This window comes from Thalia democratica, chromosome 3 (assembly GCF_965202585.1).
Source record: "Thalia democratica chromosome 3, ktThaDemo2.hap1.1, whole genome shotgun sequence".
Lineage (NCBI taxonomy): Eukaryota > Metazoa > Chordata > Thaliacea > Salpida > Salpidae > Thalia > Thalia democratica.
Genome location: NC_139167.1, coordinates 72,429,046 through 72,501,134, shown reverse-complemented (window position 1 = coordinate 72,501,134; position 72,089 = coordinate 72,429,046). Strand labels below are relative to the sequence as shown.

At 25.8% G+C, this 72,089-nt stretch overlaps 2 protein-coding genes across 2 annotated transcripts in view; both read left to right on the top strand.

Annotated features, from left to right (window-relative positions):
• The window catches only part of LOC145832689 (flotillin-1-like), an 8,760-nt gene extending 5,548 nt beyond the window's left edge, over positions 1–3,212 (top strand). The window contains exons 9-10 of the mRNA XM_082939994.1: positions 920–1,026; positions 2,519–3,212. Coding sequence (XP_082796120.1) covers positions 920–1,026; positions 2,519–2,672 — 261 coding nt within the window. The 3' untranslated portion in view covers positions 2,673–3,212. The remainder of the gene's footprint in view (positions 1–919; positions 1,027–2,518) is intronic.
• A 40,065-nt stretch (positions 3,213–43,277) lies between these two features.
• Positions 43,278–51,252, top strand: LOC145831701 (arrestin domain-containing protein 3-like). Its single transcript, XM_082939015.1, has 8 exons — positions 43,278–43,423; positions 43,873–44,007; positions 44,743–44,829; positions 45,120–45,253; positions 46,815–46,957; positions 47,723–47,864; positions 48,313–48,381; positions 49,791–51,252. Exons 1-8 carry the CDS (start codon positions 43,309–43,311, stop codon positions 50,079–50,081), a joined length of 1,116 nt encoding a protein of 371 aa, XP_082795141.1. The 5' UTR covers positions 43,278–43,308; the 3' UTR covers positions 50,082–51,252.
• The last annotated feature ends 20,837 nt before the right edge of the window (positions 51,253–72,089 follow it).

The window sequence follows — 72,089 nt, the reverse complement described above, 5'->3', positions numbered from 1 at the left end:
ATTGTTTTGTATAAACAAATAGTAAGGGTTGTTATTTATAGTTTGCAAGCTAAAACTACTACTGAAGCTCAACAAATGGTTTGTTGATATTTGTGTAAAATTAATTAAAATTAAAGATTATAACTCAAAAATTTGCTTTGTTAAACAGAAGCTAAAAAAATGGTAATATTATTTTATATAAATAAATAGTTTGCTTTACAAACATTGAGAATTATTTTTTATAAATGATAGTTTGCTGTGTTGAGGCAAACTTTAATAATCTATTGAAAATGTACACATTTACAAAAATACTTTTCTCAAAGCTATTGCATAGATTTATTTTTCAACAAGTTTTAAAACTTAATTGTTCTGTTGTAATCTATGACGTCACAAAGTCGTTTAGCCTTTGTAGCTTACTAAGAATATCACGTTTTTGGTGTTGAACTTTTAATTTTTTCTTAATATTTTGACATATGTTTCCGAAACTAAAGTTTATACTATACGAGCGCTTTTAGTCTATAAAAAACACTTAGTCAATTCATTAGTAAACTTTTTATTTTAGTTATTTGTTTAAGCTTCTGCAGTGAAAATTCTGAGTAAAATTGATTAAAAAGTATTTTTATAGACATATAACAGTTAGAATCTTTGAACCAACTTTATTTTAGTTTTATTCATGTATGAATAAGTATGTAAGTGAAAAATTTTTCTAAACTATTGAATTTTTAAATTACATCACGACAAAATTCTATTTACACATAAATTGAGCACATTTGATATTTGCTACATCAACTAAAGTTTGGTAAAATAGAGTTTTGCCCATAAATTATTTTTCTATTTAATCCGGTAAAATAAATGTAAGTATATGAACAGACAAAACAATGAGTCTAATGTTTTATATCACAATTAACACAACATATAATTCTTTATAATATTTAAACAGATAAAGAAAGCAGACGCTTGGAAGGAATACCAAGAAGCTGCAATGGTAGACATGGTTCTTCAGACACTACCCAAGGTTGCTGCTGAAATCGCTGCTCCACTTACTAGGTTTGTATACGAGTATTATTATTGTTATGGTTTATACTGTTCTACAAACACTAAATTGCTTGTAGTAAAGTATCTGAGTTGGAATTAAAAAATATATATGTTTTAACGATTCAATTTTTATAAAGATATCTGAAATAAATTTAAGAAATTTCTACCATAAAATTTTATACATAAACTTTTGGATTCAACTGCAAGAAAAACGGCTTTTTAGTTTTCCTTTTATTTTAACAAAGTTTTAGCAGCAGTGCTTAAACGAAAAATATATTTGCTATTTATAAACCGTAGCTACTAGTTATCAAATAAAAACTAATTTAATGCAGGGGTTGGCAAACTCAAACTCAAAATCTGCGAGATACTTTTCAGCTCAAAACATACCTTTTTAAAAACAGTTCTAAAAACAAGTTTTGTGGTTAAAGCTTACTGTTAGGTTCTTGATTAATTATTGATTACTAGTGCTCTACCATTGCTTTTGTTGTCACATATTAAGTTCAAATTATTACTACAAAAATTTAAAAAATTTGCAGCATGCGATCAATTCTTTCTATGAAAATAGGCTTGTAACTTATTAAAAGGCTGCCGACCCCTGTTCTAATGTAAAGACGCTTTCTTGTAAATCTCAAAAAGTGTATACCTAATCAAAAGATTATGAGTCAACGGTTTTCTCTTATATTAATCAACGCATCAATGAAAATTTTCACGTAAATCGTTTTTAGTGACGTCAAAAATCAACACACAATAGTTAAAATTCAAAATTTTGTCAATATTCAGATAATTCCATACATCGGTACAATATTTTGCCATTGTAATTGCAAATTTTAAACCGTCGAAAACGCGGTAAACTGGTTCTCATTCTCTTAAACATCAAATCTGTTTTGCTTAAGCTCGTAAATGTTATACCCCAACAATTTGCAAAACTGTATCTAATTTTTCAATCGATCAAATCGATTGGATAAAACAAAGCGATACTTTATAGCGTAATAATATTAATTGATACATCAAGATTTACAATTAGATATGTTGTTGATAAATGAAAAATGAAGTTAAAGATATAGTTTAAATACTTCTAGCAAATAAGGATCAACCAAACAATGCAAATAAAAAAAAAACTAAGTTTTTTATGTATTTACTTTTTAGATAAATTTCACATAACAAAGAAATGACGATGGTATTTGAAAATTATAAAAATATTACAATGTGTAAATAAGATTAAACCAAGTTTAAAAGCCAATAGATTTAGAGATTTTGTTAGGAGTACAATAAATATAAAATAAAATGTACTAATTTCTATAGTTTAAACCTCAACTGTTATATTTCACAGAGCGAAGAAATTAAAGCTGAAAAAAACTTATTAATAAAATACTTATTAAACAAATTATATCTGAATATCAAAATTAAATAAATTTATTAATCTATCTCATTAACTAGGTACATGTAGTTTTATGCAATAAACAACTAAAAACATATAACTTCAAATTCTAATATTTCTTCACAGAGCGAAGAAAGTTACGATGGTATCCAGTGGCGACGGTGACGTGGGAGCCGCCAAACTGACCGGGGAAGTTATTGACGTGATAGGGAAACTCCCCAAAATGATAGAGAGCTTGACCGGAGTGGATATCTCCAACGCAATTAAGCCATCAGCTTAATAATTTGGTTGGGAAATGATAAGATGTATATGTTTATTTAAAACATTTTGCCTGTCTGTAATATAAAAACTATGATTCTTTAAAAATATTAAGCATTTTAAAATTTTAATGAAGTTTTCAAACATTCGTTAATCTTGACCTTTTGCCTTTTTGCCTGTCTCACCTGCAAGTTAAATATGATATATCATTTAAATAATGTTTTTTTTTTTTTAATTAAAACACATCAGCCCCATGTGCTTTTTGTTTTTTACTGTTTAACCGGATTATTGCAGTTTTTTCTTTTACTTTTTTTTCACCTTTTAAAACGCATCTGTTTTTAAGATTTTTAACACTTTTAAACTGTAAGTTAACAAGATTGCACAAAAAATAATCACTGCTTTTTTTGGCTCTAAAGACTGTAATGACTTACACACACATCAAATATATTGTTTTGAAGTTGTAGTTTTTTTTTTGTTGTAATAACCCTCAACTTTTTTTTCTGTTTCTCAATTGTACATACTACAAGCATGGTGAGTTGTATTGCTAATAAAAGATTAACAAGAAAAAGTGTTTTCTTTTGTACAAAAATCAATACTGGTAAAATTCCATTCAAGCTTAAGTGCTTCAAGTGTTTGTGAAAGATAATGCGGTTAGCATTGAATTATGTAGGACAACACTATTGTGTTATCATTGTGTTACCAAAAAAGTTCAGCTGCGTTGCAATTTGCATACAAGTTTGTTGTTCCGCTTAGGTGAGAATATTTTCTCAAACAACAAATACTAAGCATATTTGTTACAACAAACGTTTGAAATAATATATTTAAACTGTAAAATAATTTTTTTTAAACATTAAAATTACAGATATAAATTGTAAAGGTTTCAACTTATAGTAAAGTATATTACAAAAGATAGAAAACACCTTTATTTTGTTATTTATTGAAGTGTTTAATTAAAATTACATACTTTCTCAAATACTGTTTTTCATGATTAATATAATAAAAAAATGTTAATGTCTACAAATTTTTTTTCGATTTAGGGCTGTTTCATATTATTCAAAATAACTATACAGCAACTATCAATTAAAAACATTGTATCTTCCCCTTTATTAGTTCATACAAACATTAACAAATGAAACTTACTGTTTCCCATACACAAAAGTACTTTAGTATAACTTTAAATGTTAAAACGTGTTAAAACTGCTCCACTGAAGTAGGAAAAGTTTTTAGTGCGCCGTTTGCAGTAGATTTAAATTATTCATTGCATTTTTGCTTGTGTGTGTTAGCTAGGCTCTAGTTTCTATTCCAAATTATGTAGTACAATTGCTGTTTAAGACAGCAACTGTGATTTCAACATACCATAGAAAAAGTCTGTAAACTTTTGTACGATAAATAACAGCTTTTCGGTTAAGGTTGATTAATGAAGTAAAAAAAGCGAAATACCTTTAAACTAAATTGTAAAGTTAAGTTTTACTTTATAACAACACACACATAAGTTTTAAATTTTTATTAAACTAAATGTGAAAAATAAAACTATGACTTATTGTTCCAATTACAAAGTTATATGCTGACAACAATCGTTTACAACTACTTGTCATGATAAAAGGTTGAATAAAAGCTTCTTTCTAAAATTTGTTAAGTACTTTTCTGATTGCTCGTAAAGGAAATGTCGTAAAACAATTGTTATTAGGTTGTCTACAGTTATTTTACTATTCATTACATAAAATTCCTCTCTAGATTTTGCTCTATAAAGTTTTTGATTTCTTTTTATAGAAATTCTTCAGCAAAAGTTTTTGTTCATTTAGTTATTGTTGTGGAGTTTTTAATTTAACTTTTAAACATACTTGTCTAAATTAAAGTTTTTCTTCATTTAGTTATTGTTATTGATTTTTTAATTTAACTTTTAAACAAACTTGTCTAAATTAAAGTTTTTAGTGTTAAGAAAAACTTGAATGTTTTCAATAATAAATAGGCTTAATTAGCATTAAAAACATTTTTTTCTACTTTTGTTTAAGGAAAAATTCAAACTTTATCTATATTTTATAATTAAATTTAATGGTTTAGCCAAATCTTATTAAAAAACTAATGAAAAAGACTATTTAGTCATTTTTTTAGAAAAAGAAAATCTTTAGTTATAAAAGTTTACAATCTAAATACGTTTAAAAGAAGCTAAGGTCTAAGCAAACCATTCTGCACAAATCAACAGTAATACATTGAGCTACAAAAAGAAATTATTTTGTGCGGGTTATTTAAAAAATTAAATTATGTTTGTTGCTATACGAGTGCAATTTAAAATTATTTAAATATGCACCATACTGTTAGATGCTTTTATTTCGTCAATATTGTTTGACTTGCTTCTTTCTTAACTTTTCATGAAGACCATTAGTTTTTTTTTATGTTTTTATAATTTCAATATAGATTTTAATTCTTAAAGCAGTAAAACTTTTGTATGCCTTACGCAACAGTTTCTTACAAAGTTTATTGAGGATTAAGTAAATAAATCAGAAAAAAATAAATCTTGAGTAGTATCCAGACTCTAGTAATAAGTAAAAAATACAAAAGACCAGTTTGTACCAGTATTTTAAGTAATTGTAGTTATTTATTGGATCTTGGAGTTCGGCCGCATCTTAATCGGTTGTAGTCTCTTTTTAACTAGTTTTTGTATAGCATGTACAATTTGTACATTTTAAATACCAGATTTTTTTCATTTAAGTTTAAAACTTCAACTAGCTTGAAACTTAAGAAACAGGACACTTGATATTGGATTTGCGAAAGCAGGTTTTAAGCATTTTACCAAAATATTTAGATTTTTATAGACAAAGTCATACACTTTATCTTTCAAAGCAATATGAATTAAATATCAATTTTACTGTTATAAATGAAATTTACAAATCTTATTCTAAACTAAGCATACCATAAAATAAAATAATAATTTTCGAGAATAAATAATAAAGCTCGAGAGTTTAAGTAATTAATTTTACTTGATATAATTACTCTGTTACACAATTCTAATTTTTACATTATTGTCTGGTTTTACACAAAAAAGTATAAGCCAGAAAAATCATTCGATATCTTTCAAGCTGCTCAATAAACAGAATTTTTTTATTGTTTATTGAACAAAAAAAGCGCTCAAATATTTGGTTCAAGGACCTGGTGTACGAAAAACCTTTCGGTTATCGAGTCATACACTAGGATACAGTTTAATAGAAATGAATCTATTTTTTTGGTATTTGAAATACTTTTTATTTGAAAGTAAAATTATTTATATTTTCAGTCCTAGTTTGATAGTAAAAATAATAAACTAAACATTTTTTTTTATGTCTGCTGAAAAAAAGTAAAGTACAACGATCTAGAAGTTTCCCTCTCAGAAATAAACTTAGTTTAGGTGTCTTCTATGACATACGTTAAAATTTAACTTATTTTTGCTATGTTTCTGACCAAACCATAAATTTTGTTAATACGTTGTTAAACAAAACTAAAATATAAGCGTATAATAAACAAAAAAAAAAACACTTTTGTACAAAATGAAATAGCTTTTAATACGTTTTTAGAAAATTTAAAAGTTTTACACCTTAAGCAATGAATAACCTAAAACGTAAGACTAAGTATATTACTTGTTTAGGATGTTATGATAATATTTTATTTTATTTAAAATCAAACTAAACTGTTTTGAGTTGTAAATTATATAAACTAAAAGTTTAATGTAATTGATTTGAAAGTTTCTTAGGGTACTTATCAATTTTTTTTGTTAGTTTTTTCTCGTTTTAATATAACAAAACTATTCACATGTTATATACAAGTCACATTATAGTGTTATAAGAAATAGTTGAAAAAATACTAGCTTTTCTTTTAAAGATAATCAATTTTAGTCATCCTATTTAACTAAAAATTAACGTAAAACTATTTATATTCCATAATAGTAAATATTTTAAGGTATCCGGAAAAATAATTCTCATTCGTCAATAAGAAATATTATTTTTGCATTGTATACTAATATAAACTAGTAAAACAAAAGTATAGTTTTTTTAATTGAATTTAACACAAAATTGTTTTTGTTTGGACATACTCAGTTTCTACATAGTAAAACATCCTTAAAACAACCATTATATGATTAACTTAAACTTTATTTATTTTTGTACAAATATAACAGTACAATATGCATAAAAAGTATAAGCAATAAATGAGACTTACGTTAATACTTAAGTAAGCTTGTTTAAAACTAAAATAGGTAAAGTTAAAGTCAAAGTAAACATTTAATGTCATTTTGTTTAAAACAAAACGAAATTTTACACACAACAAAAACTACTACTAAGATTAATAAAAACAATACCAAAGAAAAACTTACGACTTTGTTTCTATTATTGTTTTACAAAAGCAGATTATGCTTTTTAAGTTAATTTATATTTAACACAAACGTAAAGAGCATTACTAACTACTTTTCAGTTAAAATCTTTGTAAACTGCATAGAAAAATACAGGTTTGTGTCATAAAACTCAATGCTTTGCAAAAGTTTCTTTATTATTTAATTTTTAATATAAACAAAATAGTTTTGATAATGGTAGCTTATATTGTTTTAATACTAATTGAAGTTATGTTGAACTTAGTTTATAAAACCTTTGGAAGATTCGGCTTTGAAAAATAATTCAATTTTTATTTGAGTTTGTTATACAGTTAGTACTAAAATTTTTAGTATAAATTATTCAGTGTTTTATGGTTGTTTGAAATACAAAAATACTTTGAGGTTTGTAAGTAATGTTTTAGTTTTATTAGAAGAAAACTAAGCATAAGTTGTGTATACAGTTTTTGAGTAACAATTTTGAAAAATTATAACTTTCAAAACTATTACAAATCAAAAACCAAACGTTTAATTAAATGGTCTGTTTGGTTTGAATAAAAATTTTAGACAAATTTAAATAAGTTTTTATACTTCCGTTGTTAGTTCGTTCGGTTTTTAAACCCTCAAACTACACAGTCTGTAAATTAAAACAGGCAACAAAATAGTTATCAAGTAAAATTATTTTAACTTAAACTAAACCAAAACCTAAACTAAAAGTATAGTTTTAAATCTCATAAAACAATAAATGTGCTAAACTAAGTAAAAATTTATGTTCTGTGTTTTTAACTATCTATAATTTTGAAAAGAAGAAGATAATGAAAATTAAATATTAAAGAATAAAACTAACCAATAACGAACTAAGTTTCTATGTTATATTTATGAAAAATTGTTTTATTTATAATTTATTGTTTCTGTACTTATAAAGAATTTATTCTAAACTTTTTTTGAAGAAATAGTTCTTACTTATAATGAACTAAGCAAGCAAAAAAATTGTATTTTGTTTTTTAAATAATTAGCTTTCTTTTCTAGGTAACAAAAAATAGTTAAAGAGCATTTCAAAGCCTTTTATTTTAGCCTTATTTCTATGTTGTTTGAAGTTACTATGTATATTTTATATTTTTTTAAATAAATTTATTTTTATAAACCACAAAGTATAAGAGTATATTGAACTTTTATAATAAAATAAGATTAAAATAAGTTAATACTTTTATAAAAGACATTTTTCTATAAAGTTACAAAGCAATGTAATTTTAAATATTTTAAAATTTCAACTCTACAGATATTAGCATCAACTTAAATTCTAAGTTATGTTTAAAACAATTTTAGTCGGAATAACACTTTTCTATTGCATCCTAAAGTCAGGTAAGTGTCAACAACATTTTTAAATTATTTAAACATTAGTTTTTTAAGTGTTTCGTTTAAATTATTTAACTAAAATTAACTATTTTAATTGGTTAAAACTTTATTTATTTATTCCCATTTACTGTCTTAAACTTTGTTTAACGTAATACCTTATATAGCCATAAACTATCTTTAAATATATACAGTAATTCTAAAATTCTTACTTAGTCTAGAAATATAAAGTAAATTAAAGTTGTTACCTAGACTGTTATTCGAAAATAAACGGAGAGAACACCTTGCTCAATGGAGACAAGTACACGTGCGAGTTCCTCACAGACGAGCAAATTACAAACCAACTACAAATAGAATGGATAGTGAACGGATGGAAACCTTTTATATGGAGGGACAATAATTGGATGACTAATGGACAATTTGCTGAACTTGAGTTTGATGAGTGGAACATTGTTGGAAAAGTAAAAATCTTGTTGTTGTTTTAGATTCAGTTGAAAGTAGTGATGTACCGGACCCACAATTTCGGGTACGGTCTTTTTTTTCAAATTAGAATCCGGCCGGAACCGGATCCGGACTTTTTTTTCAAATTAGAATCCGGCCGGATCCGGATATTAGACAAAAATGGCAATATCCGGTCGGACCCGGATAGTGAGTCCGGTACATCACTAGTACAAACTAGCCAGAATCATAATGAGGTTTTTAAAAAATGAAAAAAAAGAACTTTAATCTAATAATAAGTAGAACAGCTAACCACAAGGTTTACAAATTTAGGTGTTATTTACAATTACAAATCTGAAATCAAGTTCTTGAACGAAATACACTAGAAAATTACAAAATATTGAAAACTTGATCAGCTCAAACCCATTCAAAATCTAAAAGAAAACTAGCCTGAGTTTTTTAAAAAACTAAACTAGCCTGAGGCAGTCCAAGACTTTCTAAAATTCCCAAAAATTTTCAAACTAGCAGGGTTGCCACTGTTTACGTCATTAAAACTATCTAGAGTGAGTATAAACAAGCCTGAGTCAGAATGAGGTTTTTAAAAACTGAAAAAATTACTTTAATCTAATAATCAGTAGAACAGCTAGCAAAGGTTGACAATTTGGTAGTAAAGTTGTGGACTGATTGTGGTACACTTAACTTATTAGTACTACCCATCATATTTAAATCCTACCTTATTTAATTAATATCTAACAAATACTAAATTCTAAGTGAGACTACTTTCTATAATCAGACACGACAGTTTTGAGTGATTAATATTTTATATAAAACACAACAAGAAATACTAGCATATACTAAATTATTAATTACTTTGGTAACACTTTAAAAACTGGAAGCTCTTTAAATTTATATCAAAAGACTTAAAACAATAAACTAAAAATTAAATAATACTTTTAGTAAACAGGAAACTGTAAATTTTTAAAAAATTATTAAACTATAAACCTGGCTTAAATATTTAAACAGTTAAACACCAGTTAAAATATTCACTTTTAAAACACTTGTAAACACTACTTACAATAACCATTCACAAATAAGTTAAAGATATTAAGCTGCACACCAAACTAACTAACTGCTCACCTATAAACTGCCTGTCATGTTCTGATGTTTTTTTGCCATCGGTATTTAGTTTGAAACATTTCGTCATATGATTCTCTTTGGCTTGTACATTCAACCGTATTAACTCTAAATATTCTCTGAGCTCAACTTTAAACAATAAATAATGAAAGTATTCATTCCAAAGTTTTTAATTTTACAACATATGAAAAAATTTGCATTTCTGAAATGTTTATTTCATAGTTTAAATGTAAACAAATGTAAATTAGTCACGTGTACAAAATGAGCAAATCACGGTAGGCGTTTAGTTTTAACTGACGAAAATGACTCTTATTAATAACACAGGGTTTGATTTTGAAAAAATACTATTCAGTATGCTCTCTTTTACTAACTAGATCCGGGTCCGGCCGGATCTCTCTTAGGATCCGGCCGGAACCGGATCCGGACTTTTTTTTTAAATTAGAATCCGGCCGGATCCGGATATCAGACAAAAATGGAAATATCCGGCCGGACCCGGACCCGGATAGTGAGTCCGGTACATCACTAGTTGAAAGTTAAACTGTTTTGTGGTTTTTAGAACGAACTTTGAGTAAAATTTGATGTTTGCACATTAGAGTAAAATAAAACATTTTACTTATCGAATCAAAGGTTTTTTAACGGATTTATTTCATTTTTGTTTAATAATAACCTGTTATAAGCTTAGTTCTTTTTAGACCAAAAACCAAATACACAACTTATAAAAAACTTTAAATCGAGAATCTTCTTTTATTCTTAGTAAGTTTAATTAAAAATTTTAAGAACAACCGATCAAACGTCATGGGCAGCTACCTGAAATTTGTGAAATTGGATTAACAACTGCATCATAACACCCACTAGTGGTCGAAAACCGCAAATTGTGTGTGATGAAAAAGATTATTTGAACATTTAATGCAGGATGCTAAACACCAATTATGTTTTTACTGAGAATTGTAAGTTTGTTAAGATTGTTATAAAAAGTTAGATAATATGTAATTTAGCTAAGTGCTTACAGTTACATGGAAATATAAGTATAGTTTAATTTATTAACGCTAATGCACAACAGAAATAGTTATTAATTTTAGCAATCAACTGTTGTTTTGATAACTTTCCTTAGTTGATTATATTTGCAAGTTTTTAACTATTTTATAGTATTATAAAAATTTAAACATATACCTAACTTCGGAATGGGTCAAAATTGCACAAACATACTTTTCACGAAGACAAATTTGCACGAGGGAACAAAACTGCACAAGTTAAAAAAATTTAACGAAGACAATTTTGCAACAAGGGTCAATTTTGCACGAGTTACAGTTTTGCATGGAGGATAATTTTTGCACGAGAGTAAAAAAAAAACAGAAAAAATACTATAAAAAAAAACTAAATGATAAATTAAAAAAAAAAAACACTTTTTGTCTTCATAAGTTTTCAAGTTAAACAAATTCTAGAATATTTACTCTTAGTAAGTTTTCAAGTATTTATTATTATTAATAAGTTTTCGTTTTTGACAAAACTAAAAACAAGGCTGCACGGATAAAAGCTGCACAAGCTAAACATTATACAAATGTCTAAAGTGTTTCATTTCAAAAACATATCATTTGTAGACAAACACATTCAACCGTTAACACAAAAGCGATCCGTTACAATAGCGCATCAAATCAAATTCTGTTGGAAGAAGATCCTCCCGGTTGACTTGTTTAGCTACAAGATACAAGTGTACCAACACCACGAAATGAAAAAGCCAGTCTGCCAGATGTTCCTGGAGAAGGGGAATTTCGCCAGCGATGGAAAAGTTATGCTTCTTAAACTTACAGTTTTAAATGTAAACATTATATTTATTTTTTTTCTTCATTTCTAAATCTAAATTTAGATACTTTGCTTCTATTAATAATGTTAAATAATAACAAATATTATTACTATATTAACTTACCTATTTTTCGCAGCACTTCTTATTATTTTTTATTACATTTTAACATAAAGTAAAACCAAAGTTAATATTTATTATCATTACTAACAAAATAAAAATATTAATAGAACCACGGGGTGTCAAAATAACTTCTCACCTTTCAACTATGGACCAGATAGCAGTGGTGCTTGAGGACATGCCTGGTGCCACTAAGTTCCAGATAGCATACAAAATAGAGGGCAGTGACAATTTCACTCACATAACAGTACCAGACACAACACCACTGTCTCTAAATAATTACAACCACTACGCAACGTGAGTGTGAAATAAAACTCACTTAGTTTTAATGAATAATTATTTTTTCAAAAATTTTGAAACTACAATTGTTTTCTAACATAAAGTTTAGTCGAGTCTTAAATCTAAAACAAAAAAAAAATAGTTTTAATTTTTTATATATTCTCAAGTATACTTAATCTTAAAGTCTTTAACAACATTTTTTGAAATTATTTAAACAAATGATTTAAATAATTATAAATCATACAGCCTTTTTTCAAACTAATCGAGTTTTTTAACTCTATTTTAAGTCTAGTGTCTGAATACTTTACTAACTTTAGTAACAAAGTTTTACTTTTCCGAAACGATAGAATTTTTTTTAAATTCAGAATAAGAGGTTTAAGAAGTAATACTAACTACCTTATCCAAGCAAGAGTCGTGGAGTACTTATTGGAAGATAAAAAAGTACAAATTTATGATGCTGAATTTGGACCATTAATCAACGTCAAAACTGGTACTTTCTAAAATTTATAGCTGAATAGTTTATTAATAGTTTTCTAAGGTATGTAAGGTTTTTGATTACAAAATGAGTTTAAAAAAAATAATTTCAAAAATAATAGCAACAGCAAAATAAAATACCATGAGCACTATTGTGGTATGTTAGAACATTTATAACAAAAAATTTTTGAATACATCGCAAAGCTGCTTTAGGTTGTATTTTGTATATAAAATATTAATATTTTAAACTTTATGTCGCAGATAAGTTTTTAGTTTGTCTGTCAAATATTTATAGTTGTTGAAATTATTTAAAAAGTCTTTGCTACTATTTAAATTAGAGCTAAACTAAATTATACTTTTAAATTAAAAAAAAAACAGAAAGAACTTCGATTTTTGCCTCGAGCCGGATTAAATCAAGTTCGGACAAAAACAACAGAAAGGAGCACCCGCGGACCTTCCACAAGTATTTACTGAAACGCTGGAAAAACGCCACAGATCGAGTTCACGAAATTAAAATGCTGCCCACTGAAAATAATGGTTATTACGGCTACGAAATCTTGCTGAACGATCAGCTGTATAGAGATCCAAATTTAAAAGAGTATAAAAATATAAGTTCCGAGTTGGGTGGCAGAGTGGTGTCCACGTTCCTTACATACGCTGACTATTGTTAGTTTCTTAATTGAAATCAAATTGTTAAATCTATTTTTTTAAAGCACTGAAACTTAAATATTTTAGAAATGTGTTGGTGTGCATAAATTTTTTTACCAATTCCGGAGTAAAAAGTATTTTGGATATTAAGCACTACTTTCTTGTAATATATAGAAACTTAAAACCAATGGGAAGTAACAAACTTATTTGGTACAAATACAGCAAAATTGTTTTTTAAAATCATGTAAAGAAATTATAAATTTACATTTGTTAGATCATTCATTGATAAAAACTAAAAAACTTGTTTCAACGCATTACGTGTACAATAATACTAATCACAAAACACAAAATGTTCTAATTTAAAGTAAATAACTCCTAAACTATTTTAAATGTTTTAATTATTCTTTTAATCAACAGGCTACAGCTGTCATAAAATTTTGATTAACTACTACACCGAAGAAACTACCACGACAAAAACCATCACATTCGACGCGTCAAAAGCTTACATATTCGATGAATTCCCAGAACCCTACATTGAGGGCATGTTTGTTGATCCAGATGCGTTCAGTGTTGACGTGACTTCCAGTGTGGTTCCTGAGGTGAGGAACAACTTGACTGAAGTAAGGTTCGATGAACTCATCGATGATTTCAATGTAGAGATGCGTGATGATAGTTAGTTTTTATGTGTAAAATTTACATTAGTTGGTAACTAGTTATTTTACCTGTGTAAAATTCTAACTTTCATATGTGCATACTTTGAATAAATCAAACTTGAAACTTATTTTCACAAACTTCTGAACTTTTAATCTTTAAATTCGTTTTAATGAACTCTTAAACTATTTGGAAATAGTAACTGTTAATTAAAGTTGTATTAAGGTTTTTTTACCTTATCAAAGAGCTAAACTCAAAGGAAAAAACTAACAATGATAAATGGGAACAATTGGTAACCTTTGCTTTATTAAATTTTTTAACAACATAAACTCATGCATATCGATTGTACTCGGTAGTTATTTTAACTATGAGAATATTTATATTAACATTAGTTTTAAATTATGTGAGTGAATTAAAGCAAATTAACATGAAACAAGTTGGTCTCGTATAACTAATGACCTTTAAAACTTATATAAGTGTTGAATGTAGTTCGAATAAACTAATAGTTATTCTTTAAACTCTTTAATAAATATTTTTAAAACAGAAGTGATTTTCAGAAATGAACACAATAATGGAAAATATGGTAAATTTGTATTCAAACCAAATGAAGTTTAATGATCAAGCACAACTTTTTGTTTAGACACGGAAGCAGGTAAATAAAAATCAGGAGTCGGCAAACTGCGGCCCCTAAACCTAGTTTTCAGAAAACAATAAAAATATTTTTTGTGATTAAATGCTTGAAAAAGGCTTTGATTTAGTAATTACTCTATACCAGGGGTTGGCAGCCTTTTGTAACTAGCGGGCAAATTTTCTCAGAGAAAGTTGCTCGCGGGCCACACTTTTTAGAAAAGAATCGTCCAGGGCCGCAACTATTTAAAAAAAACTTGGTAAATAGTAGAAATATACTATTTTAAACAAAAAATATAACAAAATAAGCACTAAAATAGCACCTTTAAAGAGTGTTTATAAAATTAAGATCCTAATTTTAAGTTTTTATTGCAAAACCGTTTATTTTTATCTTTTTTAATATGTAATTTTTGGCTAAAAAGTAGATCGCGGGTCGCAGATTTTGACTTTAAGGGCCGAATTTGGCCCGCGGGCCGCAGTTTGCCGACCTCTGCTCTATACTAATGTTCTATTATTGATTATCTAATCTCTTTTCGGTTTAAAAAAGGTATACTTATGTAACTTCAAATACTTTAAAATAACTGCGGCCTGCGAAGGAAATTTTCTACACAATTCGGTCTGCGAAAAACTTTTTATAGAAAAATTAGCCTACGATTTTTAAAAGGCTGCCGACCGATTTAAATAGAAGAAATTAGAATTGACTAAATATTGCGTCACACTTGTTTTGTTCTACTTTGTTGTATTTTGTGCTTTAAAAATATCAGCTTTTTTGACTGTAGTACAATTTTATTAAACATTAGATATTGAAAAATTAGAATTCATTTGTGTCTATTTTAAGCAATTAGGACTTTTGCGTATTGATTTTGATATAATTTTATTTCAATAAGTTTTATCTTTTTAAAGTTTTATCTATCATATTTTTTTAAAATTCGATTAAACCTATATTTAATTAGGTTAGACGTAAAGATTTAAATTTATAATTTAATTACAATAAACTGTGAAAGTAATTCGTGTTAAAACATAAGTTTTCCAAAATATTTTACTGTTGTAGTGGTGAATGTTTATTTAAAACTACAACAAAAACACAAACAATTATTTATAAAGTACCAAAATAAATGGTGCTTACACCTTTACAACAGATACGGCAGAACCTATCAAAAAATAAAACTCCAAACTTATAATCCTGGTGGCACTCAAATAATGGCAGCTATGAGTTGGTTTTGTTTTCAATGACAAATAAAAAATATAAGTAATTAGTATCAAACTAATAACTTTATTTTTGTGTTTTGTTATTCTAAATTTAATAGTTTGATTTAGATGGCCATTTTACAGGCTTAATAACATTGAAGCTACATAATAGCTAATTACGGATAAAAGTTTTAATGTATATGTTTTGAGACTTAACACAAAAAAATAAAAAAAACTGCTTAAGTTTTTACTTCATCATATGTTCTTATTTCAACGTTTAAAGCAATGACATAAAATAATATGCAATATAGTAAATAGAAATATTGGTTTCAGGTTCTACTGATTTTAAATTTGATCCCGTTGTAACAATGCATGAAGACCGTTACATTCTTGAGTTTGAAAGAAAATTAAAAAGAGTTTTATTATACACATTCACTTACAACAATCAAACGACTGTTATTTGAACAAATTACTTAGATTCATCAAACAACTATCGGGTACAAAATCTTTATATTGAATAAAAGCTTTTAGAACAGTAAACAAAAGTCGTTTTAACGGAAGATTAATGTAGTTCTTATCAAAAAAAGGCTTTGATAAATTGTTTCTTATCAAAGTTTATAACCTAACAATTATTTGCGTATTCATTAATAAATATTTATAAATTATTAGTTAATTTTTTTAACAAATTATAAAAATTGATAAACATATATAAAACTGAATATGAAGAAAAGCTTTCGAATGCATATTTAATAGTATGTTAAAGACTGACTTTGGCGTCTTAAATAATTTAAGCAGCACTAGATTAAATTATACTTACAACTTGTAAACAAATACTTTAGGTTGTTTTGAAAAGCGAAATGGAAATAAAGAGCATAAAAGTCGAAGTAAATATTTGTTCTATCAACCCAGGAAAATTTATGACATATGAACAAAATATACAAATAGGTACTTATTTACTGTACAATTTATATTATACAAGTACAATACAAAACTTGTTAAAGTTTACTTTGTAAAATTTACAAACTAGCTGTTTTTGACAAACTACTTATATTTGTGGAAATAAAGTAATTTTTTTAGGTGTTGAAAAGAATTTGCCTGGGGAATAAACAAATCAAATAAATAAATTTCCATAATATAAGACTTTAAGAAGAAAAGCTAGTTTTGAGATTATTAACAAAACTCAAGACATTTACTGTTAATTGTTACTTACATGTTTTCTTTAATTTGTTTTATAACTCTACGCTAATATGTTCTTAACTCGTTATTGCTTACAATTTAGACCTTTTTTTATTGATATCTTTTATAGAAAAACACTATTAACTACAAATGCTTGCTTTAACAAAAGTTTTATAAAGTTTATAACTTCAGCAATTAACAAAGCCTTGTTAAAGCTTTGATTAATGTATATAAATTGTTTTCTTTTTATAAAGTGTTTCAGAAAGTATTTATGTTGTTTAAAGACATTATTACTAAAAAGATCAATATTATACTTAAAAAATAAGGTTACTTTAAACAGATTAAAAATATTTCAAAAATTTGTATTATTTACTTTTTATAATTAAGATCTGTTTAGAGTTTAAAGGTACTATAAAAGCTGAAATAAATTACAAAATTAAATGTTTGGACTACAACTATTAAAAAAAAATCATAAATTTTTAACAATACTTTAGATAGGTTACAAAATTAAACCAAATGTTTCTTTTTTACTAAGTATAACAATTAAACAAGACTTTAGATATTTAAAAACGTTTAAGTAAATTTTTTTAGTTAGAAGAGCTTATGGAGAAAAGTGATTTGTAGTCACTTAAAAGATATTAAAATAAAATTTAAAGTCAAGATATTTACGTCCTTCTTAAATGCTCAATACATTTTAAACACTTTAGAAAAATAAATCTACAAGAAAAGTTTTATAGCTATCAGAAATGACTATTCATAACCTTAAAATATGGGTAGTTAATATTCCTTATTAAAATAGCTTTTAGACAATTCAAAATACTTCACATTATTTTCTTGTGATGAAACAAACATTTTTTTATTACAAATAAAAATAAACACTGGCTTTTGTAACACTTTTTTTTAATTTCAAAGTTCTGATTCTACCTAACAAAAAAAAACATAAAAAAAAGCACTTGATGCAATGATTAATAAACAAAATTAATAAACTGTAAAATATTGCTTTCTAATAAATATTTACGCCATAACAAGAAATTAAACTTTTTTCAAATCGTCTTAAATACTGCACAATGAGTTTTGTATTATTAGCTACATTTAAAGCAACTTTCAGCTAAAACATCTGAAGTTAAGTTTTATTTAAATAGCTTGTATGTTTTGAAAACTTATTCTCAGGTTTTAAAACTAGCTTAAATTTTATAGAGAAAATTGAAACAAAAACTATTCGGCTGATCATGTTATCATATAAAAAAAAATTAAAACTAGATATAAATACAAATGCCTTCAAAATTTCAATTGTTAAATAAAACCATTGTTGTTTTATTTTTTTTTTATTATTAAACAAATTTAACTATGACAATAAATATGTTCAACAGCGAACAATCTTAAAGTGTGTTTTGGATGCATATGTTTTTAGTTGTCGACTAAAAACTAATACTTTAAAATTTTTGCTTTTAATATTGGTCTTTATATTTTACTGTTTCTAGAACACTATAAGTTTAAAAAACTTTAAGTTTTTAATAACATCACAATTCAAAGTTTTATACTTTTAAAAATCTAGAACTTATATATAAAACTAGTAAATTAATATGTTTAAAGTTCTGCAAAATGTTTTTATTGCAGTTTTCTATAGATCATAAAAAAGTTTCATTAGCTTCTTGGAAGTAAACATATAATTTGAAATTATGATAATTTATAGATATGTAAACTTTTAGTTAGTTTTTAAAGCTTTTATAAAGTTATAAAAAACTTTAAAAAGTTTCCTTAAAAACGTTTTTTTTTTCATGTTTAATTAGATATTATTTACTGCGAATTTCTAACTGTAAAAGTAATACCAAAAATGTTTAACAAATTAAGTTTAAATTAAATTCCTTATTTAATGTTGAAATTGATTTAAAAATATTTAGAACTTTATTTCAATTTTAATATTTAGTTCAAAATTAGTAAAAATGTATGTTACAAGCTTTATATTTCTTCTTTACCAGTTATATCAAATTTCATAACCTAACGTTAAAGACTTATATAAAATTGAAACATGATGCAGTAACAAAAAAAATGTATCAAAATAAATTAAAACAGAATGTCTGTTAAGTTAACTTTTTTTAATATTTAATAACCTCATCAAAATAAAGCTACCATATTGTAGCAACTTGAGAAACAAAGTGTTTTAGTAAAAGCACAACTTAATTTTAAACAAGAACTTCTGCCTACTTATTTTTATTTTTCGAAATTATGCACAATATACTAACAGTGTTTTTTGTTAACTAAAATGTTAGAACTCGATCTTGAAGTTGATGTAAGCAGTAAGGATGTTGTTCAATTTATTGGCTGTTGTTTGGCTGTTACTGGGTTTGTTTACTTCGATGAACGCTACAACGGTGGGGGTTTGACAAAAATCATCAAAAAAGTGCTATTTTCAAAAACATCAGGTGGAGACAATAAACTCAAAAAGAGTAGAAATGTAAAAGTTGAGAAGTCAAAAAAACAGTTTAGACGAAAACAGCAAAATGATATAAAGGAAAATCCAATCTTTTCAAGGGTTAGCACCAGTGAAAGATCGAAGGCTCTAGTGGACACACCTCATCAAAAATTTGAGACAACTCTCCGGCAAATGACTAGAAATAAGCTTGAATCGACAGCATATTATTCGAGGCTACTTAAAATTCTTAATGCTGAAAAGTCAACTGAACCGAAAAAGAAAATAAACAAAGTTGAGATAAGCCCATGCGGTTCAGTTATTGTGGATCACAAAGCTGTCTCAAATTTGAATGCTGAAAACAAAAACAGTCAATCTATAAAAACTAATAGTCATTTAGCTGAACCCAAAAAGCAAAATCAAGTGATAAAAAATAAAACATATGTTCAGACAAATAATACTGCTTCTAAAACTCCAGACGAGTGTCTTAAAGAGACAAATTTTGGGGCTTGGGCGCTTGGTAGGCTTCAAAAAGGTAGCCTTAATTCAAAGTTAGTGGCAAAAAAGAGTCCTGGAATGGAAAATCTTTTAGAAAACAACAAAACAAAGATTACTGACAAGGTTGATGAGCATAAACATTTAAATCCTAATTTAGAAAAGTTTATTGAATATTTTAAAAGAGAGTTCGAAATAAGTCTACAAGATCCTAATGTTGTAGTGTTTGATTTCGATGAAAGTTTTTGGACTGATCCAAAACACGCAATTGCACGAGAAATTTACAAAAGGCTGGAGAGTGAAAGAAAGTCGTATCCTTAGTTTTGATTAAGAACTGTCGGTGAAGTTGCGTGCTAGGTGTTTAAGCTTAATATATTCAAATTGTTGATGAGTTGTTCTGTTTAAAATTTTAGTTATTGTTTTTGGATCTAATTCTAAGACTTGCATTTCGTTTTATGAATAAAATTTGTTACAGCCTAATTATAGTTTTTTTTATTAACATCTGCTTTAATATGTTAAAATGTGTACATGAAAACACAATTTACAAACATATTTACACTTATAAAACATTAAAGTTTGAATCATGAATTTTAAATCTTAAAACATTTTATACTTTAAAGACTTTCCTTGTAAATATTTTTACTCTAAAACACTTGTAAGTGTTCTTAACACGGAAAAACTATTCAACAAAGACAACGCCAGCAATTAGACAGGTTGTTTTTACACAATAAATCTTTACTTTTTAATTTATGTAACAAATTAAATTTTTTAATACTTGCTCCAGATAAATTTATTAGTGTAGGATGGGCTTTAATAAAAAAGAATCACTTAACAAATTACTACTATTTTAGTCTAGATACTTGGTATAACAACAAAAATATAGTTCAGTATATTTTTATGATTATATGAAATTTAATTTTTAGATACTTTAACTTTGCAACTAAAATTAAAAATACGATTAATAAGTAATAACTTTTTTAAAGTTTGAAACGAGTATGTAAGCATAGTCAAATTAAACGAATAAAAAAATAAAACCAGTTCATTTACAGAACTTAAAGATATTAAAAAATAAACTTTGCGGTCATTAATTAAAAAAATACTCAGAAAAATAAAAGTAAGTTTTGCTTTTGCAATATTTAAAATTGAAATATTAAAAATTTTTGTTATGGATAAAATATTTAACTTTAAAGCTTAAAAATAGTTTACTTTCAAAACTAATAAATAAAGAAATTACTTATAAAATATATATAAGATATATTATAAATTTTATTTTAAATTATATGTATGATGTTTTAACTGTAAGTAAAAATTCACAACGTCTTAATATAATTTTTAATTACATACCAGTTGATACTTATTTGTGTTAAATCTTGTAAATATTGTAAATAATGTTGGAACTGCAAAAGTTGTATGATTTGCTTTGTTTTGAAATTTGTTACATCTTACACTATGCTAGGCTGAAGTAAAAGTAAACAACTTGATATTTTCTTGTTAAAGCAATGCAAATAAAATTGTTTCAATAATGAAGTCCAATGGTATTTTTTCAATAAATTAAACTACTTAAAAAAATCAAACACTTATTTTAGTTATTATTTTTGTTAGTTATTACTAATAGCGATGTGGCGATGACATATAGTAATTGCCATTGCGGCGTTGAGCGTATTGCTACAAACTACGTAACATATCTCATCTAATAAAACATGTAACTAAGTTTTTTGTTATTTAAATGAAAGTAAAAGTTGTTCAAATTTATTTTATACTAAAGCAGATTTTAAGTAATGAAGGTTAAGCAGTAGTACTGGAACTGCCAGTTTGTTTGTAAATGTTTTTTTTTTAATTTAATTCGATAAATTACAATACAACATAGCATCATTGATTGTTAAGTAATATCGAACTAATAATATTCTATTAATTTCAGCTTTTTTTTTCATTGAAATTAACAATGAAATTATTTTTTTTTTCACTTTTTAAACTTAATCTTAAAATAATCATTAGAATTTCGCTACGAGCTCAATCTGTGTCAGCTGCATTTTAAAAATATAAAAACTTTCCATGTAAAAAGTTCTTGAAAAGCTTAACTTTTCAGCTACGTTCTTTTCAGCACTATGTGATTCAAAACAATAATTTTTGAACATAACACATCGGAAATACTACTAAATGTAAACAAACTAATAATTCTGAAAGTAAAGTTTAGTTCCTGCGTTGAAGGTTGCAAGATCAAACTCTGGTGGTCATCACATATACGAAAAACAAGCTAAAATATACAACAATTTCTGATAAGGCATTATCAATAAAATGAAAAACTTAATCGTTTTGTGTGTGTTTTAATGACAGTTCTTTTAGTTAGTGTTCATAAAAAAACTAACCTATTTTTATTTCATATCACCTTAAAGTAAAAGAATATAAATGCTTTCTATCTTATTTAGATACAGTACTTAGATTTCTTTCAAAGATAAATATTTTAGTGTTTTGATAGTTTTTATCAAGAAAATAAGCAACGTTTAGCTAACATGCTACATGCAATTTTTGTATGTATTTGTCCTATACTGTTTATAGAACGACAAAATAAGCGATGAAAATAGTTGACCTTTAGACTTTTTACGAAACTTTATTGTTATCAAGTCATACACCATGGATACAGCTTAATGTCTTGTCCAGGACCATATTGATAATAACATTTATAACAAATAACATTTCAAAACAGAAAAGACTCGTTATAATTAATTTTGGAATTCTTTAAGTAGTATAAATTTTATGTAAACAATAAATAAAGTCTAAACTGAGATCGACAACTTTGTATCAATTAAAGTTGGGTGGTGAAAAACTTTTTTTTGAATCTATTTTATAAATCTTATGCTAGCATACAAATTAATTTTACTGATTTATAAAATTCAAATTAACCATTTAGTTTCTCAAATTAGGCAAAACGGCCCCTTGGCGGCCATGAGCAGCAAAGGAGTCACAGAGGACCAGGAGGTCATAATTTAAAATTTACACTAGATATTCTGGAATTGATGATGACGAGCAAAAAAAAAAAAGATCTTAGGTGTTTTCATTGGTAGCTTTTTGAGTAATCTTGTTGGAAAAGGAAATAGCTTTTTATTTTCTGTAGAGGTTTTTTTAAACTGTCTGTTGAAAAAAGTTTGGGATACCCAATTTAGATAAAGCCAGTCAAAGTAAAAGTCTCTTAATTGATAGGGTAACAAAATAATAAGTTTGAAAAATTGTGAAACCTATCTATTCTTTTATTGTTTAAGCTCGTAACTTAAAAACTTCAGAAAGTGGTTTTAGCTTGATTTAAAACAAGTTTAATTGAACTAGTTTGAAACATTAAGAAAAAAGATTATGACAAAAGTCATAAAAAAAATTTTAAACTAAAAATAAATCTCAAAAATTAAAAAAGTATGTTTCTACAAAGTTTTAAAAACCTTTAATATTTTGCCGAAAAACTTTCATAATAACTGCCAAACACTAGTGAAAAAAAAATAAATTTAGTGAAATGGTATTTTTTTGTTAAAAACCACACATAAATAACCTGTTGTTGCCTTAGCTTTTTCAAGATTAATTTTAGTTTTGATCAAACAAACAAAATTTATATTTTCAAAGAACTTTGATACTTCTTTATAAATATTGTATGGGTTTACTTGAGATTTAAACTGATTTTAAAGCATTTATAAAACAAGTTTTTACAGGTTTATCTTACTTTATAGACTTCTAAGTAAACTATAAGTTGTTTTTTACTGCTCTTCGAGTTAGTTTTTACATATACTTGCTTAAAGTTGGAGAGCACAAACATTTTATTGCTTGATGGAAATACAAAATGACCAAAAAAAAAATTATTTATCTCCAATTTTTTTTTTAGGCAAATTCATTCAAGTTTTCAGATAAACTTACTTACACAACAAATTAAGTTAAATATAAGACGATTCTTATATTTCAACTTATTATATTTCAGCCTGTATTTAAACTCCCAAGTTTAATGCATTTGTTTTAAATGAAAAATTTATTTAATACAAAGTAAATAGAAAGATTTTAAGGGATTAAGGGCGATCTAAGATTTTAAATAAATTAACATTATACCTTATATGAAAGCTGTACTTGTATACTATTCAAAGAATAAAAAAATATTTATTAACTTTTAAAATATTATTAGTATTAATTTGATAAAGCTTTTCTGATACAAAAATATGGAGGAAAATTTTTTATTGTCGACTTTCTCAAAATTTTGGAAAATTCACTAAAATTCGTTTTTTCTCCTTCATTTTTTGTCTATTAACGTCAAATTTATAGGAAATGTTTCTTGCATTAATATAGAAGTCATATTGTAAAAATTTAAAAAAAGTTTAAGTTAAAATACTTTATGACAAAAATAAGATATTAATCAATCACTTTTTAATTTTCTATAAAAAAAACTTTTACTCAAAATGAAAACGATTCCTACAGTTGAAATGTTTTTTAAATATTTTATTCTTAATTAGATTTAAAAACCTCGGTTATTATTTATCAAAATACTTGCATAGTTTTTTTTTTATTATAAAAACTTCTTTTTATTACTTGTTAGTTATGTGTTAACTTTAAGTTTGTTAATTTATTTTTGAGCAAATACTGAAACTATCATGGGTTTTAAATTGAAAAAAGTAGCTGTAGTTTTTTGACAAAAGTGATGATTTATCTTAATTAAAACCTATTTAAACAAATTCAGTTATTATAGTTTTTGTTTTTACTTCAAAATTAGTCTGTTTCTTCATAATACCTTTTAGATTCTTATCTCAACTTTTAACTAATTTTAAAACCTGACATTGTCGACCTGCAGCATTTTCTAACAAAAAGACCAATCAAAGCCACTGGTTTCATTAGAGAAGAGTCCCGAAAACTTTGCAATGTATTATTTACACAATTGTACGGAGTTTAGTTTTAGAAATTACCCGGCTATAAATATTAGATGTACAAAAGTAATTAATTTTTTTTAATGTTCAGAATTACCAGTTACAAAATAACTATAATAGCTCTTTTAACTTATTTTTAAGGTGTAGTATATTCACCTATAAGCAGAGTCTTCGTAAAAACAGGGTATGGATTTCAAGTAGATTTTGATACTTTTTAAGTTAAACAATAGATAAAAACCTAAAAGTTTTAATAAAGTTTTCTTTACTTAAAAAACTAAGAATAAAAAGACACAATAGTTTTATAAAAAAATTTGTATCTGTTAATCCTTTTTCCTTTAAGATATTAAAAGAGTATCATTGGAGAAACTTAATACTATTTACAAACTTTTATAGTAAATAATTAGTACTGTACCGGTTAGTAAAATTGTATTTGAAACCGTTTTTTGTTTAAAGGAAACGCCGAAAAAGAAACAAATGAAAATACTTATGAAATTTTTATACGATTAAGATAAGGAGAAAATAAAGAGCAGATAAGAAATCCGTGATTGAATGTTGAACAAAGTTGAGAACATTGCTAAATAATATAGCCACAAAGAATGGTGGGGACATTCTAGCCACAGTCTTCAGCAGTAAACATGTTGTTCCAGAACATACATTTATATTTTAGGAAGTTAAATATTATTTTGATGTATACATTCTTAAAGTATATTCCTGTTAGATTAAATCTCGTGTAAAAAGACTACATTTAAACTATTTTCTAAAATATCATGTTCTTTATATATTTGTTACTCTTTGTAAACGATCTTAAATATTCTGTGTTCATTTATGTCATGCTTACATTTATATAGAGTATCCCTAAGTACTATTGAAAATTAGTATAAGTATTAGTTAAATTAACATTGAAATTTATTTGTTCAAAGTGTGGGTTGTAAATGCAATATAACTCTACATAATGTCCCCCAGGTAAAGAACCAGTCTTTTAGGTTACAGTTAAGTAAGACCAAGACAGTATTTTACTAAAACAAATAATACTAGCATTTTACCGTTTTTTAAAGGCAGTATTTGATACACTTTTATTTCACATTCTTAAAATTTTTTCATTATTATTATTTAAGGCATTGTATTTAACAGTGGTTTTAAATTTTTTTACAGAATACTTATATTTAATGTTTGCCTTTTTAAAAGCCCTTTAGGTTTATCCTTAACCAGAAAGAAACAGGGGCTTGTAAAAACCATCAGGCAATAAGAGGTCATATTGATAAATACAACAGGTAAAATAAAAAGTAAGTCTCAAAGGGTATTCACATAATTTAAGTTAATAAGACACAAAAAGTAGGTGACAATATTTTATTTGAAGTAAACCAAAAAGGTACAAAGACACAATTTAAGTCGCTGAGTCACAGAAAGTAGTTGACAAAGTTTAAGTCAAATAAGTCACAAAGAGTGTTGTCTAAATTTAGTTCAAAAAGTCAAAGTAGAACTGACAAAGTTTTAAGTCCAAAAAGTCAAAATACACCACAAACTGAAGCTAGTTTGAATTTTATAAAGATTTTTCGAAAATATCAGACTGGCTCACTATATTATGGGGTTCTTTTTTAAATCTCAGGCTAATTAGAATTGATTCTTAATAGATTTTTAATTAATTTATTTATTTAAAATTTTAAAAACTTTGTTGTTAAAAATTATCTTTATTTTTTACCTATTTTGTTCTGTTATTCTAAAAAAATTAACTGATAATATTTAAGCTTTTATTTTGTCTTTTAATTTGACTTTTCATTTTATTTGTAATTCAGGATGTCTAGACTCTAGACTAGTTTGATGTAACTCAGTAATTATGTTTTTTCTCTCAACAAAGATTTTGCTCTCTAAGTTTTTTTAAGCCTTTAATAACAAGCTTTAGGTTTCAGTATGATTCAGTTGTCACAAACTTAGCCTAGCAAAGCTTTTCTTAAAAAATACTAAAAATGTATAAAAATTTATAAAGCATGTTTTTTTTTCTTAGAAAGTTAAATTTCTGTTAAATCTCTGAATACATTATGTCTTTAATTTTTATTAAAAAGTATTAATTTATTTATTACCTTTTTGTTTTGTATCATTATGTTACTTTAAGTATACTGCTACATACTTTTGTGGTTTTCCTTTCTATTTACTATTTTAAAATTAAATTGACCTAGACTAGTTTGTAGTAACTCATGCAGAGTCACACACACTTAGTATAACTTAGGACAGTATAAATCATTAAAAATTGTCAGGTTAGATTTAAAACAAACTTTTGAACCGTAAGTCAATGTTTTTTCTTTCATTGAATGAAACTTGTTGTAGAATGAATTTAAGTTTTTTTTTGTTAAAAATCCCATTTTGTTGAATAACTTGAAGTTTTTATTTTAAAGTTCATTTATTAAAAATATCTATTTATGATTTTTCAAAAACTTAAGGCTCAGGATAATTTTTTGACTTAAAGAGTAACAACCCTGCTTATACTTGCTTCTACATATTTAGGCAGTTTTTGTTTTAATTTTAAGAAAATAAAACTTAACAATTAGTATTGAACTGCTTATTTGGGATCTAAGTTCTTTTATTTAGGAAATATTAAAAGGCAGCAATCTCAATATTTTATTAGAAAACTTATGGTATGTGATTTAAAAGATGATGTTGCTTTATGTTTTACAAATATTCTTAAAATAGACTAAAAAAGTTTTTTTTTGTATTTTATTAATATATAATTTAATATCAACAATTAAAAGTTTAATACTTGTGAAATAATAAGTTAGGTAAAGTTTTTTCTGTTTTAGTTAGAATCATTTAAAAAATTAATTTAAATTTTTAAATGTTTCAAAATTTTTTACAGATCTTCAGTTGACTTACTTTACTTGAGCTTTAACATAACTCTTAATTTATATCTATTTTAATGTTTTTTGTTATGTACAGGGTTGCCACTTTACCTGGAAACCAGGAAAAACCTGGAACTTGAAAATTTATGCTAACATAGCCTGGAAAAACCTGGAATTTTAGAAATTTTGAAAAAACCTGGAATTTTTAATAGTTTTAACATTTTCAGTCGTAAAATTTTGATTTGACACAGAAATCTATCATGTAATTAAGATTTTTTGTTATCATCAAAATTTTTTTTATTAAAAAACACGTTTAAATTAACTTTACAGTATCTTTTCAAAATTTTCATACTATTTAAGACATTTTCTTAAATAGATATTAACTTAAAACTAAAAATAGACCCGATAATGTTTACTTTTAAAAACCTGGAAGAAATTTGGAAAACCTGGAAAAAAAATTAAAAAAAACGAGTGGCAACCCTGTATGTAATTGCAAAAACAAAAGTAGTCAAAAGGTTTTTTGATATTCTTATCAAAACTTAAACAAGTAAGGATTTAAAAAATGTTCATGTTAGTTAAAAAAAAAATTCTGAACTCAAGGCTAAATTTTATTTTTACTTAACAACCCTTTTTGCCTTAATATTAATGTTTCAAGTTGTCTGTTTGTTATAACTTGATTTGACACAGAAAATCTATCATGTAATTAAGATTTTTTTGTCATCATCAAAATTTTTTTTACTAAAAAACACGCTTAAATTAACTTTACAGTATTATTTCAATATTTTCATACTATTTAACACATTTTCTTAAATAGATATTAACTTAAAACTAAAAATAGACCCGATAATGTTTACTTTTAAAAACCTGGAAGAAATATGGAAAACCTGGAAAAAAAAAATAAAAAAAAAAACGAGTGGCAACCCTTGTATGTAATTGCAAAAACAAAAATAGTCAAAAGGTTTTTTGATATTGTTATCAAAACTTAAACAAGTAAGGATTTTAAAAATGTTCATGTTAAATAAAATAAAAATTCTGAACTCAAGGCTAAATTTTATTTTTACTTAACTACCCTTTTTGCCTTAGTATTAATGTTTCAAGTTGTCTGTTTGTTATAACTTTGATATTTGAAGTAATTAACAAGATTGCAACAAACTCAGAATAATCATGGATACTTTGAATGTTTTGAAAATCTCAGTATAATACAGGATAACACAAGAATTTTCAAATTTGTTTTCTAAACTCAGGCTTGCTCAAGTCAGTTTATTTCAACCTTTTAAATGAGATGTAGTTGGTTTAGTTTAAATATTTTATTTCTTAGTGTTAATGTTTGTTGAAGAGCTTGGCTTTTCTTGCCTTTTAAAAGTTTTGAATTAAAAAACAAATTTTTTCAGAAAGACTACAGGTAAGTTCAAAGTCATTCAAGACAGTTTGTAATCAATCAGAATAGTTTTGACTAAAAGGATTATAACCCTTTTAAACTTTTTAAAAATTTCTACAATGTTTGACTTGACAAAAAAAATATTTTTGTTTTGAAAGAGTAGCAACTGTGGGGTTAGTACAGTTAGATTTATTTTAATTGCAATTTAGTAGATTGCCATTTTAACTTTGTTTTGCATTCTACATTTTACTGATTATACAGATTACTGATTTTTATCCAACTTCTTTATTAAACTTAGCTGAAATAAAAAAATTAACACATTATTAAATATTTACAGTAAAATATCTTATTTACTCTATAAAAACAATCTTAAACTATTTTTTTCATTTATACTTGCTTTTTTTTTTATTATAGAATTAAAACTTTAAAAGTCAGAACATTTTTGTTATTGCTAAATAGTATTTATTTTTGATATTGATTTAACTAGGTTAGAAAGCATTAATGGCATTTAGTTGTTTAAAAAAAGTGATTTTCATACACACGAACTACTCAGAATAACTTGAATACTATTTTAAAAGTTTTGGAAACTTATGCAATAAAAAAATATTTTTGAAAAATACATACTCACACATGTTTGTTTAACATTTATTGAAAAATTTAGATAAGTTGATATTTTTCTGAATATTAGACTATTTATTCAATTGACAACTTGTTGAGTTAATTGATGTTAGACTCATTTAGGTTTAATTAATTTGTTATTTACTTTTTGGCAAACATAATTACATTTTTCTAATTTAAACTAACTAAAAGAATTGCAAACTGGTTTTTGTCAAATAGAATTGCTTCTTACTTAAAAGACTGAAAAACTTTAAATTAAATTACTAAGCCCAGTTAAAATACTAAAATATATTAATTATATGTAACAAACTTCATAAGAAAATATAACTGAAATTTAATTTTTTAATTTTTGTTACCAGAAAGAAGTGACAATCATTTACAACCCTTAACTTTTCTTGAAGTGCAAAAATTCAGTTTATGAAATAAACAATGTCTACCAACTGTACGGAGAGCAACGAGATGATATATATTGTTTTAAATTTAGCTGTTTTTAACTTATTTTTTCTGTGTTGTTGTTTTTCTGTTTGTTTAATATCATACGTAAAAAAAGATAATATTCACAAAGTAAAAGACGTAAAATTAGTTAAGTATGTAATTAATATTAAAAAGAATATATTTACTCTTTTAAAAATTTATTTTACAAACTAAGTTTCGGTCAAAGACCTCGTCAGTGCTTAAATAAATCTTATTCAAATAGAATTTCAAATTCAAATAGAATTCTATTTGAATAAGACTTATTTAAGCACTGACGAGGTCTTTGACCGAAACTTAGTTTGTAAAATAAATTTTTGAAATAATAAACATATTACTATTACTTCAGCAGTTGAGATCTCTCTATTTTTTAAAACCAAAACATATAATATTAAATAAAATATTGTAAGAGTTCAGTACTGGTAAGACTCAAGTGTTGCGGAGATGTGTTCAATCAATAAGCATGTAAGATAAGGCTATATAATTAAAATTTTATTGTTAAAATAAGGTAAACCAAATAAAAAGGTTTATAAAAGTTAGGATGAAATAAAACATACCTCATTAACATAAAGCCTGAAGAATATTTTTTTAAGGAGAAATATAGTAATAAATGTGTTTCCACAGTCCCAATATTAGCGGCGCTTTTCATAATTATATTTTGGGGTGCTCCGATTTAATTTTTTGCGATTTTGTTTACACAGGTTTAGATTAGCTTGAAGACTACTGTTCTAAAGTATGATGTTCTTTAAATATTAGTTAGTGTTTGTAAGTGGTGTTTAATACAGTATATTCATTTATGTCATATCTAGTTTTATCTACAGTAGTCATAAGTACTGTTTAGTATCAGTATTCATTACAAGTTTTTTTTTCTTAGTTGTGTTGCATATTGTAACAATTTAAATAAGTTTATAGGTTTATTGTTCAAGTAGCCTACCTCTAAATATCTGGAAACTTTAGAGAAAAACTGCGGCTGCCAACAAACGTTAAATTAAGTTTTGTTATATTTTTAAAATAATTATATTTAAAAACTTCAGGCTGAATCAATATACTCAGGCAAACTGTTCAAAAATTTATTGAAAATCTCAAGTTGATATGGGTATAACTTATGATAATTTAGGGTAGTTTAAATATAAATTTTTTAATAATTTAAAATACACAAAGAATAACATGTTTAAGTATTTACAAATTATTTTCAAATCAATTTTTTTTTTGATTACTTAATAGTAGTTCTATTTTACACAAACTATCTAATAATCATCGTAATTATAAACTAAATTGTTACAGGTCTATTAAAAGAAATCTTGGTAACTAAAAAAAAAGTGTTAAGTTAAAAAATGGACAGCTTTAAAAACGTTCAAGAGTTGATTATGTGGACTTCCAATCTGTGCAAGCTTATTAAGAATGGAGACAGAAACAAAGCAAAAGAAGAACTGCTCGACACAATCCGAAGCTCTGCGGACCCGTACGAAAGCGCGGTGAAAATATTAACAAAGGCGCAAAACAAAAAGTGCACTTTCTCCATATGCCCGGTCGTTCTCGAGATACTGCAGAGCGACTTTTCCGAGCGTGAAGTTTCACAAGACGCCAAGCGAGAAATGTTGAGCATACTTTTGAAGTTTCACTGGCACGACGGCATAACAAAGACGTTTAAGCTGGACGAGCCCGACTTGACCCTGGTGCACGAGTTTGCTTCCAATCTCGAAAAGGCCGAAGATCATCGGAAACTCGCCTACTTTGTCCAAGCCTTCAACTTACACAGCGAGCACTACACCGTAGACGTCTTTCTGCCTCTGCTAGTTAAAAACGAAATAAGGATAATCGAAGAATACATCAAAGGCAACGAAGAATCACAACACTACTACTTGAAACTACTAGACTCTTGGCTACTTGACGGAATTGATGTAAATAGGTTTAAGGAAGTCGATAAATCGTTCTTTAACAAAAAGAAGCTTTTGAAGTTGACTTCCAGGTGGAACGAAGCGTACAACTCAAACAATAAACTTGAGCTGGTCAACTTAGAACCTTCGAAAAATCTTAGCAACATAAAATACCATTTACACCAATACTACTCACATTCCAAAATATCAGGGTCTACCTTAGAATATACAGTGTTGAAGATGATAAACAACAATGAAAAATTACTTAGTGAAGTGTCAGAAGTAATTCGAACTCGTCACGAAGACCGTGTCAGAGCAATCAGACTGGAGAGAAAGTTTGCAAATAAAGAAGAAAATGATAACTTAATTTGGTCTGACCAAGAAGAAGTCGACGATGATCTTTATTTAAAACTAAACTACAATAAAAAAAATATCCTCATTGTAGAATCCGTAGAAAATTTAGAGCTGGTTGAAAAACAGCTGTTTGAAAACGCAACAGTTAAAAGCAAAACAACACTCGGTTTTGATACTGAATTTACATCTTCAGTTTCAGATCCAAACGAATACACTCTTGCTCTGATCCAAATAGCATCTGATGATTATGCTTATTTGCTCGATGTATGTTACTTTCGCAACGAAAACAAAATGGGAATGTTGGAACAACTAGTAACCAAAATTTTCAAATCCAGTACGTTTGTAATCTTTGGCTATGCTGCTAAAATTGACTTCAGACTTTTGAAAAATGAGTTTGAAAGCTTTCCTGATGAGCCATATTGTTTTATAGATCTTGAGTTAGTGATACAATCTAGCACTCTGAGTAAATACCTAGAAAAAGACAAAACCACTAACAGCAAAGGTGTCAAAGTATCAGGTCTGAGCAAACTTTGCCTTCAAACTTTAGGGACGAGTCTTGACAAAAAGGAGCAGATGTCTGACTGGACCAAGAGGCCGTTGCGTGAAAAGCAAGTTACTTACGCTGCGTTAGATGCTGCCTGTCTGCTACAAATTTATCACAAATTAAATGAAAGCCTCGCTAAAGCTGGTCAAAACTTTTTTAAAGTGTGGGATGAGGAGCTGAAAGTTCAGCCAACAAATGTGAATGTTGAGAATAATAAAGAGAATGTTTACAAACCAAACGAGATTAATAAAGATACACTTTCGGATTCAACTTCCAAGTTTTCTGTGCTAAGTTTGAAAAAACTTTGTGAGAAAACATTAATGAAATTTGGTATTTTTTTAATACAAATTTTACCGATTTTAGTCTTTATATTTATAATCTATGTTTTTTTAGTTTACTTAATTATTTATATAATGATTTGAATAAATATTGAATAGTTAAATCTTTAACTGAAACTTATGTAAGATTTAAAAATTAATAGTAGCTTTTCTGCTTTTTGTATCTTTTCACTTCTTAAACAAAATAGTATTACATACAAATAATTTTATTTCTCCGTGTGTTTATCTGGTTATTATTAAACTTTTAAGTTAAGATATAAGGTTTTTTTGGTAAAAGTTTAGTAGGTCAAAGTAAGTAAAAAATATTCTTCTATATTTAAGGTAAAAATAAACTCGACAATATTCTTGAGTTTTTACAGTTTAAAACAAATTTATACGCTTAGCTACAATTTAAGAGTTATTTCTTCTATCTTAGTACCACTTTTTTTCTCTCATAATATTTTTTTCTTTATTTCAAAAACTATTTTTTCTATTATTGAAATACTCCTTAGTTAGCTTTAAAAAGTTTAAGTTTTTAAGAGCTGTGTAACTTGATGACCAACTAGTCTTTAAAAGTACCAACTCTTTTGTTATTGCTTAACTTTGATTTCTTTATCGTTTTCAATAAACTACAGAAACTACAAAAATGTTGTTGATCAAAACAACCATTTAGAAATTTTTTATTAAAAGCAAATTTTTAAAAGTAGAATAAAGAGCTCAAAATAGAATAAATCTAAAAACTGTTTGGTTTTGTTTACCCTACAGTCTCTTACGTAAACAATATTAAAAGAAAAATAATTAGTAGCATTCTTAATTCAATTAGTAAAAAAGTTTTTAAGCTACAATTTAGTTAAAAAATATTTTACTTTATTTTAAATTTTTGGTAAACAAATACGTTACTATTTTTTAATTTTTTAGTTAACATATATGTTGCTATACTGCGTTTAATGACTAAATAGTATAGTTGCGATATTAGCTTAAAATTTGTAACACAATGACTTATACTTTACTTTAAATTAAAACAAACAAACGTTTTTATACCTGATTATGTTAAATTTAAAATAAAAATGAAAACTAAGCATAATATGTAAACTCTGTTTTTAACCAGTTATATTATACTGTTTATCAAAACAAAATAATGTCATATTTCAAAGTACATGCCCCCACTGATTGGCTTAAATTAGATTTTTGCATGTTTTATGTTTTACTTAAAAAGATAGTTTTTTTGTTATAATGGTAAGGTTAAGTAGGATAGGAAAAAAAAAATAACATTCAAAATATTTAGTAAAACTGGTTAGAAATAGAATTTAAATTGTCTTATTTTTGTTAAACGGCAAAATCGCTCAAAAAGTTTGGTTCAAGAACCTGATGTATGAAAAACCTCTCAGTTAACGAGTCATACACCAAGGCACGGATACAGTTTTTCGTTTTGTCAAGGACGTTACTATACTGTTGTTGCTGTTTAATTACCTAATGTAATAATGTTAATCTTACACATTAATTTTACGATATAATTCTAAATAAAGTCTTACTACTGCTGTTAACCCTATCAAAAGAATACTATCAAGTTTTATATTCATATGTTGTGTTTAAGTAAATAAAAAATATTCTAGGATTTACAAAATTTTGCTACATCCCTGCTTTATATTATTTAATTTTTGTTTTTATCATTATGAAAATGAAGTTATAAATTATGGAAATCACCTATCTTATAACATAGCTTCATATGGTAACCTAATAATTTTTTAATGTTATACATTTGATATAAAAAAAACAATATGAAAGTTCTTTTAATTGTGTTATTTATGTAAATAATTTGATTATAAGTTTTGTTACTCAGTTTATTTTTTGGTAATTACCTAGGATGATGTTGTACCAATATCATTCTGAAATTATAATATACTCAGTGACTTTTAAAACCATTGGATTTCAAATACAATAACCATTTCATAAGCACTGCTATGCAATAGAAATTAAATTATGAACAAAAATAAAAATGTGTTCTACAATGTTCAATTTTGACTGAATAAACTCAAGTTGTCTTTAAAATAAAGAATACATCAAAGGGCCATAAATTTTTGTTTGTGGCCCTCCATCCATACTTTGCTCACCCACAAACTATGTCATCAGGGCAGATTGATAACAATAAACATCTTATCTTCTGATAAAAACTAATCCATTGCACACATGGCAAAACAACAGCATCACGGTTGCTACACACTCTGGATACTCAGAATAACTGCTAATATAACTCAGATAGTTCAAATAAAAAATACTCAGAATGACTTAGGCTAGTTTAGTTTTCATTATATCTTGTTTATAAACAATTTTATTGAAGAACTTGATTTTTTTATTTTTCATTAAAAAAAAATGAAAACACAGTTTAAGGTTTCTTAGAACAGTTATTTTTTTACTCAATGAGTGGCAACCCTTCAGCAACAATTCAAAACTATTTATAGAACAACCTTAGATTTAAGTTTAAATAAATACCCTTTAGGTGTACTGCAGTTATCGACTTACTCATACCAGTGTATAAAATCCTTGTAATAAAATTATAACTATTTTTATATATAATGATTATTTTTGTTTTTTAAATGAAAACCTTGTGTTGAAAAAAGTTTTATGATTAAGTTGATTAAGATTTTATAAAGAAATAACTATCAGTTTTAATTTAAACTTAAAATGAAAAAAATACTTTAATTTTAGTTTTATCATAAATATGTAAGTAATTATAAAATCATCTATTAAAAGTTTAAAGCTGAAAACTCTGAAACAAAAAGGTTGAAGTAGTTGTAGAATCTACAACTATAAATATTATTATTTTAATGCCAACATACCAAATATATATATATTTTAACCTCGAGATAGTACTAATTAAAAGTACTTAAAAATATTCAAAGCTGATTATAAACAATAACTTGAGGAATATAGTTCTATCAGGGTTTAAATTATTCTGGATTACCTAAATGCATTTTAACAAAAAAGAAGAACTGGACAATCATAAAAAAAACTGTAATAAACATTGTATTTTCCTTTATTTTACTTTTTTGCCTGGTGCTTAATTTATTTAATTTATTACTACTAACACCAAGTATAGAAACATTTAAATTGTAAGAAAAATCAAAATAACTACCTTTTCTAGTAAATTAATTCTAAAAGATAATTTAGAATATGTTTACTTCTATAATATAACATAATGCTAAGATTCATAATCAATTGATAAATAAGTTATTTAAACATATAATTGAAAATATTTAATTTTATATTTTAAATCGATTTGTAACTTATAATAACAACTAAATGTTGATTCTTCGATATAAAACCATTATTTAATTTAAAGTAAGTAGATTGCTACTACTTTTAAATAAAATCAAACTAAAAATAATTTATTTAAAAAGTATAATATTTTTTTTAATAGTTTATTTCAGAAAATTTAAGCTAGACTTTGTATTTTAGTTATTTCATTTAAATTATTCCTTAAAAATAGCTAAATCATATCATAATGATCTGGTAGATTAATAAGAAATGTTTATAAGGTACTTTACTTTAGCAGAATACAGTCTGTATTTTCACATATATTAAAAAGAGCAAAGAGTACATATTTCAGCCTAATTATTTTTGTTATTTTTTTTTAGATGGAATTTTTAAACTTATTATTGTAATGTACAACTTCAACAAACCCAAATAATTTTATTAGTGGTTACCTCACAAAAAGTAACTACTTTTTGGCAATTAAAACTGATAGTTTTCACAAACTCAGGCTATTTTGAAAACTTAAAAATATTCATTATGTATATAAAACCTTTTTTTTTTCTGTATCTATTTTGAAGTTTTTTTTAAACCTATTCTAGTTCTTTCAGCATTAAAATAATTGTTTTCAATATATGTATATCTTTTATATACTATTTGGTTTTTTGAAACTTTGATATCTGTTTAAGTACTCAACTTAAATTAACAATAGTTTTTAAAAATATTATATTCTTTTTTTTTCTATTTGATAAATGTTGTCATAAAATATCTAATATACAAGAAATTTATAAATGTATTAAGGTTTTATAGAAACTAATAAAAAACCTACAACAGTAACATATATGTTCTGGATAAAAAAAAATTTTTATGTAGTATACATTTGGACAAAACAAAGTCATTTCTAAACAAGCTATCCTATTAGAATATACTAAAAGCTTAAGTTTTAATATTTTTTAAGGATTAGGTAATGATATGAGCAAATAATAAAAATATAATTCAAGTTTTATTAGTTTTATAATTTATAACTTTTTGTACTTGTTTTAAAGAATAAGATGTTATCTTTCACAGTGTATTTAAGTAAGTAAATAAATAGTTAATTTCAAAAACAATAATGAGTTAAGGAAAGTGACCTTCAACTTTCCTTAACTGAAATGGAAATCACCTATCTTATAACATAGCTTCATATGGTAACCTAATAATTTTTCAATGTAATACATTTAATATAAAAAAATCAATATGAAAGTTCTTTTAATTGTGTTATTTTATGTAAATAATTAGATTATAAGTTTTTTTACTCAGTTTATTTTTTGGTAATTACCTAGAATGATTTTGTACCAATATTAAGCTGAAATTATAATATACTCAGTGTCTTTTAAAACCATTGGAATTCAAATACAATAACTGTTTCATAAGCACTGCTATGCAATAGAAATTAAATTATGAACAAAAATAAAAATGTGTCATACAATGTTCAATTTTGACTGAATAAACTCAAGTTGTCTTTAAAATAAAGAATACATCGAAGGGCCATAAATTTTTGTTTGTGGCCCTCCATCCATACTTTGCTCACCCATTAACTATGTCATCAGGGCAGATTGATAACAATAAACAGTGTTACCTTTTGATAAAAACTAATCCATTGCACACATGGCAAAATAATAGCATCACTGTTGCCACACACTCTAAATACTCAGGATAACTGCCAATATAACTCAAGGTAGTTCAAATAAAAAAATACTCAGAATGGCTTAGGCTAGTTTAGTTTTCATTATATCTTGTTTATAAATAATTTTGTTGAAGAACTTGATTTTTTTTGTTTTTCATAAGTTAAAAAAAAAATGAAAACACAGTTTACTTAGAACAGTTATTTTTTTACTTAATGAGTGGCAACCCTTCAGCAACAATTCAAAACTATTTATAGAACAACCTTAGATTTAAGTTTAAATAAATACCCTTTAGGTGTACTGCAGTTATCGACTTACTCATACCAGTGTATAAAATCCTTGTAATAAAATTATAACTATTTTTAATTTAATTTAATGATTATTTTTAATTTTTAAATTGATACGACTTGTTGAAAAAAAAGTTTTATGATTAAGTTGATTAAGAGTTTATAAATAAATAACTATCAATTTTAATTTAAACTTAAAATGAAAAAAATACTTTAATTTTAGTTTTACATAAATATGTAACTAATTATTAATTCATCAATTAAAAGTTTAAAGCTGAAAACTCTGAAATTTAAAGGTTGAAATAGTTGTAGAAGCTACTTATAGTAGAAATATAACTAGAATATAACTTTTTTAATGCCAACATACCAAACATATATATATTTTAATCTCCAGATACTACTAATTAAAAGTAGTTAAAAATATTTAAAGCTGATCATAAATAATAACTTAAGGAATACAGTTCTATCAGGGTTTTAATTATCCTGGATTACCTGAATGCAATTTAAAAAAAAAGAAGAACTGGATAATGTTAAAAAACTGTAATAAACATGGTATTTTCCATAATTTATTTAATTTATTACTATAAACACCAAGTATTCTACCATTAAAGTTGTGAGAAAAATCAAAATAACTACAGTTTCTACTTGAATAATTTTAAAAGATAATTTAAAATGTGTTTACTTCTAGAATATAACATAATGCTAAGATTCATAATCAATTGATAAATAAGTTTTTTATACACATAAGTGAAACCATTTTGTTTTACATTTTAAATCACTTTGTAACTTATAGTAACAACTAAATCCTGATTCTTAGATATAAAACCATTATTTAACTTAAAGTAAGTAGATTGCTACAACTTTTAAACAAAATCTAACTCAAAATATTTTATTTAAAAAGTCTGATTATTTTTCTAATAGTTTATTTCAGAAAATTTAAGGTGAACTTTGTATCTTTATTATTTCATTTAAATTTTTCTTTAAAAATAAATATATTATATCATAATGATCTGGTAGATTTATAAAAAGTGTTTATAAGGTACTTTACTTTAGCAGAACACAGTCTGTATTTTCACTTGTATTTAAAAGAGCAAAGAGTACATATTTTAGCCTAATTATTTTTTATTAATTTTTTTTAAGATTGAAATTTTGAACTTATTATTGTAAAGTACAACATTAAAAAACCCAAATATTTTTATTGATTGTTACCTCACAAAAAAGTAATTACTTTTTGGCAATTAAAACTGATGGTTTTTTTCAAACTCAGGCTAGTTTGAAAATTTAAAAATATTCAATATATAAAACTTTTTTTATTCTATTTATCTATTTTGAAGTTTTTAAACCTAATCTAGTTCTTTCAGCATTAAAATAATTGTTTTCAATATATGTACATCTTTTATATACTATTTCGTTTTTTAATACTTCGATATCTATTTAAGTACTCAACCTAAATTAACAATAGTTTTTAAAAATCTTGTATTCTTTTTTTTTTCTATTTGATAAATGTTGTCATAAAATATCTAATATACAAGAAATTAATAAATGTATTAAGGTTTTATAGAAACTGATAAATATTTACAACAATAATATCTAAGTCCTAAATAAATAATATTTTTTATGTAGTATACATTTGGGCAAAACAAAGTCATTTTTAAACAAGCTATCCTATTAGAATATACTAAAAGTTTAGGTTCTAATATTATTTTAAGGAGTTATGTAATATCAAATAATAAAAGCAAAATATCTTATAATAAATTAATTTTTATAAGTTTTATAATTTTCAAGTTTTTATACTTGTTTTAAAGAATAAGATGTTATCTTTCACAGCGTTTTTAAGTAAATAAATGGCTAATTTTAAAAACAATAATGAGTTAAGGAAAGTGGCCTTCAACTTGAGTGAACTTATTAAAAAAGGAGAGGCAAGTAAAGCAAAAGAAGAACTAATTAACATTATTCAAAATTCTTCAGATCCATACAAAACTGCAGTTAAGTTGTTAGAACTTTCCTACAACAAAAAGAAGGGAAACTCTATATGCCCATTTGTTGTTGAAATATTGCAGAATAATTTCAGTGAAAATGAAATACCACAAGAAGTAAAACGCACTGTATTCACCATAGCTTTTGATTTTCAACTATCCTGGCTTCACAGTATGATAAAGGCCTTTAAACTAGATGAGCCAAACTTAAATCTAGTTAATGAATTTGCTTCTAAATTTGAAAAGGCCAAAGAGTACAGAAAGCTAGCTTATATCATCCAAGAGTTTAACTTACACAGCATGTACTACACCACAGATGTGTACCTACCTCTTCTAGTAAACAATGAGACCTGTGTAGTTGAAGCTTATATAAAAAACAACAAAGAAGCACAGCACTACTATCTGAAATTATTGGACTCTTGGCTACTTGACGGTATTGACATATTTCAGTTTAAAGTTGTCTCAGACGTGTTTCTGGACAAAAAGAAGCTTTTGAAACTGACCACAAGATGGGATGAATCGTACAACAAAAGTAAAAAGCTTGAACTGGCCAACCTGGAAATTTCAAAAAGACTCAGCTCCGTAAACTTTCTCCTGCACAGATACTACACAGAATCAATGATATCAGGATCAGCATTGGAAGATTTAGTGCTGAAGATGATAAACAATGATTGGGATTTACTGAGAAGAGTCTTGGAGTCAGTTGAACACAAGTACCGTGACCGTGACAGAGCAATGAGGCTTGAAAGGAAGTTTGAAGGAGAAAGCGATTCACTTCCAATATGGTCTGACTATGAAGAAGATGAAGACCTATACTTACAACTGAACTATAACAAAGAGAATGTGCTCATGGTTGACTCTATTCAGAAGTTAGTTTTTGTAGAAAGTGAACTTTTTCCAAGCTCAACTGTTGCAAATAAAATAATACTTGGGTTTGATGCGGAGTTCACATCTTCAGTTTCAGACCCAAATGAAAACATTCTTGCTATGATTCAGATAGCATCCGATAAAAATGTTTACTTGTTTGATGTATGTTACTTTAGGAATTCAAACAAAATAGACAAGTTGGAACAATTAGTCACAAAAGTATTCACATCTAATGAGTTCATCATCTTTGGCTATGGAGCTAAGTCTGATTTTAAAGTTTTCAGGAAGGATTTTAAAAGCTTTCCCAATGAGCCATGTAGTTTTATTGATCTTGAATCTGTGAGACAATCTAACACTCTAAGCAAATTTATAGGAGAGAGTATATTAAGTAACAGCAACGGTGTTAAAACATCAGGTCTCAGCAAACTTTGTTTGCAAATCTTAGGTAAAAGTCTGGACAAAAAGGAACAAATATCTGATTGGTCAAGGAGGCCATTACGTGAAAAGCAAGTTACATATGCGGCTTTAGATGCAGCATGCCTGCTTAAAGTTTATCACAAATTAAACACAAGTCTTGTTGAAGTTGGCAAAAGTTTTATTGAAGTGTGGGAACAAGAACTAAACGCTAAGCCTAAGATTGTTAAAAAAAAGAACAAAAAAGAAAAGGTTGTCAGACCTAACAACCCAAACAAAATTGGTAAGGACACACCTTCAGAATCAACATCCAAGCTGTCTGTGAGAATTTTCAAAATATTCTGTGACAAAACAGTGGTAAGACTGGGTGTGATGCTGAGAACAATTGGAGTTGACGTTGTGGAGCCGAACAAATCTTCTTCCATTGAAGACATCTGCGCTGAGGCAGTGAGAGACAACCGCTTCATCTTGTGCACTGGTAAAATTTTCCACTCCTACACAAAAGCCTGCACCAAGCCCAAAATGTGCTTTGAAATAGACGGACTGCTTGAAGCTAAGGACCAGCTGGCGAGCGTGGTGAACTACTTCAACCTGCTGGTTTTGAAAGAAGATCTCTTCAGCAGGTGCCATTACTGCAACAATGATGAGTACTTCATCATCAAGGGTGAGACAATGAAGCGACTGAAGAAGCGGCACGAAGCTTTAAAGGAAGAAAGCAGTGATGCCGAAGACCCAACTTTTGGTGAGCTGGTATACAGTGACTTCAGTGGATCTTTGGGCGGTAAAAATGTGGATTCAAGAACAGTCTTGTGCATGAAGGACTTGACCTTTATAAAAAGCAATTGTGACGCTGAGCCAGTCAAAGTGAACTTTGATGTTCCATTTCACGTTCACTCAACCAAGTCTGTGTTTCAGATTTGCACAAAGTGCGGCAAGATTTACTGGGACGGACCGCATTTGAAAAGCTCCTTGGTTGCTTACAACCACATTATAACTCAATTATAAATAAACATTTTATTAAACGTTTAGAAAATTATGATTTTATTTGTTGAAGTTAAATGCTTACATTGTTTTAAGTGTTTTTGAAGTTTTAGTACCAATTAAAAAATAAAACTTTTAATGAGTAAAAGCTACAAAACCTGATTAGATAATTATAAAGCATTTGTTTAATATTGTACTTACAAAAATTAATCATTAAATTTATTTATTATTATATTTATTCCAAAAAAAGCTTTATTCTGAAAGTTTATGGGTTTTCAAAACTCAGTCTTGTTTTAACTTTGCATATTAGTCTTAATTCAATAGTTACAAACATTAAGTAATGTTTTAAAATTTAATTTCTGTTAAAAATTATTTAAATCAAAGTTAATAAAAAAGTAATCTTTCTTTTTATCTTACTTCCCTTGTTAATATAAATGTTTATATACTATTATAAATTAGATCATATTTACAAATGAAAAGTATTAAGTTTTAGAAAATGATTTTGCTGAACACTGTTAAATTGCATTATTAGTTTATTTAAAATACTCAAAAATTGTTTTTAACTTTTGTCTAACATTTTTTTTTAGTAAACTATTATTTTTTTGTTTATATACTAAAATTATATGTTAAAGTGTTTTTGTGTTTAAGTAATTAACTTTGTAAAAGAAAATACAAGTTGTAGTGTTTTTTGTGTTAAAAATTATATTAGTTACTAGCTCAGTTTATACGAAATACATGTTTAGTGAATTTAAAATAGCCCATTCTAGTTGAATTTGTATTTAAGTCAGATACTTATAGCATGTAATATACAAACTACCTCATGCCACATCATATCAGTTTTGAACTGACAAATGGAACAAACAAGTTTTATCCTGGTGACAAAATTGAAGGCGCAGTGACATTTAATCTGGATCATGGCGTAACAGGAGTGAAAAGTTAGTTGCTTAATATTGTTGTTTCTAAAAAAAGTTTGATTTTTAAAGTTTATGCATTATTTCTGAATACAAATGGTTTTTTGTTCTTGTTGCTTAATAACGTTTTTTTTTAATATTTGCATTTTGTTTTTTATACATTATTTCTGAAAACAAATGGTTGTTTGTAAGAGTCAACAAGTTTTTTCTTCCTGGTCCTTAATAATTAAATTAAGTTTCTTAGTGTGTAAATTAAGTATACTAACATAAAAATATAAAACAAAGTAGTTTCAATATCTTTTATCTGAACTTTATCTTGTTTAAAAAAATAAAGTTTTGTAAAACAACCTTACTTATAAGAGGTAGAGTATGTGTGTCAATAAACTCATTATCTTGAAAATTCTGCATTCATTAACTCAATAATTTTTTATACTTAATAGAATACGATAACAGATTAGTTTTTAAAACAACAGGTGTGCATGTAAAAGTGAAAGGATTTGCTCATGTGCACTGGACAAAAGAAAAGAAGAAAGATGACAGTTATGAAACTGTGCACTTCAATGAAACAGTCTGTTATGTCAATAAGAAACATACTGTGCTTGATGGTGGTAAGTATTGAGTTATATTTTACCTTTTTATATTAAAGTTTTTTAAAGATTTGTTTAACAATAAAAAAAGTTTTTATGAACTCATTTGTATCTTGGTTTTTGAGCTATATTCTGGCGTTTATTTTCATACAAATACATTTATGTTTTCAAGTATGTTTTCCTTACAATAATAAGAAAAACTTTGATGGTTGATATGTACTACACCTCATAACTAGTGAGATTAAAAAGATTTGGGATTTTGTTGAATAAATGAAGTTTGAAAAATACAAATATTATCTTAGTATGATCAACACAAACAGTTATTTTTCTTTGAAAAGCAAACTTCTGATTTATATTTTTAATAAAAAGAAAGTAGATATTATATACTTTTTTGTGTGAAAAGGGTAAATTTTGTCACAAAACTGTAAGATGTTTACTTTTGCCTGAATTCAAGATACATACCTTATCAATGTTCTTACTTTATATATACCTGCTGATTTAAATTTTAAATATAATTGATTTTTATCAACTGTAATAGTTAAAACTTGTGTATTTTTTTTTAAATGATAACTTCACCGTATTAACTGTTTGTAAAACTTTCTACAATTTTTCATTATACTTTGTTTTTCCAACTGACATTTTCTTTTTAAAGTTACACAAAATTATTTTTTATAAACCCTGTAGCCAGGTATTATAAAATCTTGCCTTTTACTAGTTGAGCATTAAAATTATTCTAATATTGAATATTTTTATCAGATCAAGTATCGAACGTAATGATGAAAGGACGACACAGATTCAATTTTTATTTTCGAATGCCAACAGACATACCAGTTTCGTTTGAGTGTAAGTCCATTTAAATAAGGTTCTACATAATTTATTCCATTATATATGTTTCTTTAGTATCTGCTAACTTGTAATACTTTTTACTGTAGCTTGTAGTTCAATTTGTACTTTACATTTGTATTGGAAACTTTTTACAGAACTGAGGGTATCTTAAAAGTTGACAAAGCATTTTATAATATAAAGTTAGAGGTTTCTTAGAAGGTATAATGATAATTTTTGTAAAAAAAATGCTGAACCCCCTCTGCCCTTATCTTTGAAAAAAAAATTGATAAAAATATTTATTTATTTAGGTGGATCTGAGGAGGGTGGCCACATCAGGTATTTTTTGAGAGCAAAAATAAAAAGATTAAGTTTCCATGAAAATATAAAACATGAAAAAAAACTTCAATGCCTTGGAGATGTTGCTCTTCCTCGAAATTATTTGGTTTGTTTCAATTTTTATATTAGTAGTGTTCTCATACATACTTGTGTAGATAACTTTAGTAGAATGTTTAAAAGAGTAAAATTTGAACTTTTATGCACTATTTGGTTTGTTTTAATACTGAATGTGGTTATTTTATTAAAACGATATGCTCAACGTATGTATTTAAAGAAAATCTAGTTTTATTAGTTTACTAGTGTTAAAAAATTCCCATTTTTTATATTGAACATTAACAAAACACTTTTTTTTTGAATAAATAATTAAATGTGTTTTCACCTCAATCTTTTACCACCATAAAAAGTTTCTAATTGTAAGGCAAATATGGAAAATATCAACAGTGTATGGTGTAAAAATTGAACAAGTTACTTTTTATCTGGTGTTATAACAAAAGAAAATTGTGTGTTTAGTTCTAAGAGGCTTTTATGAATTTATTTTAAAGTACTGTATGGGGCTATAAGAGAGTACATATATATTTAATGTAATGATTGTTAGAAATTTAAGCTTCAAATACAATACTTAAAACTAAGTATAAGATAAAGTGATGTATCAAACTATTAGCAGATTATAAGAAGCTCAGTATTTAGGATTAAATGGTTATTTAGAAATATCTTTCAAAATAATATTCCTTACCCAAATATGACACCTACTCTAGGATATAACATAATTAAACAAATTAGATATTTTTGAGTGGCTTCGAAGGTAGATAATCTTAGTTCCAAAAGGATTTTTTTATATTATTGTGTTTTTAAAGAATTGTAATTTTATTGAAAGCTAAAATTAAGTTTTCAAGTGTTTTTAGTTCCATATTTGGTTAAGGGAATAGGGAAGTCCAACTTGATTTTTACAAATTGATCTTATTTTATAGAGTTTTATCTGAGCTACCAGACATTTTAACCGCTTGAAAAATTTCAGAGTAGTTTTTGAGATATGAGCGATCTAAGTTGGTGACCTCATTAGGTTCCTAATGGAAGGCAAAAACTAAAAATGCGAAAAAAGACCATTTCATTAAAAATCAATCTCTTCCTTCATTTTTAAGCATTCTTCTTCAAATTTTCACAGATTATTAAATTTTAAAAAGATTTAATGCAGCAATTGTTTTTAGTTTTGAAAAATAAAAGTTTTATTAAAATAAAAACACCTATTTTTTTGTTTTTTGATCTAAAATTTTTATTTTTTGTTATTTTCGAAATTTTAACATTCAGAGTCTTTTAAACTATATAAGGAACGTTTCCTGCAAGTTTGAGGTCTCTAGCTCAAAAATGAAGGGAATATAAATTTTTAATGATTTTTTTAAATTTCTGAGAAAATTGACCCCAAAAAATTTGCCGTCCATATGTTGTATCGGAAACTTTTTATAAAATTATAATATATCTAAAGTTAAATAAGATTTTTTAGTTCTATGAAAACTGGCTTGAAGTTTGTACTTCAGGCTTTCATATAAGATCCAATGTTATTTTTATCAAAAAATAAAATTCGGATCCCCCTATGCCCTTAATAAATTTTAGACTTAAAAAAAAAGTTTTCCCTTTGAAAATAAAACTAACTAATAAATATTTTTCTTAAGACCCCTCTCACAAGAAACAAAAAGAAGACGTTGGGTATATTTTGTTGCCAGCAGCAACCAATTAGCATTCGAGTTTCGACTGATAAACGTGGGTATTTGCCCGGGGAAGATTTGAAAGTTGAAGTTGAAATTGACAATAAAAGGTTATAAATACTTATTTTATGTTTAGTTTAATTTTTTATAAATGTTTATTGTTATATTTATTTATACTATACAAGTGAAACATCTGTTTTTATTAAGTCTGTGCTCTTTTTTAGAGAAGTTTAAACTTGCATATTTGTTTTTTTTTGAGAACAAGGAGCTTTAAAGTTTCAATATATTTAAAAAATTATTCTATTTTAATTTTAGGAAATTGACTGCAATGTAAGTATGCCGTTTTGTATAACTCATTTTTATAACAGTACTAGGTGCTATGTTTTTTTTTTTCTATTTTTTCTGACTAACAATTGTTACAAGTCTCTAATGCATGTGTTTTAACATAAGTCAGTGATTATATTGCTTGATTTTTCATGAAAACTGTTTACTCTGTTATCACCCAAAGTTTCTGATAAATATTGATTAAATTTTCAAATACTTTTCTACACCAATTTTGTGAACTAAACATTTTTTGTCACTAATTTATTTAAACATTTTTTTTCATTTAAATGAAATTATCTCTGTTTTTAAGTTTTGATAAAAAACAATCATAAAATTGTGTAAAACGAAAGACATGCAAAACATCTATTATTTCTAAAGTTTAATTTATTAAAATAAAAAAACAAGTTTACTCAAATACAAAGTAGGTAGGATTTAAATGCTACTTTAACTAGATATGAGATGGTTGTGTTTAACTTAATTTAAAATTTATTAAACTCAGTAGTTGCAATGGTTTTTAATTAATACAAATAACTGAATTAAATTTCACACAGCTCAACAGAACTAACTGGTACTGAATACGAATTAGTGAAGAAAACTGTATACACAGCTGAAGGAAAGATAAAATTAGTTACTGATGTTATTGGTGAAGCAAATGGTACTGGATGGGATGGCAGTGAAACAAGAATTTTAAAGGTTTGCATGTTTTTAATTTCTTAGTTTAGGATAAATTCTTCGCTGAATATTGTTTTCAGTTTGTTATGGCTGTTCACATTGTATATATTTTTATCAAAAAAAAACTGAGTTTTAGAAAAGTTTTTAGTTTTTAAAAGTTGCTGCAGAAATTAGATTTACTGCTATAAACCATAAAAGAAAATTTTTAAAATCACGATTAACTTTGTCTTGATCATGTATATAACATTTTTTTACTAAGGTTATAAGCTTTTTAACTTTACTATTTTACCACATAAGATTGTTATTTATTACCAGACTTTTATAAACGTTATATCTTTAACAATTTAATTCCATGTTGTTCAATATGTAGAAAGTTTCTAATGTTTTACTAAGCCTATGATGGTTTTATTACATTACAACATTTTTTATATTGTGCATAAAAACGAAACAAACTTTAATATATTTATAGATACCAGAAGACAGTGTTCCGAGTGGTCTACCTTACTGTTCAATCATTAATGTTTTTTACTATCTGTGGGTTAGTTTTTGTTTTAGTTTACGTTTTAAATTCTCATTTTTAGCCACTTTCAAAGGCTGGATTAAGTTGAAACATTTACAATATAGCTCTGGCTATATTTGTTTTGCAAAATTTATAGTTTTTTCTTTGTTAAACATTTTTAAGTAACTATCTTAAGTAAATATTAAAAGTTTTTATTTCTAATATTTTTTGCAAGATGTATCAATGCTGTTTTGTTATTTCATTTTTTAACTTTTATACTATAATTGTATGACTATTTTCTCTATTAAAAACCTAGTAAGTATAATCCAACTTTGGTTAGACGAAAAAAATAGTAGCATAAAATTTCAGTTAGTTATTTAACGTTTGTTTTGTAAATGTTTGTAAGTATTAGTTTTCCAAAATTTCCCATTTTTATAGCTCACACTCAATATATGCTCATCATGAACTTTCTGACAAAAACTTGTATAATATAGTAAAAGTAATGAAATGTTCTTATTTATAATTTTGTTCGTGCTAAGATTCTTAACTTCGGGTTAGAAATACTTTATATTTTGTAAGACTTGGTATTTAAGAAACTGCTAAAATTATTGATAAAAACGTGAGTTTGGTGAGTAGAATGTCACCCAACAGCTGGTATAAGGTAAATTGTTAAGAATATATAACTAGCGCTATTAGGCTGTAACCACTAATTAGTGATCTATAACATAATCACCCACAAAAGGGTTGCCAAAAAACCTGGTATCCTAGAAAACCTGGAATTTTAACGAAAATCACTGGAAATCCTGGAATTTCAAACAGTTTTTACATGTAAAGGGATGAAATTTTGATTTTGTACAAAAATATATCATATACAGTTTTTTTATAACAATAAAAAATTTTAATTATTGTAAAGTACATACAAAAATTACTATAGTATCTTTTCAATATTTTTGTACTACTTAAGACAGTTTCCAACCTTAAACTTATTTATGTATAAAAAACAGATAAAAGCAACTTGTACTTTTCAAAACCTGGTTTAAAACAAGTTCCTGCTACAACTCCTCTCTTGGTTTAAAGCTTAACATTAAACTTCTTACAAGCCAAAATTTTCTATCAATAAGCATTTGATCTAGTTTTGTATCCAATAAGTTTAGTATGTTTTCCTATTTTAGTAAGCTTTGTATTCTACTAGCTTTAAAACAGCAAAAAGACACAAACTTTGAATTATGTACTTAGAAACTAGAAAATATGTTACCAACTCGGTCTTTACCACAGAACAATAAAAACTCTTTCACTTCCTTTTAATGCAGCCTATTTTGTTTATAATGTATTATTTCAGAGTATTGTAAATGTTGTAGAAAATTTATTTGTTAAAGTTATTAAAATGTTATAATAGTATGTGAAAAAAAATTGTTATATAGAAAAAAGATACTAACAATTTTTTCCAGCTTACAGTCAAAATACCTGGTTGTTGTCATTCTTCGCCAAAATTCAAAATACGATTTGAAGTCGCATCACCAATCAGGCAGCAAGCAACCAATCAGCGACCATATAATCAACCAGATCAAACAAATGGTTCTTCTTCTGAAATGGTCCAACCCAGCGCACCGAGTATAAACGAAATTATTTCTGAAACACCAACTGTAGATGACCAGCAACCATTTGTGAGTGAAAATGAACCATTTGTTGTTGGTGATGAACCTCCGAGCTACGAGGAAGCTATCAAAATGAAGGAGTGATTTTACTTTGTATGTAGTAACAAATATGATCTCTAAGCGAAACTATTTGGTTTGAAAAATTTTAAGCTGTTGAGAGGTCTTAACAGTGTTTTACGATTAAAATGGGTATAAAATTCAATAAGAAATAAATACTAGTATTTTAGCATGTTTTATCCCAGCTTGCATGTTTTTATCATGTTTTTTTTTTTAATTAATTTTTCAAGTGTTTGAAAATTTTTTATTATAGTATTCCTTGTTTAACTAATTTTGATTTTATTTTTCATTCTTAAATAGTATTATTTTCATTAAGAACATTTTACTAGCCATATCTTAGTAGCCTGTAGAAGTTTTTAGCAACTTACATGACTTTTAAATATATGATTGTAAACGCTTTAGGAACTGAAAGAAAATAAGCAAATTATTTTACTGATAACTATTAAAATAAAAACTTATTTTTGTAATTACCTTTTCAGTTGATTATTTTTACAAAAAGGTTTATGTTGTTTCTATTGTACTAAAGGTATATCCATATCTTCAGTACAATTAGTTATTACGTAAGTTAATAAGTTAAGTACATAGCTATCTTATTTTGTACACAGTTGTGCTACACTGTATTTTGTTAATTTAACTTTAATGTTTTCGAACCATGTGAAGTTTCACTGAAAATATGTTACTGCTACTAATGAGTTTATGGTGCTTATATGTTTTATTTGAGCTGTCATTTAAATCCTGCCTTTTTTTTTCATTTTACAAATTCTTAATGTCATAATGTTATTTTTTTTTAACTTTCTTATAAAGACAATGTACTGCTTTTTATGTTCTCATCAATTTTTTTTCTGTCTTTTTTTAATCAAAAACAATTTATCGACGCAATCAAATTATCTAAACAAAGTTTTAAGTTTTTTATGCTATCTTTTTGCATGATCAGAAACACAGCTTGAAATTTTTTTTCTAGATAAAATTCAATTATTTTATGGCAGTTTATTATATAAATAATTTTTTAAACTTGTTTTAAAAAAGGCTAAAATATTGTTTATCATTAGAAAACAGTCCTTATCCAATTTGCTTGAAGAAATGAAAAATATATAAATGTACATCTTGAAGTTTATAATATCCTTGATAAATAAAAAAGTACATTAATGTTAAATTGTGTCTTTAGTTAAAACAAAATACTAAAAATCGTTATTAATGTGTGTAATAAAGTTAAAAAAATATTTATAACAAATTATATATAAATATTTTACTTTTTTGACTTATAAAACCTAACAGTATAGTTAGTATTTAACTATTAATTTTTACACTCATACTAAGTAAAATTTCAATTAAGTTTGTGATCAAACCATTACAACAAATTAAATCATTTTATTAGTTTACGTTGAAAAGTTTTGTTGTTTTGTGAGTGAATAGCTAATACAAGAGATGTGTAGAAACAGTCTGCTTCGTACACTATAAATATTTATATTGATCGTATGAAAAATAAAAGTTACATAACACGCATATGTTCTTAAAATAGTTAGTTCAAAATACAAGTAGAGTATTTACCCAGTAAAATGTAGTTATGCCTTTTGGTTAAGAGATAATTTTTTATTTTTCTCTTTACAAAGACTGTTAATTATAATATATTTATGAACTGAAAATAAAAATTATGATAAATATGTTTATTTTTTATAATACTAAAATTGGATTTTTTTTAATATCGTCAAAAGTTAAATTAGAAAGTTTAATTACTTAAGATTAATACATACATATATGATTTACTTTTTTGACTCATAAAACCTAATTCTATAATTTGTAATAAACTATTTATTTTTACAGCTAAACTGGTAAAATTTAATTAAGTTTGTGTTTATGGATATCTAAAATTACTCACAGATACTATAGTAATTTTTTAAATTTATGTTTAAAAGTATTGTTGTTTTTCTAGTGCATAGCTAGAACATAAAGTGTATAGAAGCAGTTTATTCAGTGAATTATTTATATTTACACTGTTTTTCTAAAAATAAAAGTTCTGTAAAACCTATTTGTTGTTAAAATAGTAATTTTATAATAAAAATAAATTATTTACACAATAAAATGTGGTTATCACTTTTCAATAAGTGATATTTAAATATGTTTTCTAAATATAAAAACTGTCAATTATGATATATGTATAAACTGAAAATAATAATTATGATAAGTATGTTTAGTTTTTATAACATTAACATTGAATCGTTTTTAAATATCGTCAAAAGTTAAACTTAGTTTCAAAACAAATGTTTGGTACCAGTAAACAACCACTCTTTTTTACTAAAGTTAATACTGTGTAATTTGAATTAAACTGTTTTTTTTAGGTTGCATGACAATTTAAATTAGGACAACTCAAATTCTTAAAGGAACATTCAAAAGAATATATCTCAAAATATATTTACATTAGAAAAAATATTTTTGTGCGTCTTACTATAATCTAAAAGTTATTTTTTATTTTATTCAAAGTTTTAAACAGCCATTTAGTTATTTTAATTTAAATCTTATTTAAATCATATTTTAAAAACAATTTATAAATTTGCAAAAAAGACAAATAGGCTTATTGATATCAACAAGACCTACATATGTATCTTTTTTTTCAAATATACATTTATTTTTGAGTTGTAGCCCTTAAAATCTGTTTTACAAATTTGATGTTTCGAATTTAAATAGTCGTGAACCCATGTTCTTAGCATAAAAAAAGTGTACAGCGTTTAAGTCTGTTTAATAATTTTTTTTTTGTTTTAGGTTTGTAAAAATTAGTTAAATGTTATAATGACTTTTAATAATGTATCTGAATTTGATAGTGGTTTAGTAAACACATTTAATTTAGTCGTAAAGTTTATAAGTTTTTATATCATAAAGATGATTATGTAAACAACAATTTAAATTGCATTACAAACATTTTTTAATAGTTATTTGTAGCACTATACCATATAATATTAAGTATTTGAACTCGATTTTTTTTGTATTTCTACATATCAAAATAAGTTATATTACTTCTGTGAGAGCTGTATGATATTAAACGTACTGGTTTGGTTACCATTAAAACTTAGTTGAACAGAATCATGTAATTTAGATATAAAGACTAAAAATATAAGACTTAGACGACAAAAAAAGCTTTTAATAATCGGTCGTAGGACCCGGTACACGAAAAAACATTTCGGTTATCTAGTCGCTCACCAATTGGACACCTTTTAACGTCTTGTCCAGGACTAGTAATAAATAAGTTTTGGTCCTAAATAAAAGTTATTGTACCAGAAGCATTGATAAGATAGGATAACCAAAGTCTTTAATTTGTTTGAGAAAAAAAAAGATTTGAGGATTGAAAAACAAACAATAAAGATAAAATAACTAAGTTACCTATCAAAAAATGTTTTTTTTTTGTTGTTATTTAAATTGCCAACAAAATAGGTAAATATAGTCTCATTTAAATGCATTTGACTATTTTATGAATAGCAGCTTATGATAGTAAAAAAAAAACAGTTGCAAAAGCTTAAACTATATTTAAAATTCAAAACAATTACACTAAACTATTAAAAACAATTATACTACATTATGTTTGAAATCAATATTTTTTATAATTATTAAAAAATGCCTTTTAGCAATATTAGAAAAAATGAAACTACATGCTTGACAACATAAGCAAATGTCAATAATTTTTTATTGACAATATCGACTTTAACATTAGTATTCTTATTTTTTCTGTCAGTATACTACGAAATGTGTTAAAAGAACGCAGCTTAGTCTTCATTGAGTTTTTTAAGTTTTGAATCGTACTTTAGGCTAAGGTTTTTAAAAAAAAGTAGGTAGACAATAAAATTTTTTATTTTAAATAAGTTATTTTACTAGATACGTCGAAATAAAAGTTTTAGTTGGTTGTACTTACATAGTTGACTACGAACTTTAAAAGTAAGCAAAACAGGTAGAAAATATTTTCTTTAAGATTTATAAACTCGTAAAAGCTAAACACTTTTTTATTTTTAATTTGTGATTTCAAAAATTATACTAAGGGCCTTTACTATTGGAGTTTTACTGCTGAGATACGTTGAAATACTAAAATGAAAAAAACTAAAAATGAAGTTTTATTAGTATGGTGCAAAACTAAAAACGGTTGACTAACCCATTCCGAGATAGTTAAAACAACTATACTATATTTTTTTGAATTGGTTTATACTCATATATCAAAATAATGTTTAAAATTACTTATTTAGAAACTTTATTATTAACAATTTATTATTTCAAAAAACATTGTAAATTTTATACAGTTATGCAGTAAATACTAACAAAATTGTTTTATAAAAAGTTTTATGTTTTTTTTTAGTCTGCTTTCTATTGCGAACAAGAAAAAAAGATAACTAATAATGTTTTATTGTACTTGTGCTTCAAATCTAAACAGTTAAATATTAAAACTGCATTCGGTATTGCAAAGCAACTATAGATTAAAAAAAAATCAGCTGATATGATAACTGCGTAAAGGCGACATAAAAAGGCATGAAAAGTAAATATCTTTCAGGGATCCGTTGAGGTTCAATCTTTCCACTTAAAAAGGCAGTTGTTTTTTCTCTCTAATTCCGTCTTATTAAACTAGATTTATTCAGTTAATATTTTGTATTGCATGTTTAATATTATTATTAAGTTACCAGACAGTTCATAAACTATTTGTATTTTTATATGTTTTAAATAAACATTTTTGTTTAAAAGATCACCAAAAGTTTAATTTTGTTGTAAAGTTTTAAAGGCTTTTAAAATATTAAAGATGTTTATACAAACAAATAGCTGACAATTTTACAATCATTACAAACACTCCTTAATTAATAGTTTTTCGTAGCAATTCATAATATAGTAATAAGTAATTAAATTTCGATTTTGCGTATTTTTACATATTAACACAAATTATTTGATTTCTACTGTAAGCTACGTGTGATATTAAACGTATTTGTTTGATTAATATAAAAACTTAGTTTAACAAAAAAATGAATACGTTTGGTCCTAAATAATAGTAAGTACGCTTATTGTACTAATTGATATAGTAGGATAACCGATTTCTTTAACTTGTTTAACTAAAAAAAAGTTAGAAGGTTAAAAAAATCGAACTAAAAGATTAAATGTAGTACAGTTACTTATATAAATACAGTTTTTTTTCGTTTATATGGTAAATTGCCAACAAAATAGGTAAAAGTATGTCATATTTAAATGCATTTGACTATTTTATCAATAGCTACTTCTAATAGTAAAAATATAATCATAGGTTTAATCGCAGTTACAAAAGCTTAAGTAACATTAAAAACTCAAAACATTTGTATTGAAGTTCCAAAACAAAATTTATCTAAAATAATTATACTACGACATATTAAAAGTTAATATTTTTTACAACTATTATAAAGCAAAGCGTTTTAGAAATACTTGAAATAAAATTGCACTATTTGACACTATCAACAAATGTCAATAAATTTTTTGACATTACCAACTTTAATAGCAATAGTTTTTTTTTGTAAGTATATAATAAAATGTGTTTAAAAGAACGCAACTTAGTCTTTAATAATTTTTTTCAAATTTGGATTGTATTTTAGGTACATGTTTTTTTTTTAAAAAAGGAATTTTGATAATTAAAAAACGTTCAAAAAGAATCATAGAAAAGACAAAAAAAGATATTAGAGCAGTTTTCTCAGAAAAAACTTAAGAATTAAGATTGAACTAGACAGCAGCAAGATAAATCTCCTGGATATTTCACTTGATCTATATAATGATATATACCATCCCCACAGAAAATTTAACGCAAAAGAAAAATACATAAATATAAACTCCAATCATCCACCAAGTGTCGAAAGAGAACTACATAATACGATACAAAATAGATTATCTGCTCTGTCAAAAAACGAGTCTATGTCTAACAAATACAAAGAACCGTAAGAAGAAGCGTTAAAAAACAGTGGCTTTAATAAAGTCCAAGAATACTCAAACCAAAAAGATGGCATAGCCGATAAAAAAAAGAAAATGAGAAGAAAAAAGAAAGTATTATACTACAACCCTTTATTTAGCTCAATATTAAAAACCAAATTAGGAAAAGAATTTCTAAAGTAAGTAGACAAACACTTCCCCAAAAGCGGACCCCTTAATGAAATTCCTAACAGAAATATGATCGAAATTAATTACTTATGTATGCCTAACATAGAATCCGAAATTAGCAAATCAAATCTTAAAATCATAGAGGAAAGCAAAACCAGGAGAAAAATAAAACAACTTGCAGTTGCAGAGTTAAAACATCATGCCCAGTGGAAGGTATGAGCCTTTCCTGAAGAGTTATACACAAAGCCACGGTAACACACAATAACAAAGAACTTTATTATATTGGATCTACCGCAAGAAACTTTAGAATAAGATACAACGAGCATATGCACAGCTTCAGAAACAAAAATCTGAGATAATCGACGAAACTGAGCTCTTTCATTCAGGCCGCCAAATTCAACAAAGAAATGACCAAGAAAAACGTTAAGTGGAAGACAATGCATAAAATTAATCAACGCAAACCGAGCAAAATTTGCTCCCTGTGCAATGTAGAAAGACTTAAAATAGCATTTGCCGACAAAAATCATCCTTCAATTCCAGAACTGAGTTAATTGGCAAATGCAGACACTTTGCTAATTTCTTTTTTAAATCATAACATTTTCATGTCCATATTTACAAATTTTATAAGTACATTACATTCGTGCTTGCATTTAATTTAATTTAATTTTGTTTTAAATTTACTTTATTTTTTTTTGTATTGTATTATTGTTGCATTCTAGTTAATTATTCATTTATTTATTTATTCATCCATTTTGTACTTATCCAATAGGTTTTACTTAGTTGGCCATTAAGCATTTTCGAATCTTTTTGTCACTATAGCTAGCTCTTTTAATTTAATCAGTTGTAATAATTAGTGATGATTAGTGTTTTTGGTATATATAGCTTTGTCTATCTTACTTTATAAAGTTCGATCATTGCGTTTGCATGAAACGGTATACTAACATTTCCCACCAGCGCTCAATTCCCACCCACACGATTACCCGCTTAATTCCCACCCGATCATTTCCCACCCGAATCAAATCCAACCCGATTAAATCCCACCTAAATAAAATCCCACCCAACCAATTCCCTCACGTTCAATTCCCATCCAGGTAAATTATCACACGAATGAATTCTCATTCTTTAATATTTTAAAGAAAATAATTACCAACCTTTATATATATTATACGGTTAGTTCAGGTCAATAGCTTTATGCATATACTATAATCCGTTTAATTTTTGTACATGTTAAGTTTAGAAGAAAGATTGATTATAAGTTTCTGTTAAGTTTCATTCTTTTTAAGTTTGAAATTTCATTCTACCTCATATATTTTGACCAAATAAGTTTTCTTTAGAAACCTTTAACAACTAAAAAAAAATTATAATAACTTTTAATGAGAGAAATTATTAGTTCAAAAAATTTTATGGTTTTAATTTTCAATAAGCTGTACCTAACTGCAAGGGCGTGTCTAGACTGGAGGCTGTGCGAACGTGAAAAAAGACGAAAAAGAGAATAAGAAAGTTTCGTTTATTAACCAAAAAGGCTGTTTATTCATCAACTTTTATTTGTTTAGCTTGTGCTTTCTTTCCAAAATTATAAATGTTAAAACAACGAGTATTAAAAATGCTTTAACAATCAAATGCAATAACAAAATGCAAACATTTTATTTTATCGTGTAAAAGGTTTGTTTTTGTGAAATGCGCTAATAAGAAAAAGCTTTATTTTCTTTTCATTGTGTAATAAACGGCTTATAACTTCTGAAACTTTGTTTGTAAAGAAGACTTTTCATTAACTTATGCTTTATTTACACTGTATATTGCATTTTTACTTCTAACTATATATTTATTAAAGTTATAAATGCTAATTCAAGCACATCTTTAAGTATGTTACAATTATAATGTCTGTTTTAATTATTATTCAAGTTTTGATTCTTATAAATTGAAAAAGTCCTTAGACTTAAAAACTATTCAAACACGACCTCTATACGGTGACATTATTTCATGTTCTTTAATTTGCCTTTTAACTTCAATTATCTCATGTTCTTTTATATTTCAAATCAATTTTGTCTTTTCTTTATGTTATGCTATTAGATAATGAAATATTAACAACATTTGATAATTTAAATGAGTTAATAGTTTTTAAATTTGTTTAAACTAACAAGGTTATTAAGTGAGAAACTATTAATGAAATAGACAAAAAAATTATAGATATTTGACTGAAAAAACGTTATTTATAGTCTAACATTATGTATTTAAATACTATGATTTACAAATATATTAACAGTTAAGTAGATGCTTACATACTTAAAAGACAACTTTTATTTATAGTTAGAAGAAGAATCATTCTAAACTAAAGCAAAAAAATAGTGCTTCTCCATTTGAAAAGGCCTAGAAATATCACTGCTACACTGAGATAACTTTTTTTTAATGATCTACACAAAAATTAGGCAATCTGTGGCACATTTTTGTAAAAGTGTGGCTCGAGAGCATGTTTATTTTTTATATTGCGACCAGTGAATACGAGAATTTAGTTCTCTGCTAAACAAAATTCGTTAGGTTACGCTTTAACTCAAGTTTTAATCGTTAAATATAATTAAGAATTAAGAATAATTAAAAATCATTCTTTAAAATTGTTACATATTATTAAACAGTTTTAAAAAATAGAAGAAAAAGTAGAATTAAATTTAATCAACAATTACAAGAGTGTTAAGAAAAAATATCAGCTTGAAGTCAAAATAGACAAAACAGTTGTTTATATGATAAAGTATTTCAGAGTTATGATAGATAAGTATTTATACTGGTCAGAACACATCAAAATTTTAAAGGGCATACTTGTTGAAACAAAATGCTGAGTTTTCAAATCAACTGCTTGAGCGTTAAATTTTAATTTAAACAAACAAATTATAAAACTTTTATTAAGTATTTAGTTTTCAGGTGGTATAAAAAATATAACTCTTGCAACACTGGTAATAAATAATTTGTTAAAGGCAGTTTATTTTTATAATAAAACTACGTAATTTTCAAACTACAAAAATTCATGTATAGTTCAGTGACATAGCGTAGTATTTTAGTCAGGGGGTGTGCAAACTTTTTTCTCGAAAAATCTCCTAAGTTAAAAATTTTGTAATTAGGTATGAAAAGATCATTTTTTAATTACATAATATAATTGAAATAAATTCATTAAGTAAAATAAGTTCAAAGTAACTGTTTGTTACTTTAAAGTTTTCAAATTAAAAGTATACTTTTTAAAATAAATTTATTTGATTGTATTTGTTTAAAATAAAAATCACAAACAAAGTTTATTTCTCATAGGCCGACACGCTTTTTCTTGTATGTTTAAAAAAACAAAGATCAGAAAACTAGCAGTAGTCTAAACATTTTTTGTAGCATATAAAAAAACTTGTAAAATTGTTTAATTTTCCTTTAAGCGTGACGTATTTTTGTAAACTCTTTGTAGAAAAATCTGCCATAAGGTTATACTTTTGCGGTGCACTACATTAATTGCGTGCTTTTTCAGTCTAAATTCTTATGAAGTTCATGAAATTATAAAACTAATCCTTATGGTGTTTTTCATCAACACTGGTACGCATTTTCGCTTGCGCACCGAATCAGTATATATTGAGTATTTTTCCTAACTTGTCACTAATTGGTATTCGAAATTTCTTAAACTTTTCAAATACTAGATAAACATAGTTGAAAAAAGGCAAATTAGGCAGAAAAAATAAACAATAAAGGATAACGATATTGCATTTTTTTTTACTTCTATTTTTTTGGTGACACGCATGCGCCAGCGTCCCTCCCCACACTACGCCCCTGCAAGGTACGTTTTGTTGTCATGAGGCAGAAGTAATATAACTAAAATTAATTAAGTGAACGTTCTGTAGTTTATTGTTTAGTACTTTCTCGCTAATCCGGTCATTGCTAATCCGGTTCCTTGCTAATCAGGCCGGTTTCAGTCGAGAAGTAGACTTATTTAATTTAGCTAAAATCAGTGCCGTAGAATACTTTGTTATAAAAAATAGTTTGGATACTAAAAAAACTTGAATTTGCTTTGAACCTGATTTGGACTAAATTGTATTAGCCGTAAAAGCATTTTACAAAAGATAGGCCAATTTTCCTTGCCGGCCGTAAATACTTGAAAAAATCTAGTAATCAGCGAACAAAAGTAATTTAGGTCTAAAGTTTAATAAAATAAGCGTTATTATAATTTTTAAAATCCAAAGTTCTTATTAAAGAAAACTATGTTGTACAGTACTATATTATTTTGTTGTTTCAACTAATTACAAAAGCTAAAACATAATTAAGTGTCAATGTCAATTCTTCCAAATCGTACAAAAAAAATAATTAGGCATAAATTAGTTACTATGACAGGAAATGGTTCCGATACTAAAAACTTAATTATTATTTAAACCTGATATGGATTAAACTTTAGTAACAATGATAGCATTTTACAAGTAACAGACCAACTTTCTATTGCTCACAAGTCGTAATTATTTAATTATCGTAGTTATCAACAAACAAAACTGACATTAAACTTATATTTAAAACATGATAAAATAAGCAACAGTGACAATTTTAGCTTAAATAAAATATCGTTTTTACCTTACTAATTTCATATTTTGAATGATTTAAAAAATACAAAAACAAAAATTTCAATGTGAGTTCCAAACGTATTAAAATTTTTAACTTGTACAAAAATAAATATAATCGGGTTTGGTGACATAGTGGAAATTGACCAGGTAGGAATTATGTGTATGGGAAATGATCGGGTGGGATTTGATTTGAGTGGGAAATGGTCGGGTGGGAATTGATTCGGGTGGGAATTGATTCGGATGGGAATTGATTTGGATGGGAAATGATCGGGTGGGATTTGATCGAAGGGATTTGATTTGAGTGGGAAATGGTCGGGTGGGATTTGATTAGGGTTGGATTTGATTCGGATGAGAATTGTGCGCGGCTTGGAACTGAACGATTCCCGCATGAAACACCGTGTTGAATAAAACTCTCAATTTAAAGTTGTCTAATTAATGTTTATTTTCTCCTTTATAGTTGAGCTCTTTATCGGAACTATAACTCAATATAAAGTTAATACAATAATTAAATAAGTTTTATTAAAATTGTGCAAAATTAAAAACGGCCGACTAATACATTCTAGGTAGGTAGATTGATTTTATATAGATAAAACAACTATAACTGTTTATTAATACTAATATGTTAAAAATATAGTTTAAATTAAAGTTTATTGCAAACAAAATACAAATAGAAGTACTTTTCGGACACGCTCTTCAGTATTTTTTCGTGTCAAAACAAGCTGAAATAATGATGTACTGATATAAACTAATAGAACTAAGTATTTAAGAAAACAAATTAAATTTAACACAATAGTAATAATTAACAAATTAAGGCAATCGTTTAATCAGAAATAATATAAATGTAACACAACTTTCTAATCAACTAATTTAAGTTCAACGAATTAAACAAATTGGTCGAATAAACAATAATTTGCATAATAATTTGAAGAAAATAGTAGAAAATGGCTATAGATCTGTTAATTTACGAATAGTATACTCAACCAATAAACTGTTTCAGATTAAAAACAAAGATAAATTACCCACCCTAAACACCAGCAATGTAATTTACAAATTTGTATGTTTATGTAAAAAAACATACGTGGGTAGAACGAGTAACAATTTGATTTCAAGAATCAACCAACATATACCAAAAAACCTTTTAAACAAGATAAAGTCATGTAACGAGGAAAAGAAATTTGATCATTTAAAAAAACTAAATAGTAGTTCAGCGATTGGCCAACACCTGATTACTAATCCTAAGTGTGTCGAAAACTATAAAGTGGAAAACTTCAAAATAATATCAGTGGCTCGTAATGAATTTCACCTAAAAACTTTAGAAGCTATATACATTTTAAGCTTAAAGCCGGATCTCTGTAAACAAAAGAAATTTGTTTATTCGACCAATTTGTTTAATTCGTTGAACTTAAATTAGTTGATTAGTAAAGTTGTGTTACATTTATATTATTTCTGATTAAACGATTGCCTTAATTTGTTAATTATTACTATTGTGTTAAATTTAATTTGTTTTCTTAAATACTTAGTTCTATTAGTTTATATCAGTACATCATTATTTCAGCTTGTTTTGACACGAAAAAATACTGAAGAGCGTGTCCGAAAAGTACTTCTATTTGTATTTTGTTTGCAATAAACTTTAATGTAAAAATTGTGATTTTTATAATGGAACAACCATTATTTCAAAATAGTTTAAATTGCTTATTTTAAAATTTTATCATCACTTAACTCATATTTTAAATAAACATTGTTAATTTTGTACGTTTATATGGTAAGTACTAATAAAATTGTACCAGAAATAGCTTTATATTTATCAGTCTGTTTTCCAGTGCAAATAAAAAAAAAAATAGCAATGCTACTAGTTTTCTTTTACTTTGCTTCAAAGCTAAACAGTTTAAAACTTAGTGTTGAGCATTTGGTATTGCAATACTAAAAACACAAAATAATTAATAAAAACCATATATTTAAAATCAACTATATAAATTTAAAAAAAAAACCAGCTGATACGATAACTCTGTAAAAGCGACGTAAAAAGGCATAAAAAAGAAAAATTTTTAAAGAGTCATGGAGGCTCAATTTTGCCGCTTAAAAATAAATAATTTATTTTTTCTCTTACTCTCATCTTATTAAACTAGATTAAATCAGTTAAGAATTTTCAATGTATGTTTAGTATTTTTATTAGGTTACCTGAGACTTTATTAACGTTTTTGTGTTTGTAGATATTTAAAATAAAAATTTTTGTTTGTTTGTATGTAAGAATTAATTATATGCAGTTAATTTGAAATTTTACTAACTGAAAACTTTTTTTTATCTTTTGTATAAAACATGTTTATGTTTTTGTTTAAGTAAAAAGCTAGGATTGATATTTGTATTTGTTTAGATAAAAAAGACAAACACAATTTTGGAAATCGGTTATTTTTGTTTAGATATCTATATTTTGTTTTTTTGTTTTATGCAGTTTTATTAAACTTTAAAACTGATGTAAACGACTAAACGAAGATCCGGCACATTGTTTAACAAACCCTAAACGTAGAATACTATGGTGCTTAAACAATAATTTTTTACGCTTTTTGAAAAAAAAAGAAACAAAAATGAATGTTTAGATACAAATTGTTTTATAATTTCATTTAAAAACACTATTTTATTACTGGTGTTAAAGCACACTAAACAATTTTGACATATCAAACAACAATGATTCAGAGACTTAAGTATCTTATTTTAAAACATAACTTTTTAATCAATTTAATGTATGTAATTCAATTCGTATAAGTTTATCGAATTCCAAAAGAAGAAACATTATTTTTTTGCAAGCTTCATAAAGTTTAAGTAAACTTTCTTAAAGTAGGTTAATCATTACTTGATTTAAAATTAGGCTAGAAAGTGTACAACTAGAAGAGAAGGATTTAATACAAGCATATTTTATTCCATGATATATGCTTACTGGGTATTTTTTCTAAGCTAGAAAAAAAATAGTTTTTAAGATTCTGGTTTTAAAAGTGTACTAACAACCATAAAGTTTCAAAAGAAACCAAAAATATAAATAAATTTTTCAATGCTTGCAATATTACTTAAGCATTACATAAAAGTAAATGTAAGTAATGTAATGTCCATTACAAACGCTTTAAAGTGTTGCAAAAATTAAGCAATTTTTAAATCTGGTTGACGATAGATGTTTTTTTTTAAGGTTAAATTAAATTCAAGTTGTAAACAAATATCGTATTAGGCAGTTCTAAAAAAATTTAGTGTGTATTAAAAGACAAGTTATGTCTTAACAGGTTAATAATATATTTTTTAATTGTAAATTGAGAAAAAAAGTTTAGATTTTGTATGTTAATTGTTTAAATAGTTAGTATTTCTAAGTTTCACATAATTTAAACTTAACAATAAAAAATCATTTTGTTTAAAGCATCGACAAGAGTTGTAAAAAATCATCTAAATTTTAAAGCTTTGTACTGAATCTAATAAATAAATTTTATTAACTAGAAATAAACATTGTTTGTGTACAAAACATTTTATTGGCAGCCTCATATCCTAAGAATTACGTATGTAAGCCTTAGGCGTTGATCAAATTAGCGATAAATTAACGCAGAATTTATAATTTTATTGACGACAATAAGAACATCTGTTTGATAGATTCGTTGAAAGATTTCATAGAAAGTTCAAACGTCAGACAAAAGTTTAATAAGTTTCATTAAAAAAAATCCAATATTTAGTTATGCTGCGAAGCATCTCTTAGTTTAATTATTATTTTATTAAAAAAACATGAAGTGTATATATTTTTTCAGATAAGAAATAGTAAACATAGAAATTAGGATTGTGTTGTACTTAACACTTTTTATTAACACTTTCAAAGTATATAGAGAAAATAAGCATTAAAGACTTAAGTTTTAAATTCACCTTTATTGATTGATTTATTAGTCGAAATAAAACTGTTTAGAAAAAATATATAAAAAAATTTTTGTTTTATTTTGGTCCATTCATTTTTTTCAATTTTCAGTTACAATGTTACTTGTTTTATTAAGTTTATAGGTCAACTTAAACTGTAAAGAAACAGCAAAAATCTGTTGTTATTTATAATTACAAAAATTGGTACAAACCATAACATGCTTTTTTACGATATATTTCCTTTTCACAGTAAAAACATTATTAATGTCTTATACAGTAACCTGCTAACTAGGTATGCACTTGCTAGATACAAAAAGCTGGTACGCACTTTTTATTTTCATTTTGTATGAAATAAATAAAACAACAAGCCTTAAACTAGTAATACAAAAGCATAATATTGAAAAATAAGTAGTTCCGTAATATATCTTAAACTAAAGGAACCAAAAATAAATTTATAAGTTTACAAACTGCATATCAAATCCAATATTTAAATTAACATGTTACAGTTTGTTTATTTAAATAAAATAACGAACAGTGCAATCTAAATTTGCATAGTCCTTCTTTATTATAAACTAATAAAACTATTTAAAAAGTAATACAAAGTTTAGACAAATTAAAATAATGAAATTAAGGCTTACATACCTTATTGTACTATAAACAAAAAAAGCGTATAAAAAGCGATATTAACGAAACTAAAAAACATTGCAATTGACATACCCGATGTTTGAAAAATAAATATAAAAACCGTATTTAAAGCGATATCAGTGAACAAAGAACATTGTAATTGATAGTTAATTAGAACTAGAAGCTTTCGGCAACATTTCTATTAATGTAGTTTGTCCTTTGGTTTAAGCAGATTTTTTTTCGTTGCTTTTTCATTATAATAAAACCAAAACTAGCGTTATCGAAAATACAAAAATAAATAAAAACATTATCGTTGTTTTAAAAATTATCTGTTTACTTGAAAAAAGTAACTATATTATGTGTACTATGTAAATTTCAAAAGTCAAGGAAATATTAGATAGAGATTAAAAAAATTGTGGGTTAAAAATGAGCTATAGACATAAATAAATACTTACATGTAAATACATACTAGAAAAATACTTAAGACTTCCAACATAATTTCAACAAGTATGTTTTGTTTTTAAGATGAAAGTTTTCGGTTTTAAATATTTTGTTTTCATTTGTGAACTTTAGTTACTACTTTAACATGTTTGTATTAGGCTTAAAGTAGTTAAAGATAAAAATTTCCTTGGTACGCATTGCCGGTTCGGTACGTAATATTTCTGATGCGTTCGAAGCGCGTACCTAGTTTACTGTACATAGTTTAAGAACTCATTAGTAACAATATTACACACATATGCATTTAAGATAACTATTGAATTAAAGGTTAGCAAAAGTGGATAACTGTTAACGACTAATAATCAAGTTCTTAGAAAAAAATACTAACAACAAAAACAAACTTAAAAACGTTTTTTAAATTTAAAAATATCATAACATTGTTTTATAAATGCTTTTAAAAAGAGATAATAAAAGTTGTAAATGTTTTGTTGAAGTTTAAACTACTCAATTAGTAGGTAGTAAAAAATCGTGTTTTAACATTTTTACGTACTTTCTTCACTAAGGTATGTATAAACCTTTATGTATTCTCGAATGAAACCTTTGACAGTTTTGTCACTTCAACTTGGTATTTAGTTTATTGAAGCTTTTCGTTTTTCTTTTACTTCAATTTATTGACCGAAAAATATGAAAGTTTTAACAAACACAGCTTGCTAGTAACAAAACGTAACTTGCTAGTAAATAAAGTTACTTACATCTTAAATTATATTAAAGTTATAATCTAAACAAAACATTTAAAAAATAATAGTATAATCAAAACTAAGTTTAGAAACTGAAAATGAAACTTATACTTGTTTTAATTGACAAAACTCTTAAACCTTAAAGTAATACAATTGTGACGAGTTTTTCTGATATTTAGCTGTTTATTACGAGAATGTACAAAAACTAAGTTATGTGCATTTCTAACATGTTTAAATATAACTATATGCTAAAAGAAAAAATATTTCATCATATTTCTTTTATTTTAGTAAAAGTTCTAATAGATACTTATTGTTCGTATTGACTTATTGCGACATTGTTAGTCTATGTTATATTAAAAAATTTTGGAAGATTTTTTTGTAAATTTTATTAAATATAAAATGAGAGAGCTGCTTTTTTTCTATGTATTTTATAAGTCTTCTACAACATAAAATTCATTTAGTATTTTGTTTCAGCTCTTTAACTGCGGAAGTTTCAGTTGATAACTGATTTTTGTGTCTGTTTTGTGTTTTGTTTTTCTTTTGATATTTTAGTTACAGTTCATATATAACAATAAAATATATTTTAAAAGCTATTCAAGACACTATGAATTAAAATAAAAGTTTTGCACTTGTTATAATTTACTTAGTAGAACAAACTGTTTTAGCATTAAACAGGTCTAATTAAGATAAAAAGTGTAATACTTTATAGCTTACTAACTAGCTTTCAAGTAAAAGGTTGAAGTAAAATTGGCATGATTAATTAAGACTAGGAGTAGGTATTTTGAGTAGGTCATTTGTTCAGTAATAGCCTTTCCAGGTCTGACTTGTTACAAAAAGTTTTTAGGGATAGCTTAAAAAAACTAATATACTTTAATTGAGTAATAATCAGAAATGTGCACAATTGTAATTATATAATTATATATTACATATCGTGTAGTGTGTACTGGAAACTAGCTTTAGTACACATTTTAGAAAATTTATTACGAAAAGCGTTAGTCTCTTATTTCGAAATGTAGTAATCAAAAAGTAATGGCCAAAACACGTTTGGTTTTCACCCTTATTTAGTTAATTTAAAAACTTATTTATTAAAGTAAAATAAAATTATAGCTAAATATGAATAAAGTAATTTTAATAACTTAAAATAAAGATTTAAAAGATGTTTTTGGTTAAAAACTTGAAAAAAGAGAATAAAATTAAAGAATATTTAAAATATAGGATAATGTTCTCCTAGTTTTAAATTTTATCTAAACTATAGGCGGGTTTTTATAAAAGTAAGCTTGATAAAAATAATTTTTTTATGTAAGCTAAAAATAGTGTTGTACACGTGAACCCTTAATTGCAAAAAAAAAAATCATAAATAATTATTTTACAAAATGTTACTTATGTCAGCCTTAACCCCTAAGGCTTAAGGTATACAATTTCAGGTTAAAAATAGTTTAAAATGTTTTTAAAGGTTATGATAAAATAATTAAAAGTTTTTATTGGCATGTTTATTCTTAGATTTCACAGAAGATTACAGAGATTAGATAAAATTGAGTCTTTTTGATGAAAACAAAACTTCGTTTTTTAGATTATATTTGTTTGAAGCTCTGAATAATTGTTTAAAATATCTCTTGAGCATATTTGTTCATGGGTCACATATGAAACTATTTTGCATAGAAAACCATTGTTTGAAATAACTTTGAATTTTACAGACAATGTTTTAGTATATTTTATAAAAAAAATTAGTCGGAAATTTTTCATTAATTTTTATTAAAGTTTATAATTATGAGCATCAAAAAGAGTTTTCAGTTGTATCTTTTTATTAAAAAAATTGAACTTTTTTATTTGTTTTTAGTTAAATTGCGATTTTTTAAAATCAGCATGTTTTTTAGAAAATATAAGTAAGGTTATAATTTAAGTAAATATTTAATTGTAGAAGTAGAAAAGAAGTTTAGATAGACTTAGTTTTAAAGTTCATTTAATGAAATAACAGCTTTTTCATTGTTAATAAAATTAAAATTACTCGAAATAGTAATCTTACGAATAACACAATTTTCAAAAAGTAGTAATTTTGTTATTTGTGTATTTTAACATTTTTACTATAGTCAATTTTCGAAATTTATTATTTTTTTGCATTTTTGTTTTATAAAAAAAACTATTTTTATTACAATAACTTATAATTTCAACAACCAAGTAAATACTTTTTAGAACTTCTAAAAAAAACTTTATTCGTTTATTAGTTTAGATATATGCTTATAAACTACCAATTTTTTTTTAAGTTTCCATTTTTTTTATGCATTCTAAACAATATTTAAAACTTTAATGTCTATAAATTACAACCGTTAACAGTTTTAAGCTATTTAAAAAACTTTGAAACTTTTGAAAACTTTTAAAATAAATAAAGAAAGAGACAGTATAACAGATAACGTATAAAAAAAAAAACTAATCTCCTTTTTTCTTGTTATATTAGGTATTTAGTGTATTTTGTACTAGAAAATGGACAAGTACAATAGTTCTGGAATGTGGAATAAAGACGGTTTAAGGGGTAATAATTGCTGGAAAAGTGAACCCTATTACGTGAATGTTCCTGATTTAAAGTCATATAAAGGTTTGTTCTTTGCTCTTTTTATTATAGATATTTTCCTATCTATGTTAATTATATAATTTAAGTATGTGTTAAGTATAAATCATACTAATAAGCAACTAAATTATTAATGAACTTTATATAAAAGCTAAACGTTTTTTTGTTTACAGTTCCACTCAAAAAGAGTCGTTCTCAGTCTATAGGAAAACGAAAGGGAAAACATCAGTCTTTACTTCGATTAAAAAAATTAGATGCTTTTGAAAAAAGTGTTCTAACAAATATTGAAAACTGTATTCACAAAAATTTCGTCCAGCAAGATCTTGTCGCAAACCCAAAACTTACTTATAGTAATGATGCATCTAAATTATCAGTTAAACATCCAAAAAGACATCCCATGGCGTCTTTAAACATGAACTGCAATCCATATGTTGAAAAGCGAATGAGTATTGACGTTAATCCAGTCTTTAACCAGAATCCAAACCATTGTTGCAATCAGAGCAGACACAATACAAATTTTAACTCGATGCGTACTGATAGAAAAATGATAAAGTGTAGAACCGGAGAACACGACATTTTAAAACAGCAGCTGTACCAGGAAGACGGCTTTCAACAAAACGCAAGTAGAAACGTCGTGATCAATTTACACTGTGGGCATGAAAACTTAGGTATCACTTTGAATATTTATGGATGTGAAGATGAGAGTGGAGGAACAATTGACCAGGAACTTGCAACCGAGTTGACAAACTATGAAGTGTTATGCGGTTCAAAATGGTATGAAAAAGGAAAGCAGCATCCCTCATGTGTTTATCAGAAAAAGTGCTACTTTCATTAGACTCTAGTCGATTAGGTTTTTGAAAAAACATTTTATTAGGAAATTTATTTAGTACTAAAACCAACAAGTGTTTGTCAACAACATTCACAAGTTAAATCTAAGTTGATTTTTGTTTATGGACTAAGTTAAGTAGTTTTTTGGGTTTGATCGTAATTAAAAGAAAGTGTATTTTATATTTTTGCTATTGCAGTTTGACAAAAGTTAAATCACGTTTTTTTTTTAAGTAACTTTTAGAAAAAGATTTTCAAATAAACACCTTAAAATTTTAATAAATTTTCTGAACAAATGCTGTTATTTGTTAAATATTATGTGGAAAAAATTTTACAGCTGAAAAATATTTATTTTACCGTTAAACGGTTTTTAACGGTATTTTAGTTTGAGATTTCCTGTTTCCTATGTTTCATGATTCATGATAAAGATACGTTTATTTAGTGATTAGTATCATTTTTCTCTAAAATATTTTGCCTTTGCTTCGGTTTTAAAAGTTGTAAAAAAACGATTTCTTTATTTGTTCGTGACAACTTAGGCTTTACAAGACATAATGAACTTAGTTATAGTTTTATTTTTATTAAACTTCTACTTAGGTATATTGTATAATTCTATTTCATTACGTAGCAGATAAACATAGTGTATAATTTTTTAGTTTTCAATTCTATATTGAATATAAATACCAAAAAAAAGCTCTTTTCAGATAAGTCTGATTTTAATTTTTTGTTATAACTAACAATAAAATATATATTAATGTTTAATTCTAAAAATACTCTAAAACTACTTAAAAAACCTAATATTCATAACAAAATTAAATTTTTTTACGCTTCAATTAACAAACCAAAAAATACATAAGTAATTTTATAAATATAAATGTTAAACAGTGTTTTAATAATTTTAAAAGAAGAACAAGTAAAGTATTTATTTAAAAATTATCCATTAAGCTTTACTTAAATTGCAAATATTATATACTTAAAATTAAACGAGAGTTAATTTTTCGGCTTTTTCTTTATAAAAGATAACTTAAATTTTCAATCTCCGAATTATTAAAGTTTAAACAAATAAACTGGTTATGTGATGTACCGGACCCGGATCCGCACTTTTTTCAAATTCGAATCCGTCCGGAACCGGATCCGGATTTTTTTAAAAATAAGATCCGGCCGTAACCGGATACGGATATTTTTTTCATATTTAGATCCGACCGGATCCGGATATCAGACAAAAATGGCAATATTCGGCCGGATGCGGACTGGATCTAAACTATAAATAAACTTTATAAAAAAATATGTTATGTAATATATATATAACATAAAAATTGGTCCAGCCCTAAAAAATAAAGTAAAATCTAGAGAAATCTAGAAAAATTCGTGATTTTTTCAATTTTATTTAGGGACATTTAAGGATTTTGTTTTGGGAAATTGCAAAAATCTAGGGATATATAGAGAAATCTAGGGATATGGGACCCTGTAAAGTGAGTATAAACTAGCCTGAGTCAGAATGAGGTTTTTAAAAACTGAATAAAAAACTTTAATCTAAAAATAAGTAGAACAGCTAGCCACAAGGTTGAAAATTTTTGGCATAATTTACAGCTAAGAATCTGAAATCAAGTTCTTGAATAAAAATTAACTAGAATGTTACAAAATATTGAAAACTGGATCAGCTCAAAATCATTCAAAATCTAAAAGAAAACTAGCCTGAGTTTTTCAAAAAATCTTAAAATTAGCCTGAGTTTTTATAAAAGACTAAACTAGCTTGAAACAGCCTAAGACTTTCGAAAATTCCCAAAAATTTTCAAACTAGCAGGGTTGCCACTGTTTACGTAAGAAAAATACTAGCTAGAGTCAGAATGAGGTTTTTAAAAACAAAAAAAAATACTTTAAATTAATAATCAGTAGTTCAGCTAGTCATAAGGTTGACAATTTGGTAGTAAAGTTTTTAATTTTACAACATAGATAAAGAGTTGCATTTCTGAAATGTTTATTTCATAGTTTAAATGTAAACAAATGAAAATTAGTCACGTGTACAAAATAAGCTAATCACGGTAGGTGTTTAACTTTAACTGACGAAAATGACTCTTTTTAATTTACACAGGGTTTGTTTTTAAAAAATACTTTTCTGTATGCTCTTTTTTACTAACTAGATCCTAATTAGCCTTTTTTTTTATATCAAGATCCTGCCGGATCTGGATATCAGACAAAAATGGCAATATCCGGCCGGATCCGGACCAAGATAGTCCGGTACATCACTAGTTAGGAATCACAAGACAAATTATACTCTTAAAAGGCCTACCTATCATTTAAATACCTTATTTAAAGTTATTTTAGC

Coding starts and splice junctions, on each gene's coding strand:
- LOC145831701 (XM_082939015.1), top strand. CDS start 43,309: ATGCCACATCATATCAGTTTTGAACTGACAAATGGAACAAACAAGTTT. Junction 44,008..44,742: donor ACATACTGTGCTTGATGGTG/GTAAGTATTGAG, acceptor TATTTTTATCAG/ATCAAGTATCGAACGTAATG. Junction 46,958..47,722: donor GTTGAAATTGACAATAAAAG/GTTATAAATACT, acceptor AATTTCACACAG/CTCAACAGAACTAACTGGTA.